Here is a 72,089-nt window from a genome sequence, read left to right on the forward strand (position 1 = left end):
AGAACACGGAATTGAAGTTACAAAGTGACATCAGATTTCTTGTATTTCAACTACGAGATAAAGTCTCCCAAATAAATCTGTTGAAAGACGAATTGAAGACCAGTGTCGACATTATCTCAAAGAAGACTAGTGATATTGCCACTAACATGGAATGTGTTAACAAACGGTCAAGACAGCAGTACCTCGACTCTCCCCGCAATGAATCACACTCACCTCGTCAGTCAGGATACTTACTGAGCCAAGACATCCATCCTGGAGCCGTCCTTGGAGCCAACAACAGAGAGTGATACTCCTGACGCTGTAACACCCAGGGAAGGTGTGACAGAGGTTCAAGCTTCACACAGAGGTAACACCGACGTCCCGTCAACGCAAACTGACAGCAGCACAGGAGCAACATCATCGACCAGCACCGGCCGCCAGAAGACAGCACAACCGATGGTGAGCTTCGACAATGAATGGGACAGATCTTTCAAAGGGGCTTCACCCGGGTATAAGAGGAAAAGACTTGTACTGTCGAACGTTAGAGCTGATAAGTCATTTGAGATTATACATGATGCCATTATTGCATATGGCAGGAAAGAGAAGTGAATATCTCCCTCGTAAGACTCTTAAAACGCTAGGAGGGCTTGAATCCTACCTATACTGTGCGTTTGAACATAGACACTAAAGCAGCTGAGCGAGTGCTTCAGGATGAGAACTTCTGGCCTCCAAATGTTAGATGCAGAATGGGTTTCATACTCTAGAGGTCGTAGTGGTGCATCATTCTAGTTAAAATGTGTATGCTAGTGTATCTACTTTCCATTTACATGCTGTGCATAGGAACATGGAATGCAAGAGGTGTAATGTACAGTGGGCAGTACCTAGAGACATTAGCAAATCACTGCGATGCCCTTGCTGTGTGTGAGCATTGGCTTAATGACAGAACTCAGTGCTGGTTTGATTGTCTGCATGACACGTTTGATATTACATCTAAAATTAAAGCAGATCAAAAAGGATATAAAGGAGGAGGTGGGGTGGCACTACTAGTTAAGAAAAATATGTACAGAGGTTTATGAATGTGAATGCGAGTATGATAGTGTTGTAGCTGTGCGACTGTCTCGCCCCCAGTGTGCTGACATGTATATAGTCTGTGCTCTGCTTCCCTCCACTAATCACAGCATAGCAGAGTTTGAAGAGAGTGTCAAGGAGGTGTTTGATATTGTAGACGAGCTATCGGAAAGTGGCTATGTTATATTATGCGGGGACTTCAACACAGACCTCGTCCACAATGCAGGATCCAGTAGGTCTGTAATTCTTCAGACTTACCTAGACTCAAGGAATATGCTGTCGTCAGTCGACTGTGGTGATACTAAAGGAAATATGAAGACATGGCACAATAAAACTGGAACACAGTCATCATTGATTGACTATATCTTTTTACCAGTGTCCCTGAAATCATCAGTGTTAGTGACAACTATACATAATGATGTTACATACGTAATAAATGACCACTCTCCCGTTGTGACGAAACTTATAAGCGACATGTTCCTAATAGGACAAAAAGTGTGGAATCCAAAACCTTTCAAACGGAAAAAGGCTGATGCTTCACTACTGAACATGTATTCATCAGAGGTCGACAAGATGCTGGGAAACACCATGCCGAGTCTAAATGATTGTAACGGTGATATGGTGGAACACTACTACGATGCTATTGTGAGCTCTATCCACACCTCAACAGCAATGCATATACCCACAGGACACTACAGGCCGTACTTGAGACCGTACTGGAGAGGTTCCAGTCTGGACTACTATCACTTCCAGATGCGACAGACCAGACGACAATGGATATCCGAAGATAGACCCAGACGAGATTCATATGAATCTTACAGAGCATACAAGAAAGCTAAATGCGCCTTCCGACGACAGAAGAGAAAAGCTGAAAGGGAGTGGGACCGAGAGAAGTACACAGAGCTCCACTCTGCCTGTGAAGTGGACATTGGCGAATTTTATCGTACCGTCAGAAAACAGAAGGTGTAGTGTGACTTGTTCGTCCCTAGAATACAAAGAGAAGACGGCTAATACTCCTGAGGACATATGTACTATGTGGGCCGGCTACTACCAGGACCTACTCTCCCAACTAACCCGACCTGAGTTCGACTCTGACTTCTACGAAGACACCAAATCAAGAGTGAATGAAATGTCAACCCATCAGATTTCCAAGGATGATCCGATCCTGAAGACACCAGTGACAGCCGTCGACGTGAAAGGAGCAATAGGATCTTTGAAAAAGAACAAGTCTCCAGGGCCTGACTGTGTTACAGCGGAACACTTATGTAATGCTGGAGAACTGCTCTATAAACATCTGGCTCACCTCTACAACATGATGATTAGCTCCTGCTACACTCCTCAGATGATGAGAACTGGAACCATTATTCCAATATACAAGGGAAATAACAAGGACAAAAACAACCCAAGTAATTAACGTGGAATAACCTTGACATCTGTGATTGGCAAGATATTTGAGAGACTGATGCTGACCAACATAGAATCCTATCTTAAAACGGCAAACCCAGGCTTTCCAAACCGCCTCCAGTGTGGATTCCGCAAAGAGCATGGAGCTAACATTGCTACGTACGTCCTGAAAGAAGCTATCTCATACTACCAGGATAGGAACTCAAGCGTGTATGCTGCTTTCCTAGACAACGAGAAGGCCTTCGACAGAATATGGCACGACGGACTCCTCCTGAAACTACACACTATTGGTGTGAAGGATCGTGCATGGCATCTAATCCAGCAATCATATAAAGAAGCACAAGCCCGTGTAAAGTACAACGGGATGACAAGTGATGTTTTCATATCCACCAAGGAGTAGGACAAGGGCGAGTGTTATCAGCATGGATGTTTCTAGTCTACATCAATGACCTTATTTCGGAGCTAGACCAATTACAATGTGGACTAATTATTGGCACGAATCACATCCCGACAGTTCTACTTGCTGACGACACCACAGGCGTCAGTACTACTGTACATGGTCTCAATGTGGCTCTTAACAAGATCCACCAATATGCCTGCCGTTGGAGAATGACATACAACGCCAGTAAGAGCTGTGTCCTGTCCTTCACAAATTCTACAAAATATCTCAACAAACCCGTTTTCAGAATCGGGGATGTAAGACTGCCAATCAAGTCCAACACTGTGTATGCGGGATCCATCATGCATGCAGAGAAAACAAGAGAAAGGACAACTCGTGCATGTGCCAAGGCGAGAAGAGCAATAAACTCACTCCGAGATGTAGGATTACGAGCTGGTGGATTACACCCTGTGTCATCGTCCAATATCTGGCAAAGAGTTATCTTTCCTTCTTCATTCTACGCATGTGAGCTATGGAGCAATATCAGCAGCACTGAGATGAAGAAATGGAAATTGTCCAGCGCTACTTTGCTAGAAGAGTCCAGAACCTCCACAAGAGATCTCCTGCAGTTGCTACAGCTCAGGTACTAGGGCTATGGTCAATGCAAGGCAGAGTAGATAAATCAAAGCTCCTGTTTTGGGGCCGACTCTGTCGCTCAGCCAGTACCAGTATTGTGAAGCCTATCATCTATTTGACATTCGCGGAATATATGTCTAATGTGGTAAAAAGTACAAGATCGATTGCCCATGACCTCTTGAATGCAGCTCACAAATATGGATTTTCAGATATCGTTGACACCTTCATGACAACAGGAGAATTTCCATGCAAAAGTGTATGGAATTCCATGGTACAGAAGGCTATATGCCACCACGAACACACTGAATGGAGAAATAAACTCCAAGAGCGTCCAAATATGCAGAGATTTGGTGCCATTCATACGCGCCTCTCTCCTCATCGTCTCTGGAACCTGTGTTTGTGGTATAACATGGCCACCCCACCTGTCTATGCTCTGATAAAGTTGGGTATACTGCCCGTCACACTTGGACTGTGTCTTATATGCGAGACTGAAAGTGAGGACATTGTAAAACATCAACTCCTATACTGTGACAAGCTGGTAGAAAACAGGAACGCACTGAGCGAGCATCTGTTTGATAACGTGTCTCTTGACACGTATATGAGACTCGAAGATGCTGAAGACGAGGTTAAAATCCTCACATACCTTGGTTCCATTACTCCGGTTGTGCAGGACATGACTCTCGATAGCTGGGCTAGGTTCATGAGCATTATTGCAAAACGCATCAGTGCATGGAACCTAGCCAGCATTCTGTATTTATAAGAATAGCATGCAATGCTTTGTACATATTGCCCAGTGATCATCTGTTGCCAAAAGCTATGTTTTCTTTTTATGTTCTGTTGAATTTTTCAAATATTATTGAACTTTCTATTTTGTCACAAATGTGTGTTATGCTCTAAAAATATATACATAACTGGATTATAACTCTCCAAACCATTGGTGGAAATAAAGAACATTCATTCATTCATTCATTCATTCATTCTCACTCTGTACATCAAGACAGACGGTGTTGACACCACAGACATGTCCAGTTATCATCACTATAATATACTCACACTGTACATCAACACTGATGGTGTTACAGTTGACACAACAGACATGTCCAGTTATCATCACTATAATATAATCACACTGTACATCCACACTGATGGTGTTGATACCACAGATATGTCCAGTTATCATTACTATAATATACTCACACTGTACATCCACACTGATGACGTTACTGTTGACACCACAGACATGTCCAGCTATCATCAGTATAATATACTCACACTGTACATCCACACAGATGGTGTTGACACCACAGACATGTCCAGTTATCATCAGTATAATATACTCACTCTGTATATCCACACTCGTGGTGTTGACATGACAGACATGTCCAGTTATCATCGCTATAATATACTAACACTGTACATCAAGACTGACGGTGTTGACACCACAGACATGTCCAGTTATCATCACTATAATATACTCACACTGTACATCCACACTGATGGTGTTACTGTTGACACTGCAAACATGTCCAGTTATCATCAGTATAATATACTCACACTGTACATCCACACTGACGACGTTACTGTTGACACCACAAACATGTCCAGTTATCATCACCATAATATACTCACACTGTACATCCACACGGAGGTGTTGACACCACAGACATGTCCAGTTATCATCTCTATCATATACTGACTCTGTATATCCACACTCGTGGTGTTACTGTAGACACCACACACATGTCCAGTCATCATCACTATAATATACTCAGGCTGTACATCCACAATGATGGTGTTGACATGACAGACATGTCCAGTTATCATCACTATAATATACTCACACTGTACATCCACACTGTTGGTGTTACTGCTGACACTGTAGACATGTCCAGTTATCATCAGTATAATATACTCACACTGTACATCCACACTGATGGTGTTACTGTTGACACCACAGAAATGTCCAGTTATCATCACTATAATATACTGACTCTGTATATCCACACTCGTGGTGCTACTGTTGACACCACACACGCACCACAGACATGTCCAGTGATCATCACTATAATATACTCACACCGTACATCCACACTGTTTGTGTTACTGTTGATACTACAGACATGTCCAGTTATCATCACTATAATATACTCACACTGTATATCCACACTGGTGGTGTTGATGCCACAGACATGTCCAGTTATCATCACTATAATATACTCACACTGTATATCCACACTGATGGTGTTGACACCACAGACATGTCCAGGTATCATCACTATAATATACTCACACTGTACATTCACACTGATGCTGTTGACACCACAGACATGTCCAGTTATCATCACTATAATATACTCACGCTGTACATCCACAATTATGGTGTTAATACCACAGACATGACCAGTTTAAATCACTATAGTATACTCACACTTTGCATCCACACTGATGGTGTTACTGTTGATACCACAGACATGTCCAGTTATCATCGCCATAATATACTCACACTGTACATCCACACTGATGGTGTTACTGTTGACACTGCATACATGTCCAGTTATCATCACTATAATATACTCACACCGTACATCCACACTCGTGGTGTTACTGTTGACACCACACACACACCACACACATGTCCAGTTATCACCACTATAATATACTCACACCGTTCATCCACACTGTTCGTGTTACTGTTGATACTGCAGACATGTCCAGTTATCATCACTATAATATACTGACACACAGACATGTGTACATCCACACTGACGCTGTACATCCACAATGATGGTGTTGATACCACAGACATGTCCAGTTATCATCACTATAATATACTCACACTGTACATCCACACTATAATATACTCACATGGATTCACATTGATGTGTTGACACCACAGACATGTCCAGTTATCATCATCACTATACTCATATACTCACACTGTACATAATACCACAGATGGTAAATTACTATAGTATGACACCCGTGGTGTTACTGTTGACACCACACACATGTCCAGTCATCTTCACTATAATATACTCACACTGTACATTCACACTGATGGTGTTGACATGACAGACATGTCCAGTTATCATCACTATAATATACTCACACTGTACATCCACACTGATGGTGTTTACACCACAGACATGTCCAGTTATCATCACTATAATATACTCACACTGTACATCCACACTGTTGGTGTTATTGTTGATACTGCAGACATGTCCAGTTATCATCACTATAATATACTCACACTGTACATCCACACTGATGGTGTTGACACGACAGACATGTCCAGTTATCATCACTATAATATACTCACTCTGTACATCCACACTGATGGTGTTACTGTTGATACCACAGACATGTCCAGTTATCATCACTATAATATACTCACACTGTACATCCACACTGATGGTGTTACTGTTGATACCGCAGACATGTCCAGTTATCATCACTATAATATACTCACACTGTACATCCACACTGATGGTGTTACTGTTGACACCACAGACATGTCCAGTTATCATCACTATAATATACTCACACTGTACATCCACACTGATGGTGTTGACACCACAGACATGTCCAGTTATCATCACTATAATATACTCACACTGTACATCCACACTGATGGTGTTACTGTTGACACCACAGACATGTCCAGTTATCATCACTATAATATACTCACACTGTACATCCCACTGCTGATGGTGTTGATACCACAGACATGTCCAGTTATCATCACTATAATATACTCACACTGTACATCCACACTGATGGTGTTGTTGACACCACAGACATGTCCAGTTATCATCACTATAATATACTCACACTGTACATCCACACTGATGGTGTTGACACCACAGACATGTCCAGTTATCATCACTATAATATACTCACACTGTACATCCACACTGATGGTGTTGATACCACAGACATGTCCAGTTATCATCACTATAATATACTCACACTGTACATCCACACTGATGGTGTTACTGTTGATACCACAGACATGTCCAGTTATCATCACTATAATATACTCACACTGTACATCCACACTGATGGTGTTGATACCACAGACATGTCCAGTTATCATCACTATAATATACTCACACTGTACATCCACACTGATGGTGTTACTGTTGATACCACAGACATGTCCAGTTATCATCACTATAATATACTCACACTGTACATCCACACTGACGTTGTTACTGTTGATACCACTGTACTGACATTTCCAGCTACCGCTATCATCTCTACTGACAGCTGTGATGTTTGTGTAGAATATCTTTGTCTGTCCAGTCACACATCCACATGAGTAGCCAGGAAGAGAATTGAACTGTGCACAGGTTCCAGAGTTGACAACACACATTATAAGTGATGCTGATGCTGAAGTTGTTGCCCTCATGAAGCTCAGTGGTCCTTGTAGAGGGCTGCCTCCACTCACGGTGCAGGTGGACTGGAAGCTGTCACCCAGTAGCACTGAGGATGAAGATCCTTGTAGTGACAGTGTTTGACCTGAAATATACATAGATAGATATAAGACATATATGTAACTGTACAGGTGGACTGATACAATCCTGTACTGAGGATGAAGATCCTTGTAGTGACAGTGTTTGACCTGAAATATACATAGATAGATATAAGACATATATGTAACTGTACAGGTGGACTGTCACAATCCTGTACTGAGGATGAAGATCCTTGTAGTGACAGTGTTTGACCTGAAATATACATAGATAGATATAAGACATATATGTAACTGTACAGGTGGACTGAAACAATCCTGTACTGAGGATGAAGATCCTTGTAGTGACAGTGTTTGACCTGAAATATACATAGATAGATATAAGACATATATGTAACTGTACAGGTGGACTGTCACAATCCTGTACTGAGGATGAAGATCCTTGTAGTGACAGTGTTTGACCTGAAATATACATAGATAGATATAAGACATATATGTAACTGTACAGGTGGACTGATACAATCCTGTACTGAGGATGAAGATCCTTGTAGTGACAGTGTTTGACCTGAAATATACATAGATAGATATAAGACATATATGTAACTGTACAGGTGGACTAATACAATCCTGTACTGAGGATGAAGATCCTTGTAGTGACACTGTCTGACCTGAAATATACATAGATAGATATAAGACATATATGTAACTGTACAGGTGGACTGGCACAATCCGGTACTGAGGATGAAGAATCGTGTAATGTTTGTCCTGAAATATAATTTGATAGATATAAGACATATATGTAACTGTACAGGTGGACTGTCACAATCCTGTACTGAGGATGAAGAACCTTGTAGTGACACAGTCTGACCTGAAATATACATAGATAGATGTAAGGTGTATATGTAACTGTACAGGTGGACTGTCACAATCCTGTACTGAGGATGAAGAACCTTGTAGTGACACAGTCTTACCTGTACAGGTGGACTGTCACTGACCTGAAAATATACATGAGATAGATAGATAGATGTAAAACATGTATATGTAACTGTACAGGTGGACTGTCACAATCCTGTACTGAGGATGAGGATGAAGAATACATAGATTGTAAGGTGTATATGTAACTGTACAGGTGGACTGTCACAATCCTGTACTGAGGATGAAGAACATTGAGGTGACACAGTCTGACCTGAAATATAAACTGATAGATGTAAGACTGCAATACACACTTAGACAGCTATATCAGATTAGACAAGACAATGTTTGAGTGTAGCGGCCACTGCCACAGAATTTAGCAGTTATATTTCTTAACGTTGATATTAACAGATACTGACAAAAGGAGGATGTAATTAAATTCTTCTTATAAAAATAAGCCTATTAGATATTAAAAAACTTATTTCTGCACATAACCTGGATGTAGGGAGAGATCATGTATTGCTTGAGTGTTTATTCTGCTTATAAATCAGCTTACTCAGCCCAGCTGAAATGAGCAAGCAAAGACCATGGTATACCATGGTAAACCATGGTAGACCATGGTTCAAAGACCATGGTTGACCATGGTGTATCATGGCTTACCACGTCCGGTAAATGGCACCACAGTTTACCATGGGCAAAAGAGACCATGGTCTACCATGGTGAAAAAAGGACCATGGTGTACCATGGTCAAAAGAGACCATGGTATACCATGGTCTACCATGGTAAAAAAAGACAATGGTCTATCATGGTTTAACCACGTGCGGTAAATGACACCACAGTTTACCATGGTAAGATAAGACCATGGTCTACCATGGTAAAAAGAGACCATTGTGTACCATGGTCAACCATGGTAAAAAGAGACCATGGTGTACCATGGATTACCACTGAAAAAAACTGAGACCATGGTCAGTATACCCTGTTCGGTAGATGGAACAACAGTTTACCATTAGAATACCATTATTTAGACTATGGTAAGAAACCAACCGCGCCATACCACAATATATACATTGTAGTCACATACACATGGTATAGAGATCAATTAGAATATTGGGTATTGAATAATTAACATTAAACAAATTCATGCACTGAAAACAAACTGTTCAAATTATAAAGACACATTTTATTGCTGACACTGACAGATTTAAATGAAAGACAACTTGAGGACAGTTGTTGGGAATCTCACAGGTATTGAGGGATATGCTGTGCAACAAGTACAAGTCTTAAGCAAACTAGAATTACATATCCAGTAATGCTGCTAGGGACAAATTGCATGTGGACATGTTCATCATTTTTCAGAGGATATTCTTATCTATTATTTTATTCTAAAAACATCTTTAGGGCAGCTTGGATGTCAGTCTATATCCAGTATTGAGTGAGTGAGTTTAGTTTTACACCACTTTTAGCAATGTTCTAGCAATATCACGGCGAGGGACACCAGAAAGGGGCTACACACATTGTACCCAAGTGAGGAATCGAACCCAAGTCTTCAGTGTGAAGAGCAAACGCTCCGGCTCAGGAATAAACTCATCTTGTAGAACTTTATCTTCAGTGTTTCAACATTAGGACCATTTCTTCAGAATCGTCCAGTTGAAATCTGAAAAACACACCCACATTTAATCACAATCATTCTATTTCAAACAGTCTTAAGCAAATATAAAAAAAATGTTGTTGTTGTTTTTTAAATATATATTTACAGTTGCTCAAAATGTTATGTATTTTTAACATATTGCAAACCTTTTTTCACCAGACTCAGATGACTTTAAAATATGTTTGTAATATGAAGAGTCTATGCCAAGTAACACAACATGTATTAGAAATTAAAACACAAATTTGGCTTATAAATCACCAGTCTACATTCATAACCAAATATAATATTCTGAAATGTTTACATTTCCCATTATTTATAATAATCAACATATCATAACATAGAAAAACGTATCTTACTGTAAGTGAACCTATTTCCGTGTTAAGTGAATAGCTAAACGTTTTGGCACAGTCATTTTTTCTTTGGTTTACAGTCAGTAGTTATTCCAAAACTGAATACAAATACGATAGAAAAGAAAATGAAATATCCATAAATGTGCCTGTAGCAATTATCTCCCTTTTTATGACCCTTTGAATTTATTTTGCTGTCTGTGTAATCTAAGCAAACAAACTGAATCTTTCAGGTTGACCTCTACAAGCCCAGTGAACTTTGACACCATTCGATCACTGATAACTTAACTAAAAAAAGTCATAACGGTTGTTGTTTTTTTTTAAAAGTACCGTTAGATATTGGTCGTGTGGTAACATACATATGTAGAACATATTGCACAAAACCCAAATTAACACTGACTTTCCGTTTGAGGGATGTACATTGTATATAAAATGAACACTGCTATATCTTATATCTCTTTCCGTCATTCTCCTCAAAAACTGTTGCTTACCACGTCACATACGTTCGTATGTGCGTATTTCCGAACATCAAAACAATTTCAATATATCTGCACTCAAAACAATTTCAATATTGCTGTTATTTACTTACCGCTCATGCTTATGTCCACTGGAATTCAACTTGAGATGTATCCATCGGCACTAAATCTAGTCTATTCCTTTATCATGAGTTCTTGACATATCCATCGCTGGATTATCCTCGAAATCCGTCATTGCTAATATATTAGGGATATTCTTCGCTTGGATCGTTGTAGTCTATGGCCAGTGTTGACAAAGTTGTGTTTTGCGCCTATCACTGGTTTTGCGCGCTCACAAATGTCTACGTGACAAGTAGCAGCTATGGCATCGGTCGTGCCTGGGAAACGGTCGCGTGTCTCCGTATCGTACTATCTCCATTCGGCTTGTCCCGGAATGGTGCGAGTTGGAAGTTGAAACATATTTTTTAGAAAAGAAAAATTAATTAGTACGACCAGGGATGTATTGTAACTATGTATGTAAAGGGCTGTATGATTAGTGCTGTCCGTTCTTGAAGTCGCAATAAGATTACGTAAGCACGAAGGGCGTGGTCGTGTTTGCAATCACGCGATCGAGGTACTTCATAACAACACTACGTAGTCAACAGTGGATAATTTCTCATCTTATTAACAAATAAAGGCAAGAATTACAATATCTAGGCATCAACATCAAAATTAGAATTCATAAACAGTAATATTGTCAACGACAGGAATCGCGAAAAAAGATATTCAGTGTACACGTTCCTTCGTCGATCATAAGGTGGAAGAATAGTTTTTTGCACATATCCCCGGCAATCATTTAAATTTCATTAAGCTACTTTGATCTAATCTCTTCCGGGTCATATTGCACGTGCTGAACAGGAAGTGACAGTGAAATGTGTTCTAAAATCGGGAGTTTCACCATTAACATTGCGAAAGATGTACTTATAACAAGTATGGGCACGTTTGCCGATCGTGATCACTCACGGGAGAAATTCAATGAAATGAGACGATTTTCACATTGTACTTCCAAATTTTATTTTATGGAGTAAATATGAAAAAGAAAGAGAATTAAAAATCTTCCAGTACTAATTGGTTACGCTGTTATTGACAGAAGGTAAGTTTTACGCAGAACTGTCTTGTTAGGCACAAAATATTGTTTCGCCTTCTGTCGTGCATTGTTTTTGTTGTTGCTGTATTTTTTTTTTAAAAAACAACAACTAAAGGCAACCAGGTACAAAAAACTAGTAAGACCACGAGAGACGGGGTTTACACAGTTTAATGGACAACTTTAGCAAAGGGGACGGGCAAAATTATTTTATTTTCAGATGTACGGAGGGTTAATTTTGTTTTGATTTTCAAGTGTATAAGACTTCCTTTGTTCCTTATTTGTTTGTGTGTTTCTGTAGCAACAATGAGAAAGTTAAATTACGTGAACTGTTCCCGTTGATAATTGTTTTTATGACATTGTGTTCTTGTATTTTTCATTAAAACACACTTCATTTTAACTTATCTCTCACCAAGTGATGTGTTTAATATTAGTTATTTAATGCACACAGACGTAAGAACAAGGATCTGTAAGGTATCTGTCATGAATATTCATTAAAGGCAAACTAACTCAGGAAAAACATGTTTCATCTGCCACTTAGATGTTTTACACATGTCCTTTGTAATGCTATTAGTATATTGCTTGTGTAACACTTCGTTGAATGCTCCCGCTATTTTCTTATTCATAAATGAAACACAATGTCATGAAAGAGTCAGGATTTCAATTTTAATTTTGTTATTTATCACAGTTTGAAATGTAAAATTGGTCTGTCATGACCATGGTCTACCATAGATTTGTATGTGATGACCATGGTCAACCATTACTTTGTATGAGAACAACACCATGGTCTACCATAGTTTTGTTTAAGATGACCATGGTCATGATATACCATGGGGAGAAATGTTGGTGACCATGGTCTACCCTGGTTTCTGGTGACCATGGTCTATAATGACCTGGTCTGCTGTGGTGTACCATGGTGACCATCGTCTACCATGGTCTACCATGGGGAGAAATGTTAGTGACCACGGCTTAGCATGGTAAACCATGGTAATACCATGTTTTTCCGTGGTAGACCACGGTGCCTTTTCAGCTGGGTGCTCTCCCATTTGGTATATATTTTCTAACACACTTAGTCTCTACTAGAGTACATATAATCTACTCTCAGACAGAAGGACTTTACTTGCTTGTGATGCAAGGCATCATTGTGCTGTAGTCAAAATGAGTGCGGGTGTAAATACTAAACATAAATTTCTATAAAATGTAATAAAAAAACCACAATCATCATCAGCAAACAAACATGAGAGCAAATAGTTTTGTTCATCAGGAGATACATAAATACTGTGACCATCATATTCCTTCTTCATGTTAACATTTTGATCCTCAAAGATGATAAACAACTCTGGACTCAAGACAAATAGTACCAACATTACCAATGAAGTACTTAGACAATCCATGTGACGTTCTTACACAGGCTGACAGCTAAGAATACATGATGAAATATTATTGATGAAAGTATTCTAAACAAAGAAATAAACATTGTTTTATCTCCAATAAACATCAGCCTGGCAATACGCACACAAACTTTTCCAAAGAGTGTATTCGAGTATCTCCAAGTCTCTTTATGTAAACTAAAGTCATTAGATCTGAATCCTGCTAATAAACGATTAAAAGAATTATTTATTATGAATGAAAGATATCAGCAATAATTACATATCTTGATCTGGACATTGTCTTTTGTGTGAAAGTATGATGTTAACGGGAAGAATAACTGCATCATGAAATAGTGCAGTGAGATCAGATCTTCAACCACATCGTTCTGTGGAAGGAAGATATAGACAAAACTGCCACAACAGCCAAACCTGCCTGTGATATAAACAATGTTGAGCATTGCTCCATGAGAGTCTGGGACAAACACACTGCCCAAATACCTATAGAATGGTAAAACATGTTTCACTTCTATATCAATTTTCATAACTACTTATGAAACAAGAATGTCTTAGTTATATACTGAACCGATAAAGAAATGCCACACCAATAGACGTTTCTTAAAGCACACACTTCAGTTCACTCTAATTAACCCATGGTCCTTAGTATGGTGATCTACCTTCAGGTGTTGGCAATTTATAGCCTGTTTTCATATTGTATTGTCATGCATGGTTGAAATACTTGAGATAGTTTTTTATATATATATATATTACTGTCCTTTGTTGACAGGTGTTTATAATTTACTTTTAATTATAGTAAATCTATAACTTGATTTACTCACGATAGGACTGAAATATTGTCGATGCAACTTAAAATCTTCACTCACTCACTTACTCGCTCTAATTAACAATCAAAATGAAGGATTGAGTTCAAACCTGAAAATTATATATGGTCAACACAAAATCACCAAAAATGGTGAGTGAGTGAATTTAGTTTAAGGCCGCACTCAGCAATATTCCAGCTATAGGGCTGCGGTCTGTAAAAAAAGTCCGAACCAGACAATCCAGTGATCAACAACCTGAGCATCGATCTACGCAACCAGGAACTGATGACATGTGTCATCCAAGAAAAGCACGATTTACGGATGTCGACTTCTTTATTGTCAGTAACATGACATTTCCTTTATCAGGTGAGTACATGAGTACAAGAGGCACTTTCAAAGAAAACAATATTACACTCCAAAACGTCGCAATATTCACAATAAAGAAGTCGACATCTATATATATTCCTTGTCTTATGTACTCCGCTTCTAAATGCCCTTCAAAGATTTGATGTGTCAACCAAGTAAGCGAGCGCGACCAACTGATCCTGTTAGTCGCCTCTAAGACAAGCATGGGTTACTGAAGATCAATTCTAACCCGGATCTTAACGGGTACCAAAATTAGTACAATAAGGATACCTCAAAGTTAGTATCATGTGTGGCCTCCATGGGCATCGATGACGGCGTTGCAACATCTGTACATGCAATGAATTAGCCAATAGATGAAAGCCATGGGCACTTGGTTCCATACTCTGCAAAATGCCTGATCGAGACCAGGTGCAGCTGCCGGGTTTGGTTGGAGGTCATTCAGTCTTCTTTGAATGTCATGTTATCAAATAGGCACAATCATAATAAAAACACCACCTTGTAAGAACAAGATTGTTGATGTGGTTTTGAAAGGTGACGTTTCTTTTGCAATTCAATATATTTACATTAACCCTCATACCAGGATCTTTCTCAGAAAAACATCAAAGCTATGTAATCCCTTCTACATGTGTTGTGCTGTGTCAACAATGCTTGGAACATTGAACATAAACAAAAAGCATGTACACTTTCCAAATTGACAGCAAGAAAATTTTAATGAAGACAATAAAAAGCTGATGCCTCAAAATTCAACCTGGTCATGGTTTACTCATAAAATGTATTGAAAGGCCATTTGAAGTTCCCATACTGACTGTAAGTGAGTGAGTGTTTGAGTTGAAACTGTAAGTCAGATGGGCTTGTATGTAAGCAATATAGAGGTGAGACACTGCCAGAGTTTGGTTGATACATAACATGTCATGAAGGAGAGTAAAACAGTGGCATGACATCACTAAAACCTCAAAACTAACCATTGCAATACTGTATGATTCTAATTATCACATACATCAGTATTACATTTGGTAATATTAAATATAAACTGCAGACCACCATCGACTGAAGCTCGACCATGTTACTGGCGATCATGGGGACTTAAACTACTTCACCTTCCTGCATGCATCCCCAGCAAGATCAAAACATTGGTTTAAGTCGCTAGTAGTTGTAGTTGTTTCTAGGTGAACATAAATACATTATACTATACACACATGAAAGCACTGACATCCAGGCTAGGGTTTGGGCGGGTACTCGGGTACTCTAATCCGGGTCAGATACAGCTGGAATCGAGTCCTATTTCTAGGAATCGAGTACCCGGAAAAAGAGAGAAAAATGGCAAGGGCAGACAATAACTTGATGTTAGACACATTTGCATCAATGACATTGTCCGATTAACGGCAGTTATTATTCACAGATGTAATATACTGATGGTAAAATTTGAGGCAACCCCTGATTGAACATGATGCAAATGAAACCATTCAAATGAATACATTGAACGAATAACAGTTTTCCGTTGCCTACGTGTTCATCTCTCCAGTTCAGAAAACAACATGCACGTATATTACATGTTTTGCTCTTGCTTGAAGGTGAAATGCATGCATGTACACATTTCACACTCCGTTGTTTCGAGAATAGTACTGTGGGAGTTAATGATTCAGTAACATTCTCGCAACCAGTGATCTGAGGCCACAAAATGGCACATTGTAGGCATGGGAGAAGGTGGCATGTCCTTGCGGCAGATTACGTCGTTGACGTCTGTCACAGCGTCATCAGTAAGTTGCTTAAAAAACACTGCAGGACAGGTGAAGTTAAGGTTTGCACCTGGTGGAAGTCGAAAAGAGACCGATTTGATGGATGATAGACGGTTGCTACGAATGGCACATAAAGTACCATTTTGGTCTTCAAATCAATTCCGTCAATCGTGGGATCAAATGACGGGAGTGAAGGTGTCACTGGAGCTGGTCAACGCTGAATACAGAGAAGTATGGCCATGACATCATCGAGAGCACTCTGCGCCAGTTCTCATGTTGCGCTTATCTACCAGCACGCCCTAATCGTGCTAGAATCATTAGAGACCCTAAGAGGCAGCATAACATTGAATTCCTCGATTGGCCAAGTGTATGTCTAGATTTTATTCCGATCGAACACGTGTGGTGCGCGATTGGTAGGCATATTTCCACCAGGAACCAGCCCCTGGCCAACATTCGAGAACTCAGACAGGCCGTGCTGGACGCATGGAACAATCTGCCCCTGCTTTTGTTTTCGTACACTCATGCTATCAATGAGGAGACGCGGTCAGGAGATGATTCAGGCTAATGGGGGATACACTCACTACTGATGACCTAGTTATTGTTATAAATGTCAGTTTTAGTGGATTCCTTTTCCATTGTCCCACAAAACATTACAGAGTTGGCACGGGGAAGACATTTCTTCTATCAAAATGTGAGTACCTTTTGGTATGTCCATCTTTGGTGAATTTACCACTATATTTCTCCAGTGGAATAAATGATCTTGATTTTAAAAACATTCTGTATTGTATCGCTGCAGTTCATTTCCGGATAGTGTAGAATGTATTCCCATACCAATACTGAAGGTCATGTTGCATTTTGCGTACCAAACATGCATCTGAAAGCTTTCGTAGCTTCCCTTTTTAGGTTTGGTTTCATATTTTACTATCAGTATATAGGCACCCCTTGAAGAGCAACCTCCTCGTGGTGGGTGCTGGGTAACGCCAATGGCTCTTCACCCCCGTGTGGACCCGGGGTCGAATAGGTCCACAGCACCCCATTGCTGGTCGTAAGAGGCGACCAAATTGGGCAACCCGTTTGCAGTGGGTTGCATCCCTGTGTCGGCAGAGGAAGGGAGTCTGGTGGTTGAGGATGACGGAACCGGCAATAGTGTTCACTAATCCAACACACCACTTCGACCCTAACTTTGCCTAGACGGGTGGTAGAATAGGCCCGATTCTAGCAATCGGCTGGTCACGCCTTGCCCTGTGCATGGAATGTCTATACAAAACGTGCTATTACATAACACTTTTGACCATGTTCAAAATGTTAACAAATATTTTACGAAACAAATTAGCCTCGCAGACCCATGCACAGAAGGCGGTGGCTCATGGGCCAATCTGGTGATGCTGACCTCCGATTTCTGTACGTCTCCAATTGATTGTCATGGACAGAACCATCCTGACCTTTAATCTGGTAGGCAGCTACAGCATTTCATGTGAAATTCGCTGGAGTATAACATCCCCTTATCCCTGTTTTTTGCAGCTTGGAGATCCGCTGCAATATAAGATCGTCCTTGTTGACACTCCACGGTGGGTGGGGAGAGGGGGTGCCGAACCACATTACCCACGACCTGGCTTCCCAATACCCCGGTTCAAAACGAAGACATATGGATGCCGACAATTCCTCGTCTGACGAGAGTACGCCCCTCCGACCTGACTACTGGCCACGCTTCCTGATTATTGAGGCTTGTGACAAGCAACCTTTGCAATTGAACCCTTTTGCAATCTCCAAAGGTATCGCTGGTATCTGCGGAGAGGTTGCCAATGTCACAAAGCTCCGATCTGGCTCTCTCCTGATAGAATGTACCCGGAAACACCTATCTTTAAACCTTCTCAAAATACAAGAATTTGTAAATATCAAGGTCGCTGTCTCAGCACACAAACCCCTTAATTCGTGTAGAAGCATTGTACGGGACAGAGCTCGATGCCTGTCTGACATGACTGAAGAACAAATTGTCAAGGAACTCACTCAGCAATCCGTCACAGCCGTCAAACGATTTACCTTAAAAAAGGATGGTGTTGTTCAACCAACGAACACCTATCTCTTCACGTTCGCGCGAGCAAACATTCCTGACTCGATTAGAGCTGGTTATTGTAGCATTGGTGTGGAGGTGTATGTCCCCAATCCACTCCCGTGCTACAACTGCCAAAAGTTTGGACATGGATCCAAGTCCTGTCGTTCCTCTGCTGTCTGTTACCGCTGTGGTGACAAGCATGAGGGCAACGACTGTACTAAGGAAGTGAAGTGCACAAACTGCGGTGGTAACCATATGGCCTCTTCCAAGTTCTGCCCAGTATGGAAACGCGAATCCGAGATTCTGAAGATTAAACACAAAGAAAATATCTCCTTTCACGAAGCAAAGAAGAGGGTTGCAAGTTTAACTGCAACCCCTTCAACCATCACCTACTCTGCTGCTGTCTCCCGTCCTACCATCACTACTGCAGCCATCTCATGTCAGACCGACCTGACATGAGTCACGTCTTCTCAGCCAACTCAACTCAACACAACTCAGCCTATCTCAGCCACTCCATCTCCAACGCCAAAAGTCAAAACTTCTGAATCACAAACACCAGAGCAAATGACAAAACCAGAAACAGAAACTGCGCGCAGAAAAAGGGAAAGAAAGAGGCTAGAGAGACTAAAACAACTTGAACTACCAAACACAAAACCAAAGGCCACCTCTCCTTCAGAGGTCCCCATCGAGTTCCATAACTCCTTTGGCCCTCTGGATATGGAGGTCACTCCATCTCCACCTGACACCAATAAGAGTTCATCAAACGCTTTCTCACGTTCACGTGACATGTCACCTGTGGAAGCACCATGAATCCACAAAACATGATCCAATGGAATTGCAGAGGACTTAAGAATAATTATAATGAATTACAGTTATTGATTCAAGACTTCAAACCATCTGCGTTTTGTCTCCAAGAAACCTACCTAAAAAGGACTGATAAATTTGACATCCGTCAGTACAGTTCCTACCACTCCTTTTCTCCTCCCGGTGTAAAGGATACAGGAGGCACTTCTATCCTGGTGAGGCAGGGCATCCTTCATAGCCCTGTTCCACTTAAAACCGACCTACAAACTGTTGCTGTCCGCACGACTTCGAACATAGGGTTTACACTATGTTCCCTCTATCTCCCTCCCACCTCAACTGTTCGCCTATCAGATCTTCAGAACTTATATGATCAACTCCCGAACCCCTGCATAATCATGGGCGACTTCAACGGCCATAACCCCCTATGGGGGAGTACTGATACAAATAGTAAGGGAAAGATACTTGAAGAGTTTCTCTCCAATAATGATGTATGCATCTTCAACGATGGATCAAACACCTACGTCCATCCTGCCACTGGAACATACTCTGCTCTCGATCTATCACTTACAGATTCTAATCTTTTAAATGAGTTCGAATGGTCGGTCCATGACGACCTTTGTGGAAGCGACGAATTCCCAACAATTCTTACTCCTATCAACCCCACGAACGAACCACCATCAACAAGATGGAATTTTACTAAGGCCAACTGGCCTTTATTCCAAACCCTATGTTCCAGAAATATCAAACCCAACAAGAAAAGAAACCAGTCAATTTTAACTCTGATAATGGGGAGGATTACAACGAAACGTTTTCCCTCCATGAATTACGTACTGCCCTAGGACAGGCTCACGACACTGCGGCAGGAGCTGATGAAATCCATTATCAGCTTCTGAAACTACTCCCTGACTCAGGCTTGGAAACATTCCTAAATATATTTGATGACATCTGGACATCCGGACACTTTCCCCCTTCGTGGCACAATGCCATTATCATCCCTATACCAAAACCCGGCCGTGATCATACTGATCCCTCAAACTACCGTCCTATATCACTAACTAGCTGCGTTTGCAAAACCATGGAGCGCATGGTCAACAATCGATTAATCTGGTACCTGGAAACCAATAACCTCCTTATTCACCTCCAATGTGGTTTCCGAAAAAACCGAAGTACCATTGACCATCTGGTGCGTCTGGAATCATTCATCAAAAACTCCATTGTCAACAAACAACATGCAGTATCTATCTTTTTCGACTTAGAAAAAGCATATGATACAACATGGAAACATGGCATCCTAAAAGATTTACACGAGTTTGGATTGAAGGGTAGATTACCTCAATTCATATCTCGGTTTTTAAATAACAGACAATTTCAAGTTCGGATGGGTTCCACACTGTCTGACTATTTCCACCAAGATCAGGGCGTCCCCCAAGGCAGCATCCTGTCTGTCACACTTTTTTATTAACAGCCTCACTAACGTTCTGAACAGTTGCGTTGATGGGTCCCTTTTCGTGGATGACTTCAATATTTCATGTCGTGGTAAGAACATGCACGCAATAGAAAGGCAGCCACAACTCTGCCTTAACAAAATCAAAAAATGTGCCAATGAAATTGGTTTTAAGTTTTCAAAATCCAAAACAAAGTGTATTCACTTTTGTCGTAAATACAAACCACACAAGGATCCAGACCTAACTTTAGATGGTACTCCCATCAAGGCAGTAGAAGAGGCCAAATTCCTTGGACTCATATTCGACCGCCACCTGACATTCTTACCACACATAAAATATTTGAAAACCAAGTGCTTGAAGGCTCTAGACTTGCTAAAAGTAGTTTCAAATACAGAGTGGGGAGGGGATCAGACCACCCTCCCTCACTTGTACAGATCATTAGTTCGCAGTAAACTAGATTATGGCTCCATTGTCTATGGTGGAGCCTGCAAAAGCAATTTAGAAAAATTAGACTCTATCCACCTCCAAGGACTGAGGCTCTGCCTGGGAGCTTTTAGGACCTCTCCGGTAGACAGTCTATATGCGGAGGCCAATGAACCTTCCCTTGAACAACGCCGCATTAAACTCTCACTGCAGTATATCACTAAATTACGTTCAAATGAGTCCAATCCAGCATACAATTGTGTTTTCAACCCGCTCTATGAAAACTTATTTCCTAAACTGCCAAGCCTGGTTCCACCACTTGGAATCAGGATCAAACCACACATAACTGCAGCTAAAATTGATCTCGACATCATTGCACCATACCGACTTCTGTCCTCACCACCATGGCAAATGGTGAAACCACAGGTCGATCTTACCCTCACCAAAGTCAAAAAGTCTGAAACAAATCCCTTGGTGTTCCAACAGGAAAACAACCAGTTACGTTCTAAGTATAACACTCACAGATCCATTTTCACAGACGGAACCAAGGACGACGGCCAAGTTGCCAGCGCTACAGTCATTGGAGCCAAGACTGTCTCCTCTAGGATCCCCGACAACAGTTCCATTTCCGCCGCTGAAGCCAAAGCTATCTTCTCAGCTTTGACCTACATTCAACAGCAAAATCAGTCCAAAAACTTCATCGTATTTACAGATTCATTATCCTGCACTCAAGTAGGAAGAAACAAACTCCATGAATTGAAGCCAACAATTGGTTATACCTACTTGGGTTGTCAGTCAAGACGCGATGAGGTAATTTTACGACGATGTCGTATTGGCCACAGTCGATTTAAACATGACTATCTGCTGAAAACGGATGGGGATGGACCCCCCATGTGTGTCTCTTGCGATGAGGTGATCACCGTCAAGCATATTCTGCTTGAATGCGTGGACTTATCGCCTGCAAGTGACTCACATTATGATGCAACAAACCTAAAAGATCTGTTCTCACGCGTGAGCGCCCATCTGATACTGAACTACCTGAGGGAAGTTGATCTATATCATAAACTGTAACTGTGAAATGTAACAACCATAAATTGTAACTATGAAATGTAACAAACCGCCTGCCTTTAAATTTGATGCTATGATGTTTTCTGCTTTCGACTGACAATGTAATAAATAAATGTCTTTGAAATAAAACTCATTCCGAGTATGTACTTACAATATTTACTAATGCAAACTTGGTCTCGTCACTATATGGCTGGAAAATGCCGATGTGACGTAAAGCTCAACTCAACTCAACTATCAGTATATATCTGAGCATGAGCAGTGAAGCGTCACGCTACAGTAACAGCGGCAATGGCGTTACTCTCTGTATTGGTTAAACAGACGTAAAATAAATAGCCTATGCTCAGTTTCAGTGTCTTATTGACAGCATTTCAAGTTTTTCTATTAAAACATTAGTCAACTCGTGATTGGATATTCAGAAAGTTGACAGAAGCTCTTAATTCCTTACATTTCCGGGTACTCGATTCCGATTCGGGTAAGTACATTCGGGTACTCGATTGAATTTTTTCCTACCCGTCCCAGCCCTAATCCAGGCTGTCCGTGAAGTAATTTCATACCATCAGGACTTACATGTCACCATAAGAGTACAGTTAGATAGAGGACGAGACTTCGGCCCCATTAAATGGCCCTGTCATAACAATATCAGTTATCAATTGCATCAACCAAAGATATAACATTTATAGCATATTGTATATTTGTGCACGTCCTATCTCACATAGTGTTACATGTACTGCTTGCCTCTTATGAAAAGTCAAGGTAGGTAATCTCCAGCAGGTAGGGTGGGAGGTTAATGTGTGAGATAATATAGATAAATACATATAGAATTCAATCAATCAATGTCACCTAAATGTAATTGTCTGACTCAACAATGGACGCCTTCAAAGGGTCTTCCAGTCCCAGACAGTACATTCTGAAGACTGTTCCGCTTTATGCCTGAATAAGACTTAGTGGCAATCAGTCTGGCATCTTTCTTAATGTTCAGTTCTTAAGAACAGGAGATTCAAATCTCAGCACCCCACTAGCAATACAGATGTTAGGATACAGTCGAGTTTGGGACACCATACAAGGTGTCCACAGTGATGCTCAGTATATGTCAGGCTTATCTCCAGATGTCCAAACTGTCGATCAGCTAAAGGAACAGCATTGTCAGTTAAATGAGTGATGCCGATTACATTTAACCCCAACATGTGAATGCACCATATGGCTGGTACATTATCTGATTGGATCATGTGGTCTTCAACAGTTTCTTATCCGTGCATTATTGCAAAGGTGATGGCCATGAACGCCAAGTTGTTGACTTATAGTTGCCGTTCCTTTACCGACCACTGCCCTGCTACTTGATGATCAAGAAAGTGAGTCCCCATTCCTGATTGGATGCCTCCATGAATGAATGATGCATGGCATTAAACATCATCAAAGAGAAGTCTGCAAATGTTTGACTCCTGAAGCCACTAACACAGGCAATGATGTACTCAACTCCTTGAAATTGTCTCTCTGTAGGACACAGAAACCTCTGTATCGGACTGGCCATGAAAATTGCAGAACGCCAAGGTGTGCACAGTAGTGGCATGTCCATTTGATGCAGTGTGGGTCTCCTCGAATGCCATGCGACGATGCACTTTTACCCGCCTTTGCCCTGCGTCTTGAAATGCACTTAGTAAGATGTCAAACAGTGCCACAGAAGCTCTGTGGGCGTGCACCAAGAATGCATATGACGGACGCAGTGGTAGTAAGGGGCACCTGCACGGAAACCTAACTGAATCGTTAGTGATGTCATTGTGTCTCCACTGTGTCCTTATGGCACATCTACGGCGCTTACTTTAATTTTACTGTGCCCTCACAGTGACTACACGGAGCTGTCTTGGCAATCACTATGCTCCCATGGCACTTCTACCATGTCCATCGGGGCTGGCATGGTTGTAAGATATTCGTTTCGGTTAAACTCTTACATTTGATAACAGTTCGTAAGAATTTGCCTGCATACTAGTAAGTTTTGGAACCACGCATGCGCAGTGTGTGTGTACCTCGCCATTTGGTTATGCCGCCGAAGTTGAATACACAGTTGAGAGGAGCTCATTATCGTGTCATGTTGTTAATCCACGCAAGAACAGTACAAAACAATGGTGTTTGCACCAACCCCATAAAAATGGTACATAAATACATTCTCATCTTTTCCCCCATAAACATGGCATAAATTCATTCTCATCATTCTTATCCTCATCTCACTATGACACGTGTGTCAGCAAGCCACTCGTTACCTATAGATATGTCCAGCAGTTCCAGGAGGAGGCAAACGCTGTGCACCTCATTCAGGGAAGGAAACGAAGGAGGGTCTCAAGGCGCAGGAGGCTCTGGGTACGGCAGTGACTGGTCATCAACAGGACGTTGCAGTATGGTCACTATCATCGGTATGAAGACCCTGCCAGTTACGTCAGGTTCCTCCATGTGACACCCGCACACAATACAAACATTTTGGGCACACCGTATGCGCAATGTAAGCGCCATGGGTAGACAATGACAACTTTTAGCATTCTAGCACTCTGTGACAATGCAGTCAATTGCTACGGGCCTGATAGAAAGGCCTTGTCCGCTGAAAGGACATGGTGACAACTCCATCATGAGAAAATGTTTGATAAAATTGCAACATTTTTTCAAAATATTCCTCTGATCCCACAGTGAGAAATTTCACAATGACATGCCAGCACCATGGAAACGCAGTAGAATGTTACATAGGTTTAACATAATGACTGTTCCCAGTGAACTGCAATCTCTGGGTGGGGACAATTCGGATTTGTTGATATTTATTTGTTCTTGTAAGGTGGTATCTTATGATTGTACCGTTTTCCTAACATGTTTTTCAATCCAAATTGACAGCTATTTCCAACATCTGTGTGTTTTCTGATGAATAAACATATCGACCAAACGCACCGAAAAATGCAGGCATGGTAAAAGGTTCCGTATGATATTCGTGAAAACGAAAATGCACGTGCAAGCCGTGACAACCCTACCAAATACGGCAAGTCCCAAACTTGCCTAAAATCATTTTTAATTTGACTGACTGACTGACTGACTGAGTGTTGGTTTTACACCGCTTTTAGCAATATTCCAGCAACATCACGGCGAGGGACACCAGAAATGGGCTTCACACATTGTACCTGTGTGGGGATTCGAACCCGGGTCTTTGGCGTGACGAGCCAACGCTTTAACCACTAGGTTACCCCACCGCACCTTTTACTTTGACACAACCAGCATGCCACGACTTACGAGAGATCAGAGGGACCAATTCGTGGGACAATTGCAAGTTGTCCAGACGGCATGGATGGATGCCAATCATTTTATTGTTCATGTTAGGACAATCTACCGACTGCAGGAGTGTTATCAGGTCACTGACAGCATCCAAGACCATCCAGTAGTGTAGTGGGCGACATTCAGTAACATTGCAACGTCAAGGCCAACAGATCTGTAGGATCGCTTTCCCATAGCGACGGAAACAGCACGTCATGCTATTGGGACTGACAACAGATATATCAGTGCCAATACAGTGCGTCGATGTTTGCGTGGAAGAAACCTCTGCTATTAGAGTCCCTATCGTGGTCCTGTCCTCACTGCTCATCACCGCCAAACAGCCTATAATGGGCAACTCAGCATCGAAATTGGCGTTATGGACAATGGAGAACTGTGCTGTTATCTCATGGAAGTCAATATTGTGTTTGGACAGTCGATAACAGACTCGATAACATGGTTAAGGCGTGGGGAACTGTTTTCCAATGAGTGTATTGTTGAAAGAGACTAGTGGTCCAAGCATCGTAGTGTGGGGTGCAACCGGTCTGAACCGGTAAGTTGGCACCGTGGTGTTCCAGAATCTTGGTCCAGGATGAGGAAATGACGTGACAGCTGCTCGCTATATTGATTAAGTCAGAAGACCCCACGTTGCACCACATTTTGGATGTTACAGAAATTACATCTTCCAGCAAGACAACGGTCGTTCCGACACTGTCAGAGCAACATTGGACTTCCTAAGACAACATGGCATCCACTCTCACCAATAGCCTGCACTCCGTACAAATTTAAGTCTAGTAAGAAGACCTTTGGGACGAGGTTAAACAAACACTGAATGACCTCCAACCGACAACTGCGACAGGACTCGATCAGGCATTTCGCAGAGTATGGACCCAAGTCCCTATGGCCTTCATTGACCGGCTAATTCATTCCATGTACAGGCGATGCAACGATACTGAATTTGGGGTACATCTTTTTGTGATTTTGATTGTGTGAACTCTAAATGTGATTCCTGAAAATGTGTTAACCATAACTGACAAGTTTGAACTCGGTCCTCTGTTTTGATTGTTAATTAGAGTGAATTAAAGTGTGTGCTTTAGGAATCACTATCAGTGCGACATTTCTTTTGTGGTTCAGTATACTCGGTCTGGATTATCAGGACTGAAGCAACTGAAATACATGTCCTCACCTCTGGTGAACCAGTGGGCTAAAGGCAGGAGTGCTGGGAAGCTACACCCTTTATAGGGCTAGAGGCAGGCAGTGCATGTGCTGCACATGCCAGGCGGACTACACCAACCTGCCGAGTGTGCTGTGGCTATGCATACCAGCATAGCCGAGAACACACTAATACCCCATGTTAGGTAAACCCAAGCCCAAATAGAACTCAAACTTTACCCCAAATATCCTCAACTACCACACATATAATTACCATCAGTAATTCAGCAATCCGGTTAAATATCATCTTTTATGTGGGATGTGATTTATATCTGTCATAGCTTAATAACCTTCCAATTGAATCTGAACTGATAAGTGTATGTGCAACCTCCCACCCCCAACCCCCGCATTATACTTGCACTTTCAATTGGGCTGTGGCCTTTCACAATAATAGAACTTATCCTGTCCTATAGTCTGTCGTACAGACCCTGAAGCAAATATATCCAAGAAAGGCAACGCAAGTCTAGAAAATGTGGTAAGTCTAGATTTACTCAGCTTCAGGGTCTGTACCAATCTGCTGAATTCACTAGCCAGAATATGGCTTGTAATTATCAGTTGATCTCTAGCTGTCACTATTGTTTAATATTAACTCATGGGGAGCCTCCAACACCCCTCCCCAAGACCCAACGCTGAGCCAAGACCTCCTGCTTCTGCCTGTCCTCTCACTCCAGACATGTGTGATTACACTAAAGACCTGATGACTTATAAAATCTGAGTATTTTCTTAAACTGGCGAGGAGAGGGGATCATTTCGAAAAGTTTTCCATCTCAGGGTAAAAAATGAATTGGAACTTTGATGAGGATGAAAGCAAATATGCATAGCATTCGTCCAAATCATAATACAATGATTGAAAAGTTCTTAAGTGGTGAACATGTGTTGTTTTGTTCTCCATCCAGGAGTGGAAAATCACTGACATCCGAAATTCTTCCTATTCACACAAGTTAGTAGAAAATACAAGCTATGCTACTGTTATTGTTGTGTCATCCTTGATTTGCATGATGAAGAGACAAACAGAGAAATATAAATCATTAGGCTCAAAGCAGTGTACCTTAACATGTATGCATTTGTGACTTTATCCATAAACTTTGAAAATAGATTGTCATGGGGATCTGATGGCATATTGTTATCCCCCGCAACAATGAAGTTGCCGGGGAATACAGAAACGAGTTCCGTCCGTCCGTCACGCTTTGTCCGAAGCATATCTCCTAAACTATTTGTGATAGCTTAACCAAACTTGGTACACATGTCAAGCATGATCCCTAGATGTGCCTTTTGGGGGTTAGACCCAGATAAGAATGTTACTATTTGTTGTTTCCATGGCAAATTGACTTGGGCTGTGACTATGAGAATATCATCTTGTCCGAAGCAAATCTGTACCGCCTCCGTGGTGTAGTGGTTAGAGCGTCCGCCCGGAGAGGGGAAGGTCGCGGGTTCGATCCCCGACCGCGTCATACCAAAAGACCTCAAAATCTGGTACTTGTTGGTCCCTGTCTGGCGCTCGGCATTAATGGGTACAACAAGGACTGGTCGGCTCGGAGTCAGTATAATGTGTCTGAGTGGGGTATTCATGCTTCACGAAATATTCTCAAGCACGACGTTAAACCCAATTTCACCTCACCTCACCGAAGCAAATCTCGTAAATTATACATGCTAGCTTCATCAAACTTGGTACTCAAGCATGATCCATAAATGTGCCATGTGATGGTTAGACCCACATATGAATTTTATTTTTTGCGGTTTCCATGGAAACGTGACTTGATACACATGGTAAACTTGGTACACATATCAAGCATGATCCATAAATGTGCCATTTGGTGGTTAGACCCAGATAAAAAAATTATTTATTTTTGGTTTCCATGAAAACATGACTTAGGCTGTGACTATGAGGATGTCATCTTGTCCGGAGCAGATCCTCCAAACTATACATGCAAGCTTCATCAAACTTGGAACATATGTCAAGTATGATCCATAGATGTGCCTTTTGGGATTTCTGAAAATGAAGAAAGTCTCAAGGCTCCTTTTCATTATATATATATTTTTTTTACTATGAACGTTTTTCAGTAAAATATGTTCATTTCAGAGACTAGTTGTCAGTCTACCTATCCTACACTTTACTGTACTATTCTGTGAGACGCAAGTAGATATTACAATAGTGATACCTACCAGGTAAACTGGACTCTATTTCTGGTATAACACGTGCTTCAACTTACGCTGAAGGGGTCGTTGTCGGCACGAGTACTACAGATATGTACCCCAGGTACGTTTCTGTATACAGATATGTAAACTGGCCATAATGAGAATACAGAAACGACCCTAGGATGATTCCATTCCCATTGTGTCGTATTCTTGATCGGAACTGTCATGCTGTTGTATTAGATAAATTTGATTGCGTTATGTAAGTAATGAAAATACACAGTAACGGATATTTCGCGATGCACATGAATACCACTCGGAATCAGTTGAACGGAAACAACTATAGGTGTCGGTTTGGGATGGCGGAATATGGACTCGTCCGCCTTTTAGGATACCAGGTACCTTTCTGTATTTTGACTTTGTTTAGGGTACATATCTGTATACAGAAACGTACCTGGGGTACGTATCTATAGTACCTGTGCCAACAACGTCCCCTTCAGCTCAACTTACTGTTACTATGGTGATTTCAAAGCAGTCACTCAATGTTCCATGAGAGATTGAACATCTCATGTTGTTGTTGCTTCCGTGATTTGGAGTGACCTCCCCTTGATCTATTCTATTTCCGGGTCCAAACAAAGGACACGTGAAACGCGCTCCATCTGCTGATAAGAACCAGTCAGACACCTTGCCCGTTGTGTTACTGATTAATTTGCTCGAAAATGTGTTTTGCTCCTGCATCATATCTGAATATTTCGTTGTCGATTAACAGCTCACTGACCCTCAGGTTTGGTCGTTTCCAAGCCTTTTGCGCTTCAGTAAACCATAAGCTGTTAAGGCACTTTTGACTTGGCGGGGAAATCCCCGGTGATTGTAGCAGATCTTTGGCCTGTTTGCAAGTATTACATTTGCCACTCGTGGTTATAATCTTAACGGCGTTCTATCGCTGTCTAAGTCGTTCTTACGATCGTACGCTGCAATTGAAGTCAATTGCAATGACTCGAGCACGTTGACCAGCGTCGAGACTTCCAATGGCTTGTTGTCGTTGATCTCTCGTTAACCTCGACATAGCTGCTGTGTTCAGAAAACAAGTGAACAATGCCATTCAAGCTGGCAATTTATGCCTGAATGCATACATGATGCACGTGCATCTCGATTTCAATGCTGTTTTTGTGCGTACTCTTCTCTTTCCATAAACAAAAACATTTCTAACTTCAACCTCAAACAATATTTTATTAGGCAAAACAAGCTATACGACCAAGATTCATGTTTTCCTCAAACTTGACTTCCGGTGTTTATTTGAAAAAAAAAAGTTCAAATACGCCATTGATATTCAAATGCCACTTCCAATATTACGGTGTTTCTTTTGCCTCTCAGTATATTATTATTATAAGGAATCGATTAAAGTAATGTTTCGTGACAGTTATATGATCAACAGCCAAACTGGACGATTTCTTGTATTTAGAACATCCTAGAACATGATTCTGTAACACAGTACGAATGATAAAATATCAATGAATGTTCAGACAAAACAAAACACAAATGGAAACGTCTATGCACATACCTCCAACATGAGACAACAGTGTCACCAACAAAGTTCCTCCAATTAGAATCACCATTTCCATCATCGAGTGTCATTCCTAAAAATGTATGAATTGAAAACATGTATAACCAACATAGCAAATGTGACCTTATCTAAAATAGGTTTTCAAACATTTCCAATTAAATTTTGTATATCGAGATTATAAATTTTATACTTTTTTCAAAGGTTCACGTATTGTTTTTCTTTTCGTGTAACATCATAGCTTCACTACAAGAAAATGCTAAAAACGTGAAGCGGACAGTTTCTGTCAAGGTTTTAATTATGGATATGGCACAATACACATATCATCCAAGTTGGCTCAAAATGTTACAAGTATAGAGCCAGAGAGAGATCAGGCAGTATGGCGTGTGTGTGATGAAACCTCAACGCGTATTTTAACCTGGGAACGTTGTACAATAGATATCTAGTGTACCCTCCATGTGTTCAGACTACTGCCATTTGTCGTCGTATTCGCTGCCGAGGAAACTATCGCCATTCAGGGTGCAAAGCTGCTTCCAACTCATGCAGCTTTAGAACAGGTGGTACACATGCTTGTAGCCGTCGCTTGATAAAGTCATGGGGTCCAGGTCCATCACACAAGGAGCCTGAGGTACTGAACGAAGCTGGTTCCTCTATGTGAAATAGATGCTGATGCGACGGTACATTTTAACTCAAAAGGTTCAGTGATGTGTCAGTCACACAGTAGTATCAGTTATGTGTCTTAGATAGTGGCGAAACTATACCCAGTGAGTTTGAATACGCACCACACCACACCACACCCACACCACACACACCCACACCCCTGTTCTGGAACAATGACATGATCAGTAGGTCAGAACTTTCATACTTCTACAAGGGCGGTAATGGCTGGTTATCTAATGGTAGATTAAATTAGACAAACAAAATTTAGGCAGTTTGTTAATTCGTATGGTTTGTGAGAAATGCCAACACTCTTGAATTTGTGGAAAAGCACTTCATTGAATAAGTATTGTCTTTGCACGATTCATCATGAGATAGTGTCGGATCTCACTGTCTGTATAGGCACCTTGAAATCTACCGAGGTGGATTGACGTCTCGGTTCGCGTCTCTCACGTCTTCACGGACCAGATTGCAATCTTCCGCTGGAGTGGTCTTCCTGAGTTGCTCTAGCGTTGGTCGATCCTTGACTTACAGCGCCTGTTTGTAGGTGTTAAGTCTACCGAGTGGCAGCAACCAAACCTTGAATCACATGCTAGCTGCATGCTTACCCACTGTCATCTCAGTCCATATGGCAGTCTTCTCATCGCCATGTTAACGTGTCTCGATGAAATGGATGGCATATCCCCATGTTTTATACCCTTGAACGGACAGGAGATAGTGCTTTTCGTGATATGTGTGGGTAGCAAGCTTCACACGCATGTGGGATGCGTTTTGGCAAACCCTTTGAAACCATGTTTTTCATTACATGCTCGTGCAGTTCTGCTATAAAAGTCATACAAAATCATTCGTTTGCATCACATGATAACATATCTCAACACAACTATGCCAAAACTGACTGCAGTTCAACGAGAAACAGCCGTTGGTATGGCCCGGTTTGGCGTTGTACAAGCGCATATTGCAAACACCTTTGGATGTTCTCGCAATACCACAGTGAGGCTCAAGCAACGTTTACGGCAGAAAGACTACAGTCTGGCCTAGAAGTGGAAGACCACGTGTCACTACACCTGCAGACCGTTACCTGAGAGTCACCCTACTGAGAAACAGGTTCATCCCAGTGACGTCATCATGCTCTGGGTCACGTCATCATTCGACAAACTGTGTCAAGGCATTTGAGGGTATTCGATCACATCGCCCTTACCGTGGACTCAACCTATCACGTCAACATTGTATCCTCCAGTATTCTGTCCAGTAAAATGAAATTTACTTCCTACTTGTTTGTTTTCTTTATTTCCTATTCAGCTACTCAGCGTGCAGTAGCAACATGCTGTTGTAACACCATAAGATAAGTTTCCATCACTATGATGAAATATATTTGGGGTTGCTGAATACAATTCCATGTGTATACGTAGTACAAAATAATTGTTGCGAATAAAGTGCAAAATGTTTTGTATACAGAGATGAAACAAGGTTACAATTAGAACATTTCTAAAATTACAAACAGAAACAGATCTCGGTTGGTTACACAAATAACATTATAGTCCAGGGACATCACGCTGATAAGTAATCACCAACACTGAATACTATCTTAAGTAACAAATACGTGGTATGTCCGCTTTTTATGTCTTGTTTGTCTAGGTATTTAGTGTGTCCTTACCTAAAGTGAGGATCGTTTTATTAATGAAAAGATCATCGTGGAAATGCATCACAACCAAGCATTCGTTGAAGTAGACATGCATTAATATGTGAGCGAAAAATGCGCCAGACAAAAACTGCTTCTTACCACCAGCTAAATACAGACGAGTGTGACCCACATACAGGTGTGCTCCGGTAGTGGCTGTGGTTGATTGTGAATATATGATAATGGACGCCTGACTGGAAGGTAGTCGATTAAACAAGACACATGTTACCTGACGTTCATATAGCATGTACACTGATTAAAACAGTAAACTATTTGAGTAACAAATATATAACTTATGTAACGACTGTCATATACTCCATTTTTCTGAACATTATCTGAACTACCAGTAAGTTTAAGTTAATGAGAGCGTCACTATATGAGCTTGCATCAGTTTGTGTGTGGTGTGGGTGTCAGTTGTCAGTGTCGAATGTAACTTGTTTATTCGAAAATGGTGAAAGATTCAAATAAGTTATTGGGGCTTTCAAAGAACCTATATTGGTTAGATTCAAACTTTATCCAAAACACGTGCCGAGTGGCATAAATATTACGGAATTAGGTTTATATTCTGCATGTAATGATTGTATTTTCACATTTCGAGTTTACCTGGACACAGAGATAGATTACATCATTCATATACTATTTCCGACAACCACCGTACATACAGAATGGAAGAAATATAATACTCCATCAATGAAAACTTTACTTACATAACGTATGTCATGTACTCCTTTCGATTGAAGGCAGTCCGACCAACCAGGAAGTGAAATCTAATTTTAGCCTCATCCTTTGACAGGATATTCCGGTGTTGTCAACACCCATACTGTTGAGTACTGTTACACTCACCCGTTATTGTTTATCCCTTTTGAGAGTTGCTTAAAATGAGACATTATATTTTTTGGCAAATTATTTCCTGATTTCTTAGCATTCTCAGGCGGAGGAATATATACTATGGCGTGACTTGAACCAGGCAGTGGTTAATTTATGCATATGGTTTGACGCGACCTTAAACGCCAACCAACGAAGAGGAGGATTAATCCAAACTTTGTAGGACCTGTCAATCAAGGCGAGAGGTGAATGAGTGAGTTAAGATTTTTTAGTCACATCGGCAATATTGCAGCCATATCGTGACTGTTATACAAGTTATAATATTATAATAAATCATTATAAAAACCTGTCGGGGAAAGACGGTAAAATACTAGAGTATCACAGATGTAACAGTAAAACAAGAATGAAAATGTAAATATCTTAACTATAAAAGACAACACAATATTTAAAAAGCTGCTATAGATCGCCAACAACTGAAGGTAGATCACCATACAAGGGACCATGGGGACTTACAGTTCCTTTGCTACCTGCATGGACCTTAGCTGGATTTATATCATCCCTTCAGCCATTGGCGAGCGTGGTCAAAATTAGCCACACTTTAAGATAACACATATTCTACAATTAAAAACACGTGATATGAAGAATCATTTCAATGAAATGGGACAAGGCGAGAGGAGCTGCAACAACAAACCGGAGAAAACATGGGAGAAGGCAGACGTTTTGAATGACATGGTCAAAAACCACGCCGAACCACAAATGCACACAGTTTGAAAAAAATGCATTTTTCATACAAAACCGAAGTCATTAATATTTCTGGAACTCAGGCGAGCGAAAAACAGTTCAAGACGAGATTAAGGTTTGTGCGATCCTCAAAAATACATGAATATCGCAAAAGGTTATTTTGCATAATGATATGCAGCAGAGAAATAATTCCCTCGCCTGAAATAAAAATTTACATTCACATTCCGTAGGAAAGTAGTCGGCATTACTGTTTTAGGTTGACGGCTATTCTTGATTTTATTATCTCCCTGTCAATATCAAACGGTCTGTCTGTGCGTCCCAGGGCACATGATGGTTACACAAAACCAAATATTTCCCATAGACTTCTCTACTAACGTTAGTACTTACCCACGCTGTCAACAGCCTTCCATGTACACATGGGTACAGTCCTTTAAACTACAATAAAAACACAAATTCCGCTTAGCTTTGCCTGCTCGTTTTCCGCGCACATGTACATACTTCTACAGACGCTTTTCCCTTCAATATCAAACTGGATAGCCTGTATATGTTTATTTTATGACGTCACATAAAAGGCATTTTGTAGACCTGGGTTGAAAAATACAAGAACAATTTTTTCAAGAGATGATTTTGTTATTGGATTCGCTTCATCCTATGTTCAGTGTAATTTCGGGAACACTTTATGTTTTCTTTTCAACCAATCAAATATTTGGGTGAAACTCAATGTAACTCACTTTTTACCAATAATACAACTGGTTCGAAGTTGATTCCCCTTTTAAACCCAACCAACTTGCTCTGTCAAATTCGGTTGATTCCTTATGGGCTCTGGGAAATCTTATCTTATCAGTATCCTTATCCGAAAATACATTTTCAAGTTTGTTTACACTCTATGATAGGTGGGAAGCGGTGATGTTGAACCTATTTTTATTCACTATGGCTACCCACCATCTCTCTGGTTCTCGTTCAAAATAAAACTGAGAGCATGTCGATTTAGAAGTTATCTCGTCTTCTGGTAATGAATCAAGGACAAATTTAAATCCTTGGTCCCGTTTCGTGAATGTACAGAGAAATCAAAGACAACAACTAAAACTCAATCCTTTCGTAATATCTGAAGCTGTGACAGGAATATGTGTCGAAGTCAAAAGCGTTACTCGTCTCAAAAATGTCACTGTCTCTCCTTGCTGTTGGAGTGTGGAATACATGACAAAATGATATCAAGTGTGCAAACTGTCATGGTGATCATATGTTTTCCTCAAGATCATGTCCAGCCTTTAAAAGACAAGTCCAAAATTCTAAAAATTAATACACACAAATAATGTGTCTTTTGCTATAGCAAAGACGTTGTTACCAAATCTCCCCACATAAATGACTCCGCTGCAGTATCTACGTCCCGTCCGAAGGTTGGCCATAAGTGTCAGACGGCCATAAGTGCCGACAGGCAGACTATTCCCTATAGCATTTCTGATGACGATGCAGGAACATCCAATCAGACAGTACCTGGTCCCCTAATACAAAAACATCCTGAGACACCAGCAAATACTTCTAACAAACAGCCCGACATCGTTCATTTGTCAAAAAAAAAGAAGAAACGACAAACAATCGAATAGGAAACAGTCATATACTGTCCTTTTACTTTCAGAGGCTCCTCAAGAACTCATTTGGGCCTCAAAACATGGAGGTTACCCTGTCCCGACAGTAATGCAGAGGAAAGGCTCCTCCTCACGAGAGAGTTCGCCAGTTCAACCACGATGCCTCAACTGTCCAATATTATTCAATGGAACTGCATGATTTCAAAATAACTTTAACGAAATGTATTTATTAATACAGTATTTTTATGCATCGGCATTTTTTTCTTCCAGAAACATATCTAAAAATAGAGATACCTTAAACTTAAGATTATTGTACAGTGATTATCATTCTTTTTCCCCTCCAGTAGACAATGCATCTGGAGGTGCTTCTATTTTAGTATAACAGGACATCTTTCAAACTGTTGCTGTTCTTCTGACCCTGCAGATTGTATACCCCTACATCTACTCTTATTCTACAGTCGGATCTTCAAGATCTGTAAGATCAGCTTCCAAAGCCATGTCGTATCATGGTTAATCTCAATGGACACAATGAGAAAGTGTTCATATTAAAGGTAGAATCCTTCAGGAAAGTATTTCAGAGAATAGTCTCCTTATATTTAACAACGATTCAACTACCTATCCACAACCAGCGACCGGAACATATTTTGCCGTAGATCTGCCTCTCACCAATTCAGCCTTATATATTCATGATAAAAAGTAAACCAACATATGTATATTAAGATGAAAAACTGGACAAACGTCTCGTTCCCGGTGGTTTGAAGGCAAGACTACCTCTCAAGCGCCCTCATTTACTCCCTCACCACAAGCAAGCTTGTTTGCACAGGGCCCGTATCATATGGACGGACGAGTCCCGATTCAATCTTCACGTCGCTGATGGTCGCGATGCTGATGGTCAGAAGGACTGTTGGAGACAGATTGAACCCCATATCTGTTCTAGCTGGGTCTGGCAGGTCACCGCCACAAATTGTACAGGAATCGAAAAATCAACCTCTAACTGAATCTTTGGAATGTCCCAGTGTCAGTCCAGACCTAAAACCCATAGAACATGTTTTGGATGCAATTTGCTGCAGTGTTACATACATACATACATACATGCATGCAAACTTTTGTAAAGCACTAGTATCCAGCGTAAGCTGCTCAAAAGCGCTAGTGTCTGAGATAATTGAAAAGGGTCACTGAAATGCCATATTGAAGAAGAAAGTTTTGAGCTTAGATTTGAACGTGGACAATGTTTGCTCGGTTCTTATGTCAAGTGGGAGACTGTTCCAGAGAAGGGGTCCTGCACGTTCAAAAGAGCGGTCGCCAAACGTTTTTGTACGGGAGGAGGGTACAGTTAGGAGAGACTTTTTTTTCTTTTTTTTTTTTTCATAGTCAAAGTCTTTTTATTGTCTATAGGTCACAGTCCGTATACAACATATATACAATTTTCACATACATTTACACATGTATACAATAACAAAGGTTGAGATTACAACACATATATATAATGTCATAGTACATGGGGAAATCCTACAAAAATATATATCTTACTGAATTGGGAGGTATTTTGATGCTCTAAGTTCATATGCATGGTATAAATATCTGCATAATTTTCTAGAAGTGTTTCGTTATTAGTAGTTTTTGTTTTGGGTTTTTTTTTGGGGTTTTTTCCATCATAAGTTGTATATAATGTCATATCTGATATATCATAAGTATATAGTATTACATCCCATATGTCAAGTTGTAAATAGCATCATATATGAACATATCATATTGTTTATAGCACCACATCTGACATATCAAGCTGTATATTGTGTCACATCCAACATATCATGTTGTATATTGCATACACATTCAACATATTTTGTTGTATACGGCGCCACATCTGACATACCACGTTGTATATAGCGCCACATCTGACATATCATACTGTATATAGTGCAACACCCGACATAGCATAATGTAGTGTCACGGCCAATCTATCGTGTTGTACATCTATCGTGTTGTACATAATGTATTATCTGATATACATTGTAAATATGTCTTATCTAACATGTGTTGTATGTAGTGCCACAATTATTCTGACATGTCATGCTGTGTCTTGTGTCACATCCAATGTGTTGTGTTATATATTGCGCAACATCCGGCTTATTGTGTTGTATATTGTGTCTTATATCCAACCTATAATATGTGTTCCCCAAAGTTACACCAGTGCCATTAACTAGCTAGTCAATATATAACTAAAACAATGATGATTTTTCAAAAAAGGAAACAGATCAAGATTTTACAAAAGAAGCGGTTGCTGCATACACAGGTCAGGTTTGGAATAATGGATGCCATTTATTAGCAAATTTCTTCATTTTATTCTTCCTTTTGGCAATGAAGCTTTCAACAGAAAAAATATCTTTTAAAGTCTTTATAAAGTTATCGCATTTTGGAATATTGTTTTTCAAAGAAGAGACATAGATCTGTCTTTTTGCTGAAATGATTATATGATTAAGTAATGGGTTTTTACTTAAGGAGCCAAAATACACCAAATATTTTGTCAAATTGACTTTTTGTATCAAATAAGGGTTCATCCAAATTCGAAGATCCTTCCAAAACTTCTTAGTTTCACTACATTCCCAGTAAACATAGCACAAGTTTTCATCTTCATCTTTACAAAAGCTGCATGAAACGCTCTGGATAAGGTTCATTTTTAAAAGTTCCTTTTTGGCATAGAAAATACCGTGTAAAAATTTATATTGGAACTCTAAGAGTTTTACATCATTAATGTCTTGTCTGTAAGACTTGAAAATCATTGGCCAATCTAAGTCAGTATCTTCAAACACATTCTCCCATTTATGACACATATGAGGGTTATTATTGTTAAATAACAATATATCATAAAATAATCTTGATCCTTGTAATGATTTCATAAAATTCTTTTGATAGGAGTTAAGATTCATGTCATAGTTATTTATACACCTGTGATTTGTTATTGTATTTTTCCATGATTCAGGTATATTATTTAGAACATATTTATGATCTAATTCTGTCCCTTTTATAGCATATTTACTTTTTAAAGATTCAAAAGACATCAAACCTTCTTCATCACACATGTCTTTGATGGTTAATAATCCCAATGACTGATATAATGATTTTGGTATTTAAAATTATGATTAAACCATAATGGCTGTGCTAAAATTTCATCAATGTTGTTTTCCTCTAGGAGAGCCTTGTCACTTGAGCGCAGTGAGCTCGGTGGGTGGTATCTGGTGAGCAGACTGCTGAGGTAATCTGGTGCTTTGTTATGGAGGGACAGGAACACCAGTACAAGTATCTTGTACTGTATCCGGTAGCGCACTGGCAGCCAGTGTAGGTCCTGCAGGACTGGTTGTATGTGGTCGAATTTCCTCTTCCTGCGGACAACTCTTGCTGCGGTGTTCTGCACTTGTTGCAGTTTCTTGATCAGGTGGTTGGGAAGCCCGATGAGGAGGGAGTTGCAGTAGTCCAGGCGGGATGTTACGTGAGCCTGGACAAGTGAGATGGTTGAATGCTGGTCGAGATACCGCCTTATTAGCCAAATATTTCTGATGTGGAAATAGGCTCACCTGCAGATGGTATTAACATGAGACTCAAGACTGAGGCTGCTGTCAAATGTCACGCCCAAGTTACCAGACGTGACAATCATCTTGACAACTTGAATTAGCTCAGAAACGCCACAGTCCACGAATGGAACAATTTACCATGTAATTTCTTAAACAGTTGCTTCGGTCAATGTCCAATAGGCGTGTATCTGTCATCAAACACAGAGGAGGATACACTGAATACTGATTGCATCCTGTACACTAAAACTGTGCTAGAGACAGTCAACTGTTTGTTCCTTGTACCATTTTCTTTATCCTTTCGAACGTAAATTTTTCCTTCACATACATTCCAAACATTGTAAAGAGTTAGTTAAGCCAGCGAGAGGGAAGCCATAACGAGGGTCATTGGATAAATCAGTTTTGGATAAACTAGTTTCAATATATAACGAATTTGAATGGATGGGCCCATGATGACCTATGTTTAAGCGATTCTCAAAACTATCAGCCCTGGTGATGATCTACAGAACTTCGCCAATCCCGATTGGTCGTTATATGAGACACTATGCAGGGATCACTTAAGATTTCAAGAACAGTGAAGATCCTACACAGTTGTTTATAATACATGACATTGATGACAGAACAATTCAAAAGTCCTCTGCCATGCACATATTCGTAAACCATGGTATAATAACGAATGAATTTGAAACAGGCCGGAAAGTATCGAAACAGGCAGAAAAGTATCCTACAGTCCATAATTAAGATAAAGTTAACATTATAAATGCCATGGCTTGACGTGCATGGAAACAGAATAAGCTTCAATCTTGGAGAATTTATGATTCCAAAATTCAATTCCTGCACACCAAAGGTTGTGAAACATGATACAAAGGGTAAAGGGTAACCTACTGTACACCTTATTAACTAATAAAGTCTACATTGCCAATAAATTCGATGAAACTCTCACCAAGCATTCATCTTCATCTAATTACATCCCTGAAACAACAGGAGAAGAAAAGAATAAATGTCAACTCAGACATTGATGAATATTATAGCGAATTATTTTCAGTGTATGTGTTCCATTCCGCCCTTAAGCAAGCTCATGATACAGCATCAGGGGCTGAAAATATACACTATCAGCTCTTGAAGCTTTTACATGAATCATGTCAGGAAACAGTACCAGATATTTTTGATACAAAATGGACTTCAGAACATTTTCTATAATCGTGGCATTATGCCATTGTAGTCACTATTCAAAAGCCTGGCCGAGATCATACTGATCTATCTAATTACAGACCCATATCTTTAACGACTTCTGTCTGTAAAACCATGGGAAAAAAGGTAAATAACATATTAATCGGGACTCTTGAAACCAAAAACTTAATTACCAATCTACAATGTGATTTCCGGAAAAAAATCGTAGTACTATTAATCATTTAGTACGACTGGAATCCTTTGTCAAAAATGACATAGTATCTAAACAGCATGTAGTCTCAGTTTTCTTTGATCTGGAGAAAGCCTACGATACAACTTAGAATCACGGCATTTGGAAGGGTTTACATGATTTTCATTTGAGAGGTTGCTTACCTGTTTTTAACAGACAGACATTTTCAAGTCCGAAGTGTGTCCACCATGTCTGATCTTTACAGTCAGGACCAGGGTGTTCCACATGACAGTATTTTCTATGTCACGTTATTAAGTATTAAAACAACTCTTTTAAGGTTTTAACTTATTCAGTTGATGCATCACTTTTAGTGGATGATGTAAATGTTTCTTAACATAGGATAATGTGCATACAATAGAGAGGCAGTTACAAATCTGTCTCAATAAAATACATACTCAATAGAAAATGGTTGCCCTTCCATTCTGTCTGCAGAGCATCAATCATGATTCATCGCTGAACCATAAGTGTCTCCATCGTCCCTAAGACCCTCCCGTGCACTCGACACCACTGCAGTCGTAGCTGGCGATGCTGTCTGGACAAAATCACGCCCCCAACAGGACTGTAGACGGTTCCGGACAGGCTGGTCCGAGATCCTGCGCATTCCAGGTACTGAGGATGCAGTGGAGACATCAGTCGTCGTCCTTTGGCATAGGTAGCGCAACCGGATGTAGTGGTCTTCGGCAGGAGTGGTGACACGTGGCCTACAGGATCTGGGAAGGTCACGTGTTGATCCCCGCTGCTGGAAGCGGTTCCATAGCATCGATATGGTGTTAGGGGCGACATTAAAAAACCTCGCAGCCTCTGATCTGAACTCGCCTGCTTGCAATCGTCCAATGGCGTTATTCCTCTGAGCTTCGTTCAGTCCTGGCACTATGAAGTGGACCTCACACTGACAACATTTAAAAATCAGAAACTAATGAATTATAGTCTAGAGGCTAAGTCCAGTAGGGGGCTCAGAAAATGAGTTTGTTCAACACCTACTACATAAAAGGTCTGCCTACACAGTTTGATCCAGGAGAGCCTACTGAACATTTCTAGGTACTATGTAATCCTAAATTATAGGGTAGGTAAAAAGTTAAGGGTCATTCTTGGGTCCTACCCATATAGCAAAATGCAGGCAAATGTTCGAGAGAAGGTGCAATATTGTGTCTTAGGACTTTCTTTGCAGTGAGCATCGTCATGATCATTATATGATATTGTGAAGTTTATTTGAACATTATACAAAATCACTTAATTTTATAACACCAAATAAACATAGATGAGGAAAAAAGGGTAATTTCTTGAAAAAATCTTGTATTCTTGAAACGAAATCCTGAAAACCGCCAATATTCTGTTAAGTTATCAAATGAAAATATTATGTATATATCCCTACAATGGCAATTGAAAAGGATGATTCTAACAATATAATACACCAAATTGCAAGAACGTGTGTAATATATTAACCAAACCGCATTTCTTAATAATCGTTTAGAACCATGTTAAAAAAAACTCAATCATATTTTGAAAACAGGATAAATATTCTGTAAATATATTCAATAAATATATGTATTTGTCTTAGAAAGTATACAGATATACATGTGAATAATGACTGGTCCCTTGCCTTGACCATGACAAATGTGATGGAACACTGTTAGACTATTTCAGTTCATCACGTTACAGGCTCAAAGCTGATGATCACAATGCTGAACAGAATGGGACACTGTGCTTCATACAATCAAATTGAAACCATAGACACGCTGAGGGAGCCATTGCCAAATCTGAGATGCATGGTGTTGTTCCAGCCAACATCGTACCTGGTGTCTTTGTTCAAGAGACTGCAGATGACTTTACTGAAGAGAGACTTTATGGAAAACACACAACACATGCTACAACTATATTTCTATATCAGAAAAGCCAGTTTGGTCCAACAGCCCCACGCATGGTATATGCTGATCACTCTCAGAGGAAACAGACTTTTCAGTCTACAAGAATGTGCAAGAACATGCGGGAGTTTAGTATTCACAGCAAACGCACACTCAGTTATGTGAGGCAAGCAGATAATGTATGGTTCAATGATACTGAAGATTTTCATCTATCGAGCTGCAGTTTGAATCTGGCATGGGCATTTTCCAGATGTGTCCAACAAACATATGTGTTGTTCAACTTACTCTAGTTAAAGCAGAGCAGCAGGTTGTGCCAAGCTGGAGTGGTTTCCATGCTATGGTACACTCAACATACCAACGTTGGTTATTGTCCGATGATTGATGGCGCTTCCACAGAGTTCAGCACTGTGTATACATTAATGAAGACAGTTCAGACCATGATGTCCAGCCTTCAGCAGCATGACAGTGTCATTACATTTGACCTTAAAATCTATGTAAAAGCCGAAGAAATCCAAAGGCACCTTCCAGAAGACTTTTCTGACACTGTCATAAACGTGGGTGGGTTCCACATTGCAACCAATTTCCTCAAACTCTTGGGTAAAGACATGAAGAATCGGGTATCCAGATCCATTGAAAGTGGTGTTTATACAAGTGGATCAGTCACTACCCTTCTGAATGGAAAGTTCCAGAATCAGGGAGTTCAATGTCACAAGCTATTGAGGGAAGCCCTTTTTCATTTACAATGGCAAACATTTGTAAACTAGCTGATTAACAAGGGGAAACGTGTTGCTAATGAACAATCCAGTGTTGACAAGACTATGGCCATCCAAGATGCTACAAAGGAAGGTCATGACTTTCAACAATCAGTTCTGAAGCTTGTAGATGAAACTCAAACAGTCATTCTCCCGTTTACCACTTTCCGGAATCAAAGAGCCAAACATATGAATTTTGGGATTATTACATTCCAGTGGTTTAGCTAACGCTTCGGTTCATCAAGGCGGAGATGACAGGTATTTGGACACTACTCCTATCATCCACTGCTGCACTGACTCCATATTTCTTTGCTATGGGCAGACACAACAACTCAAGATGGTTACCAGTGTACCTTTCGGAGCTCCTATCAGAGAGACATCCAGACTTGCATAAAGAGTTCATAAATGGTACCATGCAATCAGCCGATTGCCCAAATATGGACAGATATGGGACTTGAGCAAACTGTGAATTTGGAGACAAAGCACATGGGGTCATAATTGGAATAACTAAAAAAACAGAAGTACTAGAACGATGTCTTGAACGTGCAGCGACTGCGGGCACACACAATGAGTCAGCTCCAAATAGGTTTAAACGGGATGAAGATGATGTCCAGCAGTTAATTACATGCTTGGCATCAGGGGTGATGACAAATCCGTTATCATTTCATGATGTATTTGGTGACACAATGCCTCTTATCAACATTGCTACTGGAGTTGTGATGCCTCAGGACACTTCAGGCCGTTTGATACAAGCGTGTATCTGTCAAACAACTCCCATTCCCAGACAGTGACAAAAGTACATCAGCAATCCTAAAAACAAACAAAGAGAACCTCTATGTTTTCTTGTCAGAAACCTGGATACGTATTGGCCAAGACAACCTCACAACCACTGAGCAATTAGTCTTGGGTGGTGGCTGCAGTGATGGAGAAAAAGCTGTACTTATAAAAAAAGGGTCATTATGAGGATGATAGTATCTGACATCAGACCTCTTGGAAGTAGACACCTGGCTGATTGTGATTCAGTCACCAGATACAGATGTTGCTATGCTTTTTACGTTTCTCTTTGAGGATCTCGAGTGTCAAGAACTTTGGTTCCATACAGGCATTATAGACAAGTTCAGGTTTGTACCTGTTCATTCTCTTTTCCCAAAGGTCCATCATTGCATGTACTCACCGGATGTGACTCAACCAGTTCACTGTCAGGACTAGGAAAGAAAAGGCATTGCTTTTTCTACTGAACAGTGATGTTCACCTAATCAGATCAGCACAGCTTGGTGAATCCCTTGAGTTAGAGGAAGAATTAGATTTGAGAGGAATTCTTTTGCGGTCTCTATACAGTTGATGACAGGGCTGGCAAGAAGGCAGATGGTGTCAGGTACTGGCTTTAGTGTAAGCAGCAACTCAAAAATGAAAGATGACTGCCAACCTCAACCAGCCTTATCCAGCGCATGAAACGATCAAACTACCAAGTCTATGTCTAGAGAAGGGCACTGCAAGCAATGCATGTTCTTCCTGCTGTCGATGGCTATGGTTGAGAGACAAAAGATGGTTTAATTCAGCCTGTGTTGATGACAAAGCATCCCCCACTCAAAGGACTGTTGGAATTGACATCCTGCAATTGCAAACAGTCAGCATGCCTCACACTGGTGCTTGTTTCTGAAGATGAGTGTTATAATCCAGGAATTGGTGATTTTGATAGAAAATAGAGTCCAGTTATTCAGACGTGTCAAACATTGTACAATGTGAAAGGAACGCTATGTTATACACGTGTACACTTTGTCTCTATATATTTATAGAATACATATGCAGATACCTTACCAAATGTGACGCAATTACAAATATTCATAAAATAATTGAATGTTAAACCTTTATATCGCTAATTTCCTGTTGGTGCTTTAAAATGGTATATTGTACAATGCATGAACAAAACAGTATATGTGCTATTATAGCTCGATCGACCTATAGGCATATAGCTCGTTTGAACTGCTATAGCTCGATCTAACTTTTATAAGTCGTTTTGCGGTTCTCCCCGACCTGTTGATGTGAGCTATTTTTCTAATGTTTTGTTGGTATTTCTCAGGCGCGAGCTTTTTATATGTTGTGACAGTAGATTACCGATTTAACTGTTTATATAATTTCATTAGACTATTTAACCACACGTACTTGTTACCGAGTCACATTCTCAGTTCGATACTCACAGCAACGTCATTATTTAGCTTTGTTAGAATTTCTAACTGTCAAATAACATCAAGATGTCGGGTTCAGACAGTGATTCGAGTTCACCAAACATGGCTTTAGATATGGAATGTGAATTCTTTTCAGAAGATGGACACTCAACCGAGGAGGAAGTTGACAGCAACACCCAAGTAGACCCCTACATGTTTGAACCAGTAACAGATGAAAGCGACAGCGAGGGAACCCCAGAGAATCCTGGTTTAGGATATATGGATAACAGACGCACAGAAAACACTGAATGGTTTGTATTGACCTACTAGATTTTCGTATCAATGCTTTTCTACTTTTTTTCAAATCAGAGACTTCATATAAATTTATTTTTTAATGTTAGTTATTTGACATTTCACATTAAAAACTTGTGAATTATCATAATAATAAGAATTCATTATTACCATGAGTACAATGAAATTTGTTTTGTGTGTGCATTGGAGGCACACTTTACAACCGCAGTGTAGCGCCAGCTGAGTGTAACCTTATATTAGCTTAGCACCAAGCAAGGAACCAACAACCCCCATCTTTTAATGTTCTTGTTAGGACGCCGGCGGGAATCGAACCCTGTTCTTCTGGGTGATGAGACAGTCCCCCAATTAAAGAATGGTCACTTTAACCCATTTTAAGTAAGTCTATTAGTCAGCAAAAAATGTAGTAGATCTACAGAACTTAGTGAAATTGTAACAATATGTAGTTTCAGTGGCAATTACAAATTGTACATTGTATTTTTATGGATTAAACTTATTTTATATTTATAAAATGGAAATAAATCAAAAAAGAAAATTTAATCCATAAAAAATATCTTTGACAATATGTAGTTTAATTAGGAATGGTATTTGATGAATGGAGCTTTATTTTAGAATTATATGCACTGTTGCTTTTAAATATTTTTAGGTGCAAGTGTGGACAGTGTATTGCACACCCAACTGCAGAAGAGTGTAGCTGCTGTCAGGAGAACCCTACAATTGTGGCCAAGATTGAAGAAGTGGAGAGAGAAGGCCTGCCACCAGTAAACTGCATCACTCAACACCCTGGCTTTACTGGGGTGTGCTGTAACAGATGGGTGCTGCAGACAGCATACTTCCAGTACAGACAGCAGTATTGAGAGGTAGATGTGGCTGATCAAGCTGTCAACAGGTAATGTGAATAAATATGTACAGAAGTAAAGCTAATTCAGTAGATCGTATCTTCAATTGATTGAATTCTGATTTAGATTAACACTGTAAAATAATAATTATGATTACATTATTTTTGCTTTAAGGCGATACAGATACACAGGCTACCGGCAGTTTGTGAGATGATGCTGTGGATACCTGGGAAGGAAAGTGAGAGTGCCACTTCCTGCATGTGCAGTTAGAGCCATAAGAATGGAATTTCCATCAGAAGAATTTTGAGGCTTCAAGTATCCATCTTTAGAGTAATGACAAACAATGACTTTGTGGCAAGAAGAATATATTTTGCTTTTCCCACTCCAATTCAGTGAATGTAATATTTACAATTATTTTTATCAAGTTTAATCATTTATAGTGTATGTGGAGTATTATGTTATTGTACTGTATCAGGGTTCTTTTTATTCAGTTTCTTTGGGAGTTACATCACCAACAAACATCATAAATACATAATGTACATATATATATACAAATTATGCTAGACAAACATATTGCAAACATTAATGTATAAAATAACTTTAGGATAGTAACACTGTACTATATCATGCATATTGACAAAATAAAAGAATGTCTATTTTTCATCGTCTGTCACTGTGTTTCATTTATGGCATGCGTGTCTATCTGCTGAAACGTGTCTTGTGCCTGGCAATGGCATCTTCCTTTGTTATTCTTTTGAATGTGTGTGTGAGGGGTGCTGGAGTTCTGTGTGCAGCAGTTCCTTTGGTGGTTGACAACCTCCTGGCAGGTTCTTGATAAAAGGCGATCCACATAATCTGCAATTCAAAATACAATATGATAACAATGTGCAATTTAGGATATCACTGCAATGAAATAAGACACTTGTGAATGTAATTTCCATAAGCGTTAATGAAACTTTTAAGACCTTGAGCAAAATCATGGACTTTTTGTGGGGTCAAAAGTGTAGCTTTTGCTAACACAGAGAACTAGATCAAACAGTAACGTTGCACACTTTCAGAGTTTCTACCAATAGGTAATGGCACATGCAAATATTATCCAGTAATTTGATCAATAGCTTGTGAAAGACTTTGGATCGACATTGTAGCTTGAGTATTGTACACAATCAGACATACCATAGGTCCTCGCTGTCTTGACAAGATGGATCACCGACTGTCCCTTCTTGTACTTGGGATAGGACACTGATACCTGTGCATTTCCGGCTTTGCTAAATGCTTGTTGCCTGGACCCATTCTCATTGAAGTCCATGGAGGCAAGATACAATTTGGACAAAAAATTGAAATATATTTATATCTGTCGCATTCATACATGTAAGTTATATTTATGATTATCAGTGAAACATATTTATGAAAGGAATATAATCGACGGAACAGTTTTCCACATCTGGTTTCGAGATATCAGGAAAAAATGTGTCATTTGTTAGGAACACAACAGGATTTGATGATAAATTGACCAGTCAATGCTATTTTGTCACATAATACCTGGACTCATGCCAAGATAAGAGAAGCCCAATCATCTTCGGTGCAAAATGATTGACCACACTGTGATAGGCTTCGATTTTGGATGTCTGGTAGCCTGGGGAGAGTTTCTGTACATCGTGCAAAAGACGAGGCTTCTCAAGGAGCTGACTGAGCTTTTCACAGGCCTTGGATCCTGTGAAAGACAATTTTTTATCCATAACAATTTTGATCGCATAATAGAATATAACAGAATAGAAGATCCATTCTAAAAGAGAACGCTTCCAAATTGAATATCAAAGTTGTATAGCTTAGTATCAATTGTCAAAATGATTTTGTCATGTGCAGATATATATTTCTCCCATACCTGACTTCAACCCTTTTCTCTTCTGGTCATCTTGACCTAGATCTGGATGTAGACAGTTGGGGAAGTGTTTCCCATGGCCGTGATGAATATTCTGCATGTGGTTTACTACAGATAACCATTTGTCTCTGATGACGTCCCCGTTCCCATCAGGAGTGGATGCTGCGGCCCAATAGAGGTGATTGCAGATACTGCAGACCCATCTGCCAACTATGCTGCAGTCTTTCTCTTTTGCCAAGGCCTCCATCTTCTTTCGCAAACCTGATTTTAAAAAGATAAATAGCTCATAATTTCAATGATCCATGATCCATGAAAATCATAATCAAAAAGCAACCCCCAGTTTGTATTGTTCATAATTTCAATGTACCTTCAGCCACATGCCAGACATCATGGTGGTGTACAGTATCAGGCATCTCTTCTCGAATCCACTTCTGAATTTGGAGGTGTCGGTCTGTCACCATGGTATGGATGTTCATTTCTTCTTCTCTGAGGAAGTGAACACTACGAGCCAGGCCCTCTTTTTCCATGGCGTTGGAGTTTTTCACCTCATTGCTCTGAAGAAAGTTTAGACATCTTGCATAGATATTACACACATGATAAACCCTTGTTGCACTATTATATTGAACATTATAAACGGATGTCATAAATATACAAATTCCTCATTGTACGTCATTTTCTTTATTCATCCTAACACCGATAGCTTAGTCAAGTAATGGTAAAATTCCACTTTCCACCACAAGATAACTATTTTGTGACCAGTGTGTCAGCAGTTAATGATTATCTTTTACACTTTACTTCAGATTAAATTTCCAATTTTACCTATTTGTTATAACTTTTCTTTTGTGCATGAACAATAAAAAGAAAATGACATAAACTATACCTGCACTAGTTGTACATGTACAACTTTGCTGCTACCCAGTTCCATCAGGGTGTAGGAGCCAAACTTAGCATTGTGGCCTGGAGTGTCTGCCCTTCCATCTCCACCCAGGACGAGAGGTTCATCTGTGAATCGAATTTCATCTAGAATCATCCTCTGTTCTTCTTTCCATACTCTCTCAATCACTGGGTGTAACAGGGTCCTCTGATGTTGGAAGAAAGTCCTAACACTGACTGAAGACATACCAAGGTACTGCAGCATTAGGAGTGACTTTCTTGGGAGAGATCCAGAATATAAGATTGAAGCAGACAGCAGAATGTTCCCAGCTGGAATGTTCTTTATGTAGGGTTGACTATCCCAACGACGGCAGAAAGAGCAATATTGACAGTATTGATGAATGCATAAGAAAGTTCCAACACAGGTCTTTTTCACTGATGTTGGCAATTTACATGCAGGACATGAGGTGAATAGTTCCAATAGGCAACCCTCGAAAACAAGGAACTTCTTCTCTTTTTCTGGCGAAGACGACTCGAGACTGAAAGAGTGTTTACAATTTGTCAGGGATGAAATAATCGCAATAAACATGTTACACATACAAGTATTCTTATGTTCATTACTGCATTAATCATTATTAGGTAATAGGATTCTTTTTTATATAATAATAACTCGATTAAACACACCTTATGTGTCCAGAATATGTAAAAAGTACCTACAACTTGTGATTTTAGTGTAATTTACAGATGTCTTCTTGCAGTAATATTGGTCAGTTGATCATTGCTTGAGTTCGGGTTGATATTAGAAACAATCTAAAGATCATAACACATCAATGTTAACGTTTTTTGAGTTCTGGGCCAGACTATGATCTTAATATACCCCCCAGTCAATGTTGTTGGGGCGGGGGATAAAAATAAATCTACAATGTATTCGAACTTGTATTAAATTTGTTAAAAATGTACCGGTCACACTTGCTGTCAAGGTTTTCGTCATCACTGTCCTGTGCTTGTAACAGAGGAGGCTGCCAGGTTGGGTCCATCTCATCATTAGCTGACTCGGGCTTGTCAGTGCCGTCATGAACAGGCAGCGGTAGTTCTAGAAGTGAGCACTGGATTCCAACAGATGTCATCTTCTCGGTGGACTCAGTGGATGTCCCTGTAATACAGAACCAGGAATACCTCTTCATCATTGTCTAAAAAAAATCTGGACATTAAAAATTATATATATATAAGTTATTATGAAAGTGTATCGTGCTACAACAATTGCACTCCTTATCTAGAGGCTGAAAAAGTATCAAAATTAAAAATGAAACTGAAATGTTTGAATTCATGTCTATGGAAACATAGAAAAAACATGTTGATTGCGATAAGCAGCCTCTGTCAAAGACAAAATTCAATGTCTCTGTTTTATTGACACCTATGTGTCTGCCTGCCTGTCAGCTAATGACAATATGCAGTACACAACTTCAATCACTGACCACATGCAAATTAAACCAACACCTATCAGGCTATAGACCATAAACAAAACCAATTGATTTATGGCTCGTGCACCTGAGTTCTGTCTCTGTCACATTATGTAATTACACAGACAGGCAGGTGTGATACTTGTACACATGACATGTTATGATATCTGTTGATTGCAAAATGTTATACACACTGGTACCTTTGCACTGAGATTTGACTGATGCCTGAGTTGCAGCCGACCTCCTGCAGACATAACCTCTCTTTGAAGTCTGGGCTGATGTTGTTTTTAGAACTTGCTTGGATGGTGGCAGACTAGCTGTTGACTCCTAATAAAGAAAAATGAAAGTCAACATTACGAAAGGAAACTGTTTATTGGAGTGAATGAAAATGCATACATCTAATTTTAATAAATTGTTGTATTTAAATTACAAATATATAAATGTCAAAAACAACATCTCATCATTAGACATTCGCTCCTCTGACACTTGCTATTTCCACTACATTCTCACAGTCACGATTTCCTTGCATTATGCAGCATTACTGGCATGCACACAATTATATACCTGTAGTGTTTCTCCAGTAGATGCACTTGCTGGTTGTAGATCTGGGATAGAGGCCACATCTGGGATGGCTTCCTCAACTGTGACCGCTAATTGTGGGGTGGAGGCTTTATCACATGATCCATCGTGATCATCCAAGAAGGTCTATAGTGGTAGATGTGGGTGTCAGGTGAGGTATATCTTCTCGCACCTTCGCAAGTAGTTGTGTAACTATCTGTATTAAAGTAAGTAGAGCAAAGTTATTACAGATGGAATTGATATTTAAAAATATTGCTAATATGTAACTCTGATTTTACATAACATATTTTACATATTTTTTTATTTTCATACAATGCTAATATCAGACAATTATAGTAATAACTGAACATATATAGAAAATGAATTCATGAAAACATGCCATAAAAGTAAGTAGAATTCATTGGAATGTTATTTTTTTACCATCTTTAAATGTTGAAGTATTTTTTCCAAATGATTTTTACAGTTATGCATCGTCAGCAACTGCATCCCTCCAATTTTGAAGAACATGCATTATAATAATAATATCTTTACAGTGAGAGGGGAATGACATAATGGGCAGTAACTATAAAGCAAAATGTCAACATAATTCAAGAGCAGATTCATACAAAAAATACCAGATAGGCTAATGTCACTTGGGCCTAGAAATGTCAACACTAGTGATAACATCTGACATGAAAACTATTCCAAAGACACGATTTACATCATAACACATTGATAAATGATTCCCATTCGATTAGGAACGATATATTCACATATTTGCCATCATTCTTCATGGTGTGTTTACTGAGTGAACAGCACCTATAAATAGTAACGGGATGTACAGATGTACAAATTCTAGAACTCATTATTTTGCTTGGTAATTTATAATTCACGATGTACGTATCTAAACATATGTGTGTACTATTTACCCTGTCCTTGCTTGACTTTTTTCTCTTTCGCTTTGTTGGATGTCCGAACATGTCAACATGAGGTAGAGGACCGGTGTTTGGTGTCAGTTTCTTCTGGATCGAAGGTATAGCTTTCGGCAACAGTAGTTTCCTATTCAGCGTCGTCTTCCAGCAGTCATCACTAAAATGATCTGAGCATAATCGCGAATACTTGTTAAATTGACACCACGAGCGCTTCTCTTGAACAAACCGCATCCATTTTTCTCGGAGCACTGGATCGGACGGAAACTGGTGCAAACTCCGAATGTCAGTTTCAAGTCTTGCATTGTACAGTAGCCCCGCAGTAGTTCACCATCTCAGTATTTTGTGATTGAATCGAACGCAAATGCAGAAAAAATGAGCATGTATTTACAAAACCCAACATCTCTATATACACACAGATGAGCGTATCGGCAAATGAACCAGCCAATGAAAAGTCTTCGTTACACTTGAGTGCACGCCCACCCGCTCTGACTGGGTTCGGTATGCCGGCTGCTTCGTTTCGAGGGAGGTAAACCCAAGTACAAAATATTGCACTTTTGATTTGCGATTGTACGCTTATAATTTTTTTTATTCATTTTTTCATAATCAGCAATGTATATTATATGTCATGAAGAAGTGATAATTGTGTTTTAATTATGTTTGATTTTTTTGGTTGCATGTGACCTTTAAGAACCAACCCTAACACCCCTGTCACCCCAGCTGTTATTTCAAGACCTAACACTATAGGCGTGGCCACGATGGTGGCTAACAACCCAACACCTGCTGCTCCTAACCCCATACTGGTAGCCATAAGGGTGGTATCAACACCGTCCACGATGTTGAAAGCTCTATGGTATTTTTTATATAGTGTTTTCCGCGTGTCGCCGACTTGTTCTAGTTGGTGTTTTACATCACATAACTGTCTCAAGCGGAACCCGTCTACGGTTTCCAGGGTCTTCACTACTTCCTCTACGACTGGGTACAGACCCATTCAGTGTGCCTATAATGTATCTATTAAAATATTTTCTAATTGGGCATCAGTTAATAACCGATCAACGTACCTGAAATTTATAAGGCCTACGTTCTCAGGTAGGTGAATGGAGGAAAGGTCAATAGGTAAAATTGGGGAAACCCTAAATAGACAGGTGTTTGAAATGGGCAGCAACTTCTCACCGGGGGCCGAGTCCCGTTGTATGACGATAATACAAGGACCGTATAAATCTAAATCATCATATAATTCTAGTTTCAACCCAGATAAAAGGGTCCATGGGTGTATATTGGCGTTTTTTACCAAGAGTTCTATGATTAATGTGGAGCCTGGGGCCATAAACCTAGAAAATGGTAAGTCAGAGTGTATCTTAAAAGATAACCGTGCATCCCACCCAGTTGTATCTAACATGTGACCCAGGCGATCTGGGATGTAACCCAGGTCATCTGGGATTTGGGAAATGCTAATATTTTGATAGCCGTCGGATTTAAACCCCCCGAGTAAGATACCACTGTTCTTAATTTCAGCGATATCCCTAGTGATAGGTCCACCATTACGAAAAGAAATGTAAGGTGTGGTGAGGGTTATGTTGAACAACCATTTGGGTTCTTTAAAATCTGATAACGGCATCCGCCTATACACGTTGTCTTTCAAGTTTAGGACGTACGAGGTGTCTCTCCTACCAAGTTGATCGAATCCCTCCATGTCCCCTAGATCGCTAAGTGTAGTGTTGGGGTGAAGCCAAGACATTGTTATAATACTATTACGATATAATTTCCAACGGGTTTTCTGATAATAATTCAGGGGTGAAGTGCACCCCCATGAAGTGTATGTTGTCGGGTAGGAATATCTTGGTTAGTGATATCGTGTCTTCCACGATCACGTTGACTCCCTGCAAACTGGTTTTGGAGTCGACACCCACCCGCACGTAAACGTTGCAAACGTGATACTGGTGTTGTTTCCCCCACCGGAGTTTGACCCCCTTCACGATCTCTACATCATCCCGCGATGGTTCCCCTAGGTAGACTTGGATGACCAGTTTTGAGTTCGCCGGTAGACTCTCCGGGATCTTGACCACGCCTTCGAATTCAGACACCAACTGCAATACCACGTTTTGCATGCCCGCTTTACTCGATAGCATGTGGGCTGCCATACTGGCGAGTGGGCTGATGACTACGCTATGTCTCTGAGTCGGGACGTAAGCCACGAGCAGGGTTCCGTTGTTCACGACTTTGTTTAGGTGGTTGTCTTTGTTATCCGTGAACACGTAGGGGGAGCCGAGCCTAATATTGAGAAACCAGTCGGCTTTATTGGGTAATAACACCCACTTGTCATCTTCAGTGAAGACGAGTGTATATGGCTTATTTTTGGTGATAGCCGTCACGTTGCTCTCAACATCGTCTAAGTCGAACAGTTTGCCCCCGAACGATGGGTATATTATCCATTTATCATCCCCGGTGGTGACTAGGGTGTACCGAGTGTTGACTGCCGCTCTTGTGGTATCTACTATATCACTTAGGTTGCTAGTGCCAACGGAGGGGACTTCAACGCGTTTGTAAATGCTGTTTTTCAGTTGCAAAGCATACAATTTACCATCTACTCCGGTGACCTCGAATCCGCGTGTGTCCCCGAGGTCGGAGATCCCCACATTGATGCATTTTTTCAACTTCATTCCGGGACCTTGTGCGCTGGTCATTTTATGTGCAGCGTTATGCTAAGGTATCCTATATTCACGAGATTATGATTTATATCTAACGCCGATATTATCAGCTCAGGGATGTTGCCCTGGGTTAACCTCTTATACTGCCGAGGTGAAAACGACTCGGTTCTGCCGTCGTTGTATTTCTCCGTTTTCACCGGTACGGCTCTCAGTATAGTGGAAGGGTGACCCCCTTGCATGTTGTCCGTTGTGCTAACCTGGCTGAGATGAATGCACAGCTCTCGATACGGTACTAGGTGGGGTAACTTAGTGCCTGTGACGGTAGTCGTTAGTTTTATCTCGTCAGGCTGCATACCGAGTGTCCTCGTCAATGGTCGGCCGAGCCTCAAGGAGTTTGTTCCGTTGTTGATTAACACCACTGTGCCGTTTGAGTCGTTCATCTTGAGTTCGGCTCCCAGGGGTTTGAAGACCTCGTCACTTAGAGAGCACACGCTGTAGTAGCCATCAGTTATCTGGTTGCGAGCGCCACCTACGAACAGTTTATTGTTGCTAGCGTTGATGTTAGTCCATCGCGGCAGGTAGGTGATATCGCACAGTGCGACTTCGAGTTGACCCGACGTGTTATCGATCGCATGCGTCAGCTGAACGGCCTCACCGCTCGTTATTCCTAGAAGTGTTATGTACATGTTAGAGTATATAAACTCATTATATAATAGTTTTAAAATGTATTCCCCTGGAGTGTCTTACTCCCCTGGAGTGTTTTACCCTAAACTGGACGTACATTCTCACCCATGAAGATCGTAGTCGCTGATGGGATGTATTTCAACTCCCGGCTTTTTTTAGATGTGTTCGACAAGTATAAGCTTTCAGTGACTAACGTCAAGGCAGTCCATGCTTGGTTCAACAACCCGATGCAGTTCTGGCAAAATCAACTCAACTTCGACGTGTGGTGTGCTACAACGGGGTGTGGTTTGGCATTAACCGACACTCGGCGTGGACCGCTGTGTCAGTCTGTGTTCATGTTTCACATGTACTACCAGGTCAGGCGTATCCTTAAAGAGATCAGCGCCCCGCTCCCACAGGACAACGCATGGAACGCAGTAGACAACCAGTACGATAGACGGGCCTACGAACGTATTTGCAACGAATTCGAACTAAACTCGAAGACGGATTGGCATTTGCCGGGGCCGAACCATGGGTTGGGTATTCCATATGATGGGGGGCGACCCATGAAAGAAGTCAGTGATGATTTACTGAAACGGGATGTACAACGCCAGGACTTTGCTTTGTCGAGTAATGAATGAAGGGATGACCGTATGAACTGGTGGGGTTGCTTTCACCGTCCAGAAAGTGGAGCAGTCAACCGCAGACGGTTGGAAAATGTTCATGCTGGACACGTCGAAAGGGATTACTCGTGCCGGTTTCACCCGATTGAACGACTCTATTCGAACGTACGTGTGGGCGCTGTTGGAGGCTCAGATGCAAACGCGTTCCAGTATTATCAGTAAGGGGACTGCTTATGGCGCTCAGAAACAGTTTGTGCGCAACGTCAAGAATGCCATAGCCTCCCCGGTTGATCTACCGGGTTCCATCAAACGCTACCAAGACGTGTTGGAATACACCAGATTGAAAGTCGACTACGTGTTAACCGTGGGGGTGTACATGGCTCCGGGCGATATGCAACTAAGAGTAAAAAAAGTGGTGGGCTACAACAACGAAATAGTTGTAGCCACGAAGCACCAAAACTTGGGCGTCAACCTCGATGTTAACATCCCCCACGTCCCACCACCCACGACCTGTGAAACGGGTATAGTGGTGCCACCCCCAGAGCCTAGGGTTCAACCAACACCCCCACAGCCCCAGCCTACAGCGTCCAATCAGCAGCACATCGATCGTAAAACAGCCTTGGTGGTTGGCGGGGTCGCGGTCGGGTTAGGACTTATTTGGTTAAAAATTCCTTAGCTGCTACGTACACCAAACCCGCCACGGCGACGATGGCTGCCCACAGGTTTTGACTGAGCCACGTGGCAGTTTTAGCCAGAGCGCTCAGTAGCCATGAGACGATGCTACCCAGGATGCCCGGGCAGGGCTTCGGCAGCCTTACCAGCCATTTTAGCCAGGGCTTCCCCTAGTTTTTTTATCCACTCTTTGACACCCCCACCACTTGGTGCAGGCGTGGGGGTAGCCCCACCACCGCCGCCGACAGGCGTCAATGATACCACCAGGGTTGATATGATGAAGCCCAATGCAGTCTAAATGCTGGCGATGGTGATGCCCTGCTCCCGGAACAGGATCCGAATCCTGTCAGCTAGCGTGGTGTCTTCATTTAGGACTCGATCGATGGTTTCCCGTATGCGGCTGATCTGCGATCGGAGGGCTTCCCGGTTCGAGGAAGGGGATTCCAACCGAGTCCGTCTCTCGTCTTCCAAGTTTTTTATTCTCTCCTCGATACGGCATTTCATATCATCGTCTTCAGTTTTGGTGAGTTTTATTTTCTCGCGAGCGATGCGCTCGTCGACTTCGTTCAGTTTCCCCATGTTGTTAACGAGCTCTCCACGTACATGTTTCAAGGCTTCGTCTATGCCTCGCAGTTCCCTCAGAGGAAATTCGAGCCCCGGCAAGGGTTTGTCATGGTACGTGGCCAATATTTTCTCAATACTGTCTGATGTTTCTTTAGCATCCCCAGTATTGGCCCTGGCTGCTTGCAGATCTTGGACGACCTTCGGGGGGGAAGCTTAGACCGTGCGCCACCGTAATCTATGAAGCCTAGTTCCCCAAGGAGCAGTTGACTCCCACCAGGGCGACTGGTGAGTGTTGACAAAGCCTATGGCTTCCCGTCTTTTTTTATGATATCGACCCACGGGTAAGCCTTCAATCGCAGCGTGCCCTTCTTATCGACGATAAACTTGGAATAGTCCCTCCCCAACGGCTTGATGTTGTCTTTATTTTCAACTGCGTCGTAATAATCATCGACGGCCGACTGTACAAGTTCAGCACTTAAAGGGAACAAGGTTTCATCCTCATCGAATGCCTGGGCACTATCATCCCACATATCATCCATAGGGATGTACTCGGCCATTATTTAGTATTAAAACTTATATATTTCATTTATATAACAATGTATGGTAGGAAACTAGATCCTTTCAGAAGATCAAGAGAGCCTCTAGGCATCAAAGCCGTGCGCCAGTCGGTGACCATCACCAACAATCCCAACAAGATAGACCAGAATCAAACGCTGCTGGTTAGATTCCCAAACCTTGGCGTGAATGACCTCATTGTACCAGGCACTGTTCGACTGGCGTTCAACCTCACGTTGACCTCCACCAACGACAAACGTGAGCTAGTGCGGAACGTAGGTCGAGCCATCATCAAGAAAACCACCATCAAGATCACCGGTAACGAGGTGCTGAGCATCGACGACAGCGACGTCTTTCACTGCTACGGGGACCTCTGGAAAAGCGAGGGAGAACGCGTCAATGACGTGTACTAGGGCATCAGCAAATCGACCAGGTCCCGCATAGGGTATGCCTTCACGCAAGACCAGTTAGACAAGATCACGGACGGTGAAAAGGCCATCGCTCAAGCGTACGGGAACAGATTCTGCGTTCCGCTCGACTTCGAGTTGCTCACGGGGCACGCGCCGTTTTACCAGGCCGTGCTGGGTGATAGGCTTGAATACGAGCTCACGTTTAATGACTACAGCAAAGTAGTGCGTACGCCGAACGGCGATGAGGCCAGTTACGCCATAGACAACATCTCTCTGGAGTTCGACATGGTCACTAGCCCCGGAGTTGGCCAGGCAGGTTTGAAGCCAGTACTCGGGGAAGGTGGCCATCCTGTACGATCGCATACTGAGGCATAGATCTATCATGCGGGATAAGAGCGACACTGTGTGGAATATCAACCTGAACGTGCCGGCGCGATCGATGAAAGGCATCCTGGTCGTCCCCGTGGAGGATTACGAGCCGTTCCCGGAGGGAAAAGGTGGAGATTGAAAAGGTGGAAGTGACCATAGAGGGCGTGCCCAACCAGCTGTTCAGTCATGGTATGAGGGCATACCAGCAGTGGGATGAGATAAAAAAGCTACCGGCCATCAAACAACACCCATACATAACCAAGGACCTGGACCTATCCTCCGTGCAAAGCGGTGAATACCTGACCACCAAGTACGCGTTGTGGTTGGACATGCGATCCACGGATGACGATAAACTGCACGGTAGCGGTCGTCGCATAGACAACGTCAGCAAGGGGATAACCATCCAGATCACCAAGAAGGCTCAACCCGCCGGCAAGTTGAAATTATATCTGTACGTTATTATGGACGCGCAACTTAATATAGACAATGGGAGATTCGTGCAAGCCATCTACTGATTTACCACGCGACCCACACTGCACCATAGTGTGCGGGCAGACTGGCTGTGGGAAGACCGTTTTCGTGTTGGATATGTTGAAGGGGTACTACAGGGATGTGTTCGACCACATCCTTATCATGTGCCTTACTCTGAGCATGAATAAAACGTACATGGAAAGACCTTGGGTGATGACGGACTCGGACGTACACAGAGTCGACGCGGGAACACGCCTGCAGGACTGGTTGAAAGCTTACCATATGAAATTTAAAGGGGAGTCGACGCTGTTCATACTGGATGACTGCAGCGCTAATCGCGAGATAACAAAAAAGAGAGATATGCTATCGTACCTGGCCTTCTCCGGCCGACACGCAAATCACAGCGTCTGGGTGCTGACACAGAAGTTCAACTCGGTGTTGAAAGACCTCAGGGAGCAGACGCGGTGGGTGACCTTATTTCACTGCAAGGACAGGGATTCGTTCGAGGAGTGTTTGAGAGAGAACGATGTGATGAGCAAACATAATAGGGAACGTGTGAAGAAACAGCTCGCTGAAACTAAACACGCTAAGCTCGTGCTCAAGACCGACCAACCAGTGGCTTATAGGGTGTTTTAGCTTAGCAATGCTTAGCATTTAGTTATAGCTATGGTATTTGAAGTGTTCGTCGTGTGCAACTTATCCTTCATTTCGCGTTTTGCCTGCATAGGGTATTATATTGTTAAAACTAAAACTAACCTGTTACATTATAAGATGGAGTGTGAGGAATTGCTAGAGCAACTGTTGGTACCACAGGTGGATGATGATAAGCGAGAGAAACTGGTGGTGTTGGCTGTTGGTGGCAAAGCCAAACATTACTTTGGGGAGTACACTCCAGACAAAATTTACAAAATGTCAGCCGAAGAAATCGATAAGCTGTACGCTAAATACGAGTCCCGGCTCGGGGTAGAAATGACAAAGACAATAGGATCGGCTATGACCCAGATATACACTGGTATTGCGTCATACTTCCTTCCCATTCCCCAGGAACGCCGACTTCACTTGTTGGAAGACCTCGAAAAAGACCCTTTTATCGAACACGCCTTGAGCTCTATCAGCTGCGAGTTGTACCACAAATACGGTATGTTGTTAGCCCCGGTGACAGCGGCGATTATCACGGTAGAGCATTGCCAATTTGAGAGGAAAAATAATAATAATAGTATAGATGGATGCTGCACAGGAGACCCCACCCCAAACCCCTTCAGAGGTGACCCCACAACTGGTGGAAACTCCCAGGGAGGTGAACCCAAAGTTGGGGGGAACCCCAACAACTGGTGGAGACCCCACCCACAGTAACCAGGCAGAAGAATCTTAAGAGAGTAGCTGCCGGTAAAAAACGGTGGTGTAACCAACATAAGATTATCCCGGTGACACACCCGTCTCGACTCTTGTTGGTTGTATGTGTAACTACTGCCGTGGCTATCTCATGGTTATACACACGACCAAGGGAGAAACCCCCGCAATTAGAGGTCAACCCACATATCATGCAATAAAATATATATTTTTATATCATATACATAATGTCTGAGGGGGAAAACGTTCGTCAACGACGCATACCACAACACCGTGGTCGCCAGTCTAGCCGTAGGGTACGCTTGGTTGACAAAAATGGTGCTTAAACAACCTACTATCAAGCTAGATTTCAACCTGCAGGATATGGGTATGCTCATAATGAACCTTGGTATGGCGATGGCTACAAAAGACATCCTAGTAAAACAAGGGATAATACCTGAAAATATTATGGAATAAATATAGGATGGCCACGATAGCTATGATGGTCGATGGTGCGTTAGTAAATGCCCTGGCATTTTCCGGGAGTAATTTCCTCTTCTCGAAACTACGAGAGTCATACGCGGCTGAAATACAGGCAGAGAGGAAGCGATAGGATCTCGCTATTGAGAAATTACAAACAGCACAATCCGAGTAGGCTAAAAAACGCCTCCAGAGGATCGATTACATTAACGAACAACTCAGGCGTGAAAACCATGCCGTTCAAACATTCCACGATGTCGACGACGCAGCGAGAGAATACTACCTATTAACTGGTAAACGATTGGAATCACTCAATAAACCCACACTCGCGCAGTACTACACACCATCCAAGGGGCAAATGGACTGTGAACTGGTCTTCATAGCGCTGGGTATAGCAGCGACTGCGTTGGTTGCAAAACAATTAGACTAAGTACTCATATAAGTATGCTAAACATGAGACCTGCTCCATACTGATGCGAATACATACTTATGGGGAAGAAAGAAGACTGTGATAGGAAATGCAGGACTCAGGTGTACTGTTGTTTCCACATGGGAAGTCCTAACTACGCGTGTTCTGTGTGTGGTATAGGGGTTAAAGGGCACTACTGCCTATGCAAAGCTCACGGGGCGAACGTAGTCAGACATCACCTCATCTACGAGAATAAAGAAGCCTACATTAAAGAACGTAGGCGACTTCTCAGGATAAGACCCAATTAGAGCCTGTTAACACCTAAGTATAACTATGTTTGTGGAAATTGAGCTCGAATCTCTGGTTAAAAACATATTCGAAGAGGAACTGAACGACTGGGGGCGCTTAGATTTCAGGTCACATTGGGAGTGGCATGGATTAAAGAGGGTGTTAAGTATACTCACCCCTTCACATGTGAGGGGGACATCACGACTCAATACCAAATAAATTGTTTTACAAGTATACAGGAATACCTGCACAACTTCAAGGAATACTATATCCAACAGTGTAAGTACTGGATTGAAATGGCCCATCTAGTGATTTTATGAGCGCCTCACTATATTTTTTAGGAGTTATCTCCCTTTACTGTGGTCCAATTAGACATTGATTCTCTTAGGTGTGTACGCAACTATGACTACCATACGTGAGCTTAAGCATATGGCAAGACAGAGAGGTGTGATCGGGTATTCTCGAATGCGGAAGCCAGCCTTGTTGAGATTACTAGGTTTAGAAGCCCCTCCCACGGTAAAACAATTAAAAGCTCAAGCAAAACAGCTTGGGCTCACGGGTTATTCAAACCTGGGGAGAGCCGGGTTACTCGCATTGTTATCACATGCCCCCATAACAAAACCTCCTACTGTAAAACAATTAAAAGATGAGGTACGTGATTTGGGTTTAGGTGGGCATTCCCGTATGAGGAAACCACAGCTTGTAGAACTATTACGGCAGAATAGAGCTATCGACCTACAGTTCGTGCGCACTGAGAGCGCTGTAGGCAACTTTTTGAGAGGTTGGCGCATGCATGTTGATAGGAACATAGATATTATAGATATGAAGCCTCTGATAGCTGATAAAAACAGTTTAGGAAGTATCAAATTTCAGATCACAGTTAAAATTTCGCTCGATAAGCAAACCCCCACTGGGGTCACTGAGTACGTTCAGCCTTACTTCCGAGGTAAACAAGAGGTTGTCACGCATACAGAGACCATTGACGCATCAATCGATACCAGTTTTCAGCAGATACGAGAATACCTAGAACGCTACACACACTTGGGGTCCGGGTGGGCTGTAGATAAAATCGATAATGTCTATCTAGACATAGCTAACTACGTGCCGTTCAGAGGCGGGTCGTACCTAGACTTGCCTCCCTACTATAGGGAAAAACAGGCCATGGTCAACGTCAGGAATAGAGGAGACGATTGTTTGAGGTTAGCTATCAGGTCAGCCTTGTTTCCAGCTGACACTAATTCGAACAGGCCTTCTAGTTATCCCCAAGACGATGGACTCAATTGGGATGGTATAGATGAACCAACCCCCCATATCCCAGATCACTAAAGTAGAAAAACAGAATAATCTAGCTATAAATGTCTTTGGGAACGAAGGCAACACAACAATAGTACACAGGGTCAGCCCATTGTTGGGCTGCCAAGTTATCAATATATTCATGATCCAACGAGGTGAAAAGTACCACTACGCGTGGATAAGACATCTCAGTCAGTTGTTGCATGATCAGTCGAAACACGTTGGGAAAAAACACTTTTGTGTGCGATGCCTGCACGGTTTCAGCCGAGCTGATTTATTAGAATCCCACCACCGGGAGGATTGCCAAGGTGTGGGGCAGACGGTCATACGAGTCGACATGCCTAAGGAAGGTGACAATATCCTAAAATTCGACAACCACAAGAACCAAATGTCTGTGCCTTATATCATATACGTCGACTTTGAAGCCTTGGTCAAACCTGTTGAGGCTGCCGCCGGCGGGGCTGTTGGGGATACTCCCACAGGCGGGGTTGTTGGGGATACCCCAACCACACCCAAAACACAGGAGCATGAAACCTGTGGGTTTGGATACATTGTCGTCCGTTGTGACGGGGAAACGAAAGCTCCGGTAGTGTATAGGGGTCCTGACGCGGCTGAAAGGTTTCTAAAGTGTTTGCAGGAGGAAGAAAAAATTATTAGGAACGCACTGTATAGAGTCGCTCCCATGCGTATGACCCAAGCCGACAGGCTAGCTCACACCTGTAGCACTAATTGTCACGTGTGTGACTCACCACTGAACGGTGATTCGGTGAGAGATCACTGTCACGTAACCAGTAAGTATAGAGGCACCGCTCACAGCGCGTGTAACCTCAAGCTTAGAATCAACCCTAAGACAATAAACATCCCCGTGGTCTTTCACAACTTGAGAGGGTATGACTCACACTTGATCATGCAGGCCATCGCGAAAATCGATGGTAATATAACGTACATCCCCAACAACATGGAGAGATACATCTCCTTCAGCTTAAACGGCCTGAAGTTCATCGATTCAGTTCAATTTCTGCTGTCGTCACTCGACAGTCTGGTCAAGGCCAACGATACCTTCCCTATCACCGATCTATACACAGACGCCGAGACTAGATGCCTGTTGATGAGGAAGGGTGTGTACCCCTATGAGTACATGGATGGGTGGCCCAAGTTCGCCGAGACCAGACTACCCCCCATCAGAGAATTTTACAGCAATCTGACAGACTCGGAAATTTCCCAAGACGATTACTCACACGCTATTAATGTATGGAATAAACTGGGTTGTGAGAATCTGGGTGACTACCACGACCTGTACTTGAGGACAGATGTACTGCTGTTAGCCGACGTGTTTGAGATGTTTAGGCGGACATGTTTCAAGCAGTATAAACTCGACCCCGCATGGTATTACACCAGCCCAGGTCTGTCGTGGGATGCCTTGCTTAAAAAGACCGGAGTTAAGTTGGAATTGCTTACAGATTATGACATGCACCTATTCATTGAGAAAGGCTTGCGAGGCGGGATCTCCATGGCAACCAAACGATACGCGAAAGCAAATAATCAATACGTGAAGGGCTACGACCTAAGCAAGCCAACCAATCACATTCTCTACCTCGACGCCAACAACCTGTACGGCTGGGCCATGAGCCAGTATCTGCCCACAGGGGGATTCGAATGGGCGTCACACGAGGTCGATGTTATGAGCATCGCACCAGATTCGAACAAAGGTTATATCCTCGAGGTTGACTTGGAATACCCCAAGGCATTACACACATAACACAACAGTTACCCCCTGGCCCCCGAACGTATGAGGGTTAACCCAGACTGGATGTCTGAGTACCAACATAACTTGTTAGGTGGGCGGGTGGCAGATGTTGAAAAACTCTTGCCCAACTTAATGAATAAGACCAAGTACATCGTTCACTATCTCAACCTACAGCTGTACCTGTCGTTGGGTATGAGGCTGACCAAAATACACAGGGTGCTCATGTTCAACCAGAGCCCATGGATGGAGCCTTACATCAGAATGAACACAGACCTCCGAAAGCTTGCCACCAGTGACTTTGAGAAAAATCTCTACAAGCTCATGAACAACTCGGTGTTCGGTAAGACTATGAATGAGGAAGACAAGCTCAGGAGACTGATAGCCAGTCCGGCATTCAACCGTAGCAAAATATTCACCGATGACCTAGTTGCCCTACACATGAAGAAAAGCCACATAAAATTCAACCGGCCTGTTTACGTGGGGATGAGCATCCTCGATTTATCCAAACACCTGATGTACGACTTTTACTACAACAAGCTTAAGAAACAGTACGACGACAGGTGTGAAGTGCTGTACACTGACACGGATTCCCTGCTGATGGAGATTCGAACCGAGGATGTGTACGAGGACATGAAAAAACACCTCGATTTGTACGACACCAGCGACTACCCCAAGGACCATGCCATACACAGCACGGTAAATAAAAAGGTCCTAGGTAAGATGAAGGACTAGTGTACTGGCACACCCATAGCCAAGTACATAGGTTTGAGACCTAAGATGTACTCCATCCTGAAGGCGGACAATAGTGAGATCCGGAAGGCTAAGGGTGTTAAGAAGTACCTGGTGAAACAACACATCAAACACGCCAGATTCAAGGAAGCCCTGTTCAAGACCCGTACCTTTAGACATAAAATGAACACGCTTAGAAGTGATGGCCATAGGATATACGGACTGACTATAAACAAGACGTCCCTGTCGCCTATGGACACTAAACGTTGGATAGCTATTGATGGGATAAACACGTACGCGTACGGGCATGAGAAAATTGAACCAAGAACATAGATGTATATAGGCGACATGTCACGGAACCAGAGAAAGTTTGAGGCTATTTACTATAGCCCGCGTGGGTACTGGAAAGGAGCTAGCGCTGTAGATAAGCTAGCTAAAATGGCGCGAGTAACGCCGGAGGAGGCCAAAGCGTGGCTTGAAAAACAAGCCCTGTGGCAGATCTATTTACCGGCACCACGCTACGTGCCTAGAAGGAAGTTTGGTATTAACATACCTAATAGCGTTCACCAGGCAGACCTACTGTTCCTACCCCACGACAAGAGGTACAAGTATGCCTTAACAGTCGTGGATGTGGCCAGTCGCTACAAGGAAGCCGAACCCTTGACTGCGAAAGATTCGGCCCAGGCAGCCCGCGGATTCGAACGCATATACAAACGCAGTCCACTGACATGGCCAACAGAGCTGCAAGTTGACCCCGGACACGAGTTTATGGGAGTTGTGTCGCAGTTGCTGGCTAAGCACAAAGTACGAGTGAGACGAGGTGTGGTAGGAGCTCATCGCAGCCAAGCCATAGTTGAGAGATTTAATAGGACTTTGGCTGAGCGATTATTCGGCCATCAGTATGCGAGGGAGATGACCAACCCGGGAAAACGATCGACGGAATGGGTTGAACGGCTCCCTAAGGTGGTGTCTGCCATCAACCATGAAATCACGCGACTCACTGGCAAGAGACCGGCAGACGTTATAAAACTAAGATCAGTGATAGCCGAACCGGCTGCTCCATCATGGGTTGGTAAGGAGAAGCAAGTACCTACAATGTTACCTCCTGCCAACGTGACATAGCAGCACGTTAGACGGAGCCCATACAATCCCAGGATACCAACATACTTCAGCCATGTCCCCGGCGCGGTACATGTGAGGTTCGTATCCCGCTGGCGTCATAGGTTGGGAAGGAGAAGCTAGTACCCGACCGAGCTCTTGTGAGGTACCTCTACCATCCGGGAGAACGTTAGACGGAGCCCATACAATCCCAGGATACCAACATACTTCAGCCATGTCCCCGGCGCGGTACATGTGAGGTTCGTATCCCGCTGGCGTCATAGGTTGGTAAGGAGAAGCTAGTACCCGACCGAGCTCTTGTGAGGTACCTCTACCATCCGGAAGAACGTTAGACGGAGCCCATACAATCCCAGGATACCAACATACTTCAGCCATGTCCCCGGGAGAACATGAGGACGATAGTCCCAAGCGAGCCACTGATCCGATATGGTGAGTCAAAACTTACACCATAGATAAGGTAGACATCAAAGCCGACGAGCCTACCTTGTACTGCTTGAGAGATGGGCCGGGCAGAGGGTTTGTTAGAGAGGAATTATTGATCGTACCGTACGACACAATGTTACCTCCTGCCAACGTGACATAGCGGCACGTTAGACGGAGCCCATACAATCCCAGGATACCAACATACTTCAGCAATGTCCCCGGCGCTGTACATGTGAGGTTCGTATCCCGCTGGCGTCATAGGTTGGGAAAGCAGTAGTGGCAATGGTAGTAAGAGCTAAGGGTCCGACCAAAGCCTTATTTGGGAAATAAGGCTTTGTAGAGGCTTTTGTTGGACTTGATCCCGGACTATCATTGTATCTACTACTGCTCCTGTACTATTACAATATAAACAAGAATTTAATCAATTAAAATCTAATATAATACATACAAATCTTTATGTACCGACTGTCAATGGACCCAGTACCTGAAACGCACTACAGACAACTCATGCAGTCGTAATTGCACACACATTAGCAACTCCGAAACGATATAGAACAAACTTTATGGATAACAACTTCTTTTTATTCGTGAGTGCGACGTTTCGATACAGATTCTTGTACCGTTGTCAAGCATAATGGAACATGAAGAAGGGGGAAGTGTATATATACTGGATGTAACAATATAACAAAGAAAACAACATAATTAACATAATTGGCTAGGCAGAAAGCTGATGAAGCCAGAGAGTAGGCTTCCACGCCTGTCCTTTGTCTACTCTCTGGCTTTCTGCCTAGCCAATTATGTTAATTATGTTGTTTTCTTTGTTATATTGTTACATCCAGTATATACACACTTCCCCTTTTTCATGTTCCATTATGCTTGACAACGGTACAAGAATCTGTATCGAAACGTCGCACTCACGAATAAAAAGAAGTTGTTATCCATAAAGTTTGTTCTGTATTGTACTTCCCAACTTATAAAATGCCACTCAAAGAAACTCTGAAACGGACCATGATCACGAGGGACGTCCATGATAGCCTAGAGTATGAGACCAGGGCGTTGATTGGCCACACAAAATATGTCGTCAATGTTGATTGGCTGTTAAAGACTGGTTCCGCCGGATGCACTTGAAGTTGGCTTGAGAGGGGAGAGTTCTGCCCTGCATTACACCCTTGAGTTTTTGAATAAACAATAACAACAGATTGTTCTCATAACCATTTAGGTAACCGTTGAAACATATTTTCTGCATCTATACACAGTCAAGGGACAAACTCTGACGAGCAATTCGTCCCGTGTACTCAGAGTTTAGAAATCCTGCGCTGACTTATTCAACATCATGGGTTTAACACGTCAAACTACATGAACGTCAATCAATGTTGATAAAACCCATCCGTGACGTCAGAGCTGTTACCCTATCAAGTATGAATGCAATAACCTTATCAATAAACAGAACTCATCCTATTAACATACGTATATTGATATACACTCTTTGATGAACCTACCCGTGAAGGTCCGGCATTCAGTAACCCATGCTTGTTGTAAGAGGCAACTAACGGGATCGTGTGGTCAGGCTCGCGATCTTGGTTGTGTCATCGGTCCCAATTGCGCAGAGCGATGCTCATGCTGTTGATCACTGGATTGTCTAGTCCAGACTCGATTATTTACAGATCGCCGCCATAAACAGTAACGAGCAGAAAAAATGCGACTTTTCACAGACGTAGTTTCAACGTTTATTTACTGTTTCTCTCGATGCACTGCTGAATACGGCGTCCCATGTTTTTCAATCAAATTGTCTATGTAGTCCGAGGGGAGGTCCACCCATATTTGACTGATGAGATTAGACCACTCAACGACACTCTTCAGTTCCAACTTTTCTAATTTGTCCTTTATAATCTGCCACACATTTTCAATTGGGTGCAGGACTGGGGATGCCGCTGGAAATTTCTGTAAGGTCACGTGACTGGTTTCAAACCAGTTACAGGTGTGTCTTGACTTGTGTACAGGTGCATTGTCCTGTAAAGGTTTGAAAGGTATTCTACTCTGTCCTATATGGGATTCCACTGTGCCTTCTTGTATAAGTTGACAGTACTTGCGTGAATCCATCCTTCTTGTAATAGTTAGCAGCAGCTACCCCGAGGTTGCCTATACCACCCTAAACCATGACACTGGGTGAGAACTTCGAAACCATTTTGCAGCTACGTCCACCTCTTGACCACCTCTTTCTTGTGATCCTATAAAACTGAAACTTTGATTCGTCTGTAAAAATCACATTTGAAAAGTCTTTACACTGCATTTCCCTGCACCACTTGAGCCTTTTCTCCATATGTGCTGTTGTCTTCAATGGAACTTTCTTCGGCACTCGCTTGAGATATCCAGATTGCTTTAAAGATCTTCTGATTTTCCATTCTGATACCTTAGGGGTTCCTTGACTTGACGCCTTCACGGCAACCTGATTTGCAGACCAGTTTGGGTACGCCGGCGCTCTCTCTAACACTGAGTCAAATTACTTCAAATTTCGGTAAACTGAGGCCCGATGCAGTTCCGTCAGTTTCACAAGTCTAGTAATACCTGCTTCATAATATGCCAAGAGTCGATTTCTGTTGTTTTGTAACGTCATGGCAAAGCTTCGGTATCGTCTGCTAGCAACGAGGTCACGTGATCAAGCCATCCCTGAACCCAAGGGAGATAATTCCATACCAACGAGGCATGCTTCTGGCGGCTAGAAACAATGTATTTCGGGTTTTTTGATAATTTTTTTTGTCGCATTTGTTCTGCTCGTTACTTTATATGAAATATTGCTGGGTGCGGAGTAAAACTAAACTCACTCACTCTTTGATGAACCATGCTAAAATAATACACAAATACCAAATGTTAACACAAACAGCTGGTTTAGTTACTGTAAAGGAAGATTTAAAATGTCTGCTTACTGCCAAAGACAATATCCAGTTTGATCAATAACATCACTGACATTGTTACTGTTTAAAGTTATCTAACCTTCCTTCTTAGATATATTAAAAAATCAAACATAATCCAAACAATCCACTTCGTCCTCACTAACACATATCCTCTCCGACGTATTTATCCTGATAATCAAATGTACATTGTCATTGGCCTCATCTCAAAATCCAAGTATTACATTAAATAGCAGTAGCTTTGTCTATCAATTATCGTTCAGTACCACGTATAGTGTCTGAACACCTAATGGGGGAGGCAAGCATAATCAGCCATCACCTTTCTGAAACATTCTCAGTTAATCATCTGTGCTATATGAGCGGTTGTTAGGTCTTCACCCAGGCTATAAGATATTAATCAACCATCTGTCCTTCGTCCCGAATGTATTCATCATTAGTTTTTCGACTGTCCTACATGTGTTGTCAGTGTTTTAAACTGTCTTACTAGTTCTGTCACAGATTCTGTGGAGGTGCAGGTGTTACTTACGATGTGGAACGTGCAACACCGATTCCATCCGATCACGAATTCACCTGTCCTGGAACTGGACTTACTCTCAATATCCCATCTGCATCTGTGATAAAACACATGGACATGTGATGGCAGTTTGGTGGAAAGGACAACGCTATAACCTTAGACGTCCAGGAGTATTTACATCACCTTCATTTCCTACTAATGGTAATAAAATAGAAAGCTACATCCACAAGAGCCGGTTACTTTGATCACTTGTTATGTCACTGAATACAAATCATTTTCAATCGGGCAAATGTAAACTATTCATCAATCACCCAGTAGAACCCCCATATTAGTTATGTAACAACGAGAAGATAATCATGACTTAAGATTCGCAAAGTATCAACAGCCCCTCTATGTATGTTTGCCTTTCTGTATCATATGCCCCGAATGAGGCATAAAATAGGCTGAACAAATAGTATCTACGTACAGACGTCAAACGTTGTACACACGGCCTTCCGTTTGTCAGCGGCAGTGGCAAGTTAGGGAGAGTGGTTCGTGAAATATTTGCAGTTTCTGCGTTATGTATTTCACCATCCTCACTAAACACATTATACGTAACTAAAAGACGTCCTGGTTCCTGAACTAATAGTCTATCTCTGACCTGGTCCTATCAGGGATAGTTTATATTTAATTATGTTATGTTTAAGAACAAGTAATATTTACAATGAAATTTTGAAATACTATTGTTGTGACAAACTTGATGGTCGAGTCAACTATACGTATGTCATGGGCTATCAGGTCTGTAATGAATTTATAAGTGATTATTCTGGATGCAGTTGTGTGTTGCAGATGATTGTGACACAGACAAACAGATATATCTGTATTACATTTGCAATGACATGATCTTTAGAAGTTCATGTATCTCAGCAAAAGTCTTTGGAGGACTTATCAAACGTTGTTGAACAACTGCTTCGCATACTCAACGCCAAAGGAAACGCGAAATTCATCAATATCAATTTGTGACGGAAATCTACGGTGTTGAATAGCTGTCCGATATGTAATTGATACCCTGAATACTGTTT

General features: G+C 41.6%; 2 protein-coding genes and 1 long non-coding RNA gene across 7 annotated transcripts; 1 reads left to right on the forward strand and 2 right to left on the reverse strand.

Moving 5' to 3' along the window:
- Window positions 1–7,874: 7,874 nt before the first annotated feature.
- On the reverse strand, window positions 7,875–33,896 carry LOC124264402. 4 transcript variants are annotated; one of them, XR_006895128.1, is made up of 3 exons: window positions 33,757–33,895; window positions 30,715–30,790; window positions 7,875–7,990 (listed from the first exon to the last, which is right to left on the reverse strand). It is a non-coding gene; the product is annotated as an uncharacterized LOC124264402 (long non-coding RNA). The 4 variants fall into 4 exon arrangements; XR_006895130.1 differs by lacking the exon at window positions 7,875–7,990 and adding an exon at window positions 8,470–8,505 and having other exon boundaries at window positions 33,757–33,896; XR_006895129.1 differs by lacking the exon at window positions 7,875–7,990 and adding an exon at window positions 8,581–8,608 and having other exon boundaries at window positions 33,757–33,883.
- Window positions 33,897–45,852: 11,956 nt separating this feature from the next.
- Window positions 45,853–47,777, forward strand: LOC124264401. Of its 2 annotated transcripts, none has more exons than XM_046699144.1 (3): window positions 45,853–46,277; window positions 46,922–47,164; window positions 47,289–47,777. In XM_046699144.1, exons 1-2 carry the CDS (start codon window positions 46,054–46,056, stop codon window positions 47,130–47,132), a joined length of 435 nt encoding a protein of 144 aa, XP_046555100.1. In that variant the 5' UTR covers window positions 45,853–46,053; the 3' UTR covers window positions 47,133–47,164; window positions 47,289–47,777. The 2 variants fall into 2 exon arrangements, with proteins under 2 accessions (XP_046555100.1, XP_046555101.1); XM_046699145.1 differs by having other exon boundaries at window positions 46,922–47,135.
- Window positions 47,778–48,634: 857 nt separating this feature from the next.
- On the reverse strand, window positions 48,635–52,026 carry LOC124264397. The gene is made up of 7 exons (XM_046699140.1): window positions 51,891–52,026; window positions 51,527–51,653; window positions 50,827–51,019; window positions 49,874–50,405; window positions 49,361–49,547; window positions 48,997–49,254; window positions 48,635–48,825 (listed from the first exon to the last, which is right to left on the reverse strand). Exons 3-7 carry the CDS (start codon window positions 50,991–50,993, stop codon window positions 48,635–48,637), a joined length of 1,335 nt encoding a protein of 444 aa, XP_046555096.1. The 5' UTR covers window positions 50,994–51,019; window positions 51,527–51,653; window positions 51,891–52,026.
- Window positions 52,027–72,089: the final 20,063 nt, after the last annotated feature.

This window comes from Haliotis rubra, unplaced genomic scaffold (assembly GCF_003918875.1).
Source record: "Haliotis rubra isolate DU_JTF1 unplaced genomic scaffold, ASM391887v1 Scf921, whole genome shotgun sequence".
Classification (NCBI taxonomy): domain Eukaryota; kingdom Metazoa; phylum Mollusca; class Gastropoda; order Lepetellida; family Haliotidae; genus Haliotis; species Haliotis rubra.

What these genes read in the sequence shown, in the direction of transcription:
- LOC124264401 (XM_046699144.1), top strand. Translation starts at nt 46,054, where the DNA reads ATGTCGGGTTCAGACAGTGATTCGAGTTCACCAAACATGGCTTTAGAT. An exon ending in CGCACAGAAAACACTGAATG is followed by an intron (nt 46,278 to 46,921) that starts GTTTGTATTGAC and finishes AAATATTTTTAG; the next exon opens with GTGCAAGTGTGGACAGTGTA.
- LOC124264397 (XM_046699140.1), bottom strand. Translation starts at nt 50,993, where the DNA reads ATGACATCTGTTGGAATCCAGTGCTCACTTCTAGAACTACCGCTGCCT. An exon ending in TACATGTACAACTAGTGCAG is followed by an intron (nt 49,548 to 49,873) that starts GTATAGTTTATG and finishes AACTTTCTTCAG; the next exon opens with AGCAATGAGGTGAAAAACTC. An exon ending in GAGAAAAGGGTTGAAGTCAG is followed by an intron (nt 48,826 to 48,996) that starts GTATGGGAGAAA and finishes TGTCTTTCACAG; the next exon opens with GATCCAAGGCCTGTGAAAAG.